Genomic DNA, 72089 nt, shown 5'->3' with positions numbered 1-72089 from the left:
CTAGAGTGACCTAGTGGCTTTAATTTCATAATGTCACAATTTCGCCACAGGCTGGAGATGCCGAAAGATGAGATGTGCAACCACAACTGCATCAAGCACTTACGTGGCGTGGTACAGCATCAGCAGAGCAAGATCTCTGAACTAGAGAAGAATGCTGCAGAGCACAAACACCAGCTGGGGGAACAAGTAAGCACACACTCACGTTGCATACATATACCTCAGTGGAGGCTGCGGAGGGGAGAACGGCTCATAAATGGCTGGAACGGCACGAATGGATTGGCATCAAACACATGGAAACCATGCGTTTGATACCATTCCGCTCCAACCATTATCACGAACCCGTCCTCCCCAATTAAGGCTCCACCAACCTCCTGTGATATACCTGTATGCAAATCCATTAGTGCTCTGTTCCTCAATGGTCAGGGATCTGGTGTGTGTCTGTTTCTTCCACTGTCAGAAACGGGACATCCAGCTGCTAAAAGCAAACATGAGAGCAATACGCAGTGCAAACCCTAACATGCAGAACCTGGAGGAGAGCATTGAATACAACGAGATCCTGGAGTGAGTTTACTCTCCTGTCCCCTTGGCCCTCTCCTCTAGAATATTTTCAGGAGTTTCAGCACTTGATTTCAGCCTCAAGTCTATTATGTTGGATATTGTTTGACTGCTACAATCATTCAAACTCACTTTAAAATCAATCAAATTTAATAAGCCCTTTTTACATCAGCAGTGTTGTCACAGTGCTTTAGAGCTAAAGATCCTATTCCACATCTCACCTGTTCCTGACCTGCCCAACAGATGGGTCAACTCCCTCCAACCTGTGCGGGTGACGCGCTGGGGAGGGATGATCTCCACGCCAGACGCAGTTCTCCAGGCGGTCATCAAGCGTTCACTCATCGACAGCGGCTGTCCTCTGTCCATCATTAACGACCTGATTGAGAATGCCCACGAAAGGAACTGGCCGCAGGGCCTGGCCACGCTGGAGACGCGGCAGATGAACCGGCGCTACTATGAAAACTACGTGGCCAAGCGGATCCCTGGGAAACAGGCGGTGGTGGTGATGGCCTGTGAGAACCAACACATGGGAGAGGACATGATCCTAGAGCCTGGCCTGGTCATGATCTTTGCCCATGGAGTGGAGGAGATCTTATAAGTAGATCTTATAATAAACAAACACTAGGAGCAGGGGGGTCTAGCATGGCAGAGAGGAGGGCAAACCAGACATTTTGATTCGCGAGTTAGTTACTCCTCTCTAAAAAAAATATATTTAAAAAATACTCCCCTTCTCAATTGAATGGTAATTATGGGTCTATTTCTTAATGACAGTTGATATGTCAGTTTTTGTCTCTAAAGATAAGTGGGTGTAGGGGAAATGAAAAGATCTCAATGGCTCTTAAAATGAACAGAAGAGTTTTACTTACATATGAGCTTATTTAATATCTTTGCCTTAAAAGGACATTTCCAAAAATACACCTGGAAAAAGAACTTAACTGATAATACCCAGGATATTCTAAGATGGAATGTTTGAGTCGCATAATAAAAAGCTATGCCTGATCTCCTAGGCTTCTCTGGTTCCCCCCATCCTACACCTTGTACTATGTAAATGAATTCATATAAAAAAAATTATGTAAATACAAATATTATATTGAAAAAAATACACATTCTCTAGCTATTCTTGTTATACAGTAATTAGACTGTGAATTTTGTCAGTTGGCATCCATGTGTTTCAGGATGCTGCTCTGGACATTTTGCTCACTTCAGCATTGTTTTTTGCTAATCATGTCATGACAGTTGTACGCCATGATGTTTTGCTTCTCGTTTATTACTTTTTTGTTGTGCCATGCATTTTATTTATAGATTTTGAAGACGTGCTGGGGCGGGATCTCCACGCCAGACGCAGTATGCTTGAAGATGTTTTTTGTGTTATGAAAATACATTTGTCATTTTAGAAAATTGAAGCTCATTGTTCATTGCTTCTGTTGTACTTAGTGAACATGAAGTTGGGTCCAATTGACGTTAAACCATTGGAATGTAACATTGTGTAGCTTTACCCGTTTTATTTGATAAATGGTTGATGATTGTTTGTGTTGATATTAATTCACAATTTCTTATTTTTACCAAACTATTTTATCTAAAAGCTTTGAATTACTGAATGATAGTGACAAACGACAAGGGACTTGATCTAAAGACATGCAGTCGAAAACAACCATGTGGAAATCTAACTTCAATGCTACTTCGTTAGTGTCACCATAATGAGATCAATTTGGATTTAGTTTTTTTGTCATTTTGTGTCCTTTTATCTTTTGTGCTGTGGGGTAAAGATGAAGGAAAACATTTAATTGTGATCTTGATTGTCATCATGGTACAGTACTGCATGGCTTTTTTCTTATGCCATTGAGTCATTCCTACATGCAGGGCCTCTATACATCATGATTTCTGATGATTAGCACTCTAAGCAGCAGCCTATCTGGCAATGCTCTCTCCGTCCACCCACACAAACACCCACATGGTCAGACATTGTGCTTGTCTACAGCAGCAGTGTCTAGTGAGCTCTTGCCAGCAGCCCATACTCTATTGAGGACTTTCCTTTTAAATCTTTCCCTTTGTTGTGAATGGTTGGAATATCATGTGATTTGCCAAAGGGCATGCTTTTGTTATTGTGCCTGAAAATCCTCTGGTTCATCATCTGGTATTAAATGATCTAATGGATTGAGACACCTTTTTACTTGTATGGCAATAATTGTACTGTTGGACTGGATTTTACAATGCACAACTGTTTGTTCAGTGCTTCAACCTCAGAAATTCACACCATCAAAGGGTCAGAATCAATAATTAGGCTACTGTCAATCCATCATTGCCTCAACACACCCTGTTATGGGACTGCTGTCACATTCGATTATCTATAGATGTTCCATAATATAGGCTACTAATGTAACAAAGCACACTGACAGTGTCATTGCATTTTGTTACACCAGCTACGTTTGATTGCAGCGGCTGTTACAGTGCGTTCTGTGTGATCCATACATTGGATTTCTCAAACTTACGCCTTGATCACACCGACAGTGTTATTGAGCAAAATGGTAAGCAGCAGCACCTGGATAAGTGTGCAACAAAAGTTCAACATCCCCCTTCTACTACCATTTCTGTCAAGCGGTCTATGGAAACAGTTTGATGCATACTTTCGATAAATCAAATGTAAGTACCACACAGAACACACTGCAACTGCCTCTGCAAGCAATGTTGCAAGGAAATGCAGTGTTCCATTGGAAATTAATGTACTTTTGGTGCACCAAAATGCAATGAAGTTGTCTGTGATCGAGGCGTTATTCGTTACACTGTATGCGTAGATGGCTTGACAGAAATGGTAGCAGAAGGTGAATGTTGAACTTTTGTTGCACACTATCCAGATGATGCTGCGTACCATTTTGCGCGTGACACTGTAGGTGTGATATGTCTGCGCATACAGTTTGATAAATCCAACGTTTGCACTACATAGAGCGCACTGCAACTCAATGCTGCAAGGCAAACGCAGCGTTCCATTGAAAATGAATGTACATCTGGTGTACCAAAATGCAATAATCCTATCCGTGTGAACGAGGCGAAACTGGTCCAGACTTCTTGGCGGAAGATGTAGTTCGCTATAGGCTCACAGTGCATTGAAAATCAAATGTAGGAAAAATGTCCTATCGATTGCAACTGGATGTGTTCATCGCTGCTCTATTATAGCCTAGGGCACATAAATGATAAGAGAAGAACGCACATCCATATACTAGAGTAGACTGGGATAAATGGGGCAAGCCCAATGTAGACTACATCCCCGCCTTAGTCAAAGTGCCCGCAGATGACAGTTCGAGGCGGTGCGTTGCTTCTTTTTTTTAATAGCTAGGGAGGGGGAAATCGCTGAGTCGGGCGTGGCAGTCAGCCAATCTTTCTTATTATCTCTGGGTAAATGAAAGCTGACAGCTAGACTACCTTTCTTGTAACGTCCACAGACAATTTCCGTCGATTTGCTGGGTGTAAAAACGTTGAATTGTGCCTCGATCCTCGCCGAGGAATTATCTTACCGGACGAACGGCACGACAATTCGCTTAAGGACGACAGACAGACAACGCTCATCATCGCGAAATATAGGTAGGCTAATTGATGCTCAAAACAGCCTCATTTAGTACTACTGGCTGAAGTTCAATGAATCGTGTATTCCTGTTTACAACTTTGCATACAGATATTGCCTGTGAATTTCGTTGCGCCGCTGCCAAGTTTGGGTAAGATACATATTTAATGGGAGAGACGGTATCCCTCGCCTCGCCCAACTGATCTCAGTTGGTTCCCTGGTTGGGCAAAACAGGCCACTTTTGAGTGGTAGCCTACTGATACATCCAATGATGGGTTTCTATATACATTGGATACATCTGCAGCTTCTGTTCCCATGTTTCTCCCCATTGAACCTATAGCCTAACCTTTAGACATGCTCCTCTTTAGACTTTAGTTAACATAGGGCATGTTTTATAGCCTAGTAGGATAGATAAGCTACTAAGAATATAAGTTGAATATACTGTTTAAGGTTTACACAGTGTTAAACTGTCACCCTTATGGCTCAATATTGTAGACCAGACAGGTTGGAGACACGTTTTATAACTGCCTGCAGACAATGTTGGAACTATGGTGGACTCTTGTTGCAAGGAGCTCTGTCTTGATGGAAATGGCAATTTTGGTTTATATGATTTTCATTAGCAATGTGACATCCTTGCAAATAACTTTTGACTTCTAATAATACAGTTACTTGCCATCTAAATGATTAAAACAACTGACAAAGCAACACATTGCTCGACACACAATAACCATAGTTGCACCATTTAAGACATGATGTTTGTCCCTTCTGATATATTTACTTCACTGTGTGCTTATTTCCCTTGGTATGTGTCTCCTTAATTAAGTTACCTATGGGTAAACTAGGTCTTCTGGCCATGCATTTAGAACATGTTGGCAAGTAGCAGTCATAGTGTTGAACTACATTTTGGGCTTTCATCAGGTTTCCTTTAACATTTTACATTTTTCTGGGTCATGAAACCACAAACAGTCATAGGGATGGTTCTGAAACTTTTAATTTTGTCTTTTGAGTGTATTTCTGGCTGGACATATTGCCAGCATGATGTGGCCTAAAGGGTGCCTTGATGGCCCTGCAAATAACTATTCCATGAATAGGTCTATTTGAACAACAGATTACCCAGAACATTTTAGGGATTTAAATAAAGGTGAAATAAATCAAATAAAATTTTGAAACGACATGGTAATTTTTCCTTGCTAGTGTAGTTTTTGCATTTCCATTCAAGTCAAGTGAGGTCATCAGTTCCTTTTTAAGTCTATACCATTTCCTGGTTTCCCTCCCCACTGGAAAATTGGTTGCCAAAAAACAGAAACGTTATCCTCGTACTGGGAAAGACCGTCTCTTAATGAAAAATTCCTTAACTTGCACAGCTAAGTAATCACAGGGAAACACAGAGAGAGGCATTCCTGGTCAGGTCAACCTGTCGGTAAGGAAACAGACTCTCTCTACAGACGGATCAGGAAGCGGGTCACACTGTTGCTGCAGAGAAATTAAATGCAATTAAATTAATCTAATAGGGATCTATAGAGCTGCCAGAGAGGGATTATGTGTGTGTTTACGATCATGCAATCACACAATCTAAACATTTGATAATTTACTCCCTTTGCCCTATACACAGATTGTACATTTCAATGGTTTTATAAATGGCAGTACAGTAAGAGTACACTTGACACTTTCCAGTTCCTCCAAACATGTGCCAACGCTCAGTGTGAAAGTGGCGTGGTTACTGGAGGGAAGGGTGCACCCTCACAAGTCCAGGCGGGTTTGTGTTTTTTTCTGTATTGTACGCACCACAGTGTTCCACGGGACTGCTGAATAGTACACTGCTCAAAAAAATAAAGGGAACACTTAAACAACACAATGTAACTCCAAGTCAATCACACTTCTGTGAAATCAAACTGTCCACTTAGGAAGCAACACTGATTGACAATAAATTTCACATGCTGTTGTGCAAATGGAATAGACAAAAGGTGGAAATTATAGGCAATTAGCAAGACACCCCCAATAAAGGAGTGGTTCTGCAGGTGGTGACCACAGACCACTTCTCAGTTCCTATGCTTCCTGGCTGATGTTTTGGTCACTTTTGAATGCTGGCGGTGCTTTCACTCTAGTGGTAGCATGAGACGGAGTCTACAACCCACATAAGTGGCTCAGGTAGTGCAGCTCATCCAGGATGGCACATCAATGCGTGCTGTGGCAAGAAGGTTTGCTGTGTCTGTCAGCGTAGTGTCCAGAGCATGGAGGCGCTACCAGGAGACAGGCCAGTACATCAGGAGATGTGGAGGAGGCAGTAGGAGGGCAACAACCCAGCAGCAGGACCGCTACCTCCGCCTTTGTGCAAGGAGGAGCACTGCCAGAGCCCTGCAAAATGACCTCCAGCAGGCCACAAATGTGCATGTGTCTGCTCAAACGGTCAGAAACAGACTCCATGAGGGTGGTATGAGGGCCCGACGTCCACAGGTGGGGGTTGTGCTTACAGCCCAACACCGTGCAGGACGTTTGGCATTTGCCAGAGAACACCAAGATTGGCAAATTCGCCACTGGCGCCCTGTGCTCTTCACAGATGAAAGCAGGTTCACACTGAGCACGTGACAGACGTGACAGAGTCTGGAGACGCCGTGGAAAACATTCTGCTGCCTGCAACATCCTCCAGCATGACCGATTTGGCGGTGGGTCAGTCATGGTGTTGGGTGGCATTTCTTTGGGGGCCGCACAGCCCTCCATGTGCTCGCCAGAGGTAGCCTGACTGCCATTAGGTACCGAGATGAGATCCTCAGACCCCTTGTGAGACCATATGCTGGTGCGGTTGGCCCTGGGTTCCTCCTAATGCTAGACCTCATGTTGCTGGAGTGTCAGCAGTTCCTGGAAGAGGAAGGCATTGATGCTATGGACTGGTCCGCCCGTTCCCCAGACCTGAATCCAATTGAGCCCATCTGGGACATCATGTCTCGCGCCATCCACCAACGCCACGTTGCACCACAGACTGTCCAGGAGTTGGCGGATGCTTTAGTCCAGGTCTGGGAGGAGATCCCTCAGGAGACCATCCGCCACCTCATCAGGAGCATGCCCAGGCGTTGTAGGGAGGTCATACAGGCACGTGGAGGCCACACACACTACTGAGCCTCATTTTGACTTGTTTTAAGGACATTACATCAAAGTTGGATCAGCCTGTAGTGTGGTTTTCCACTTTAATTTTGTGTGACTCCAAATCCAGACCTCCATGGGTTGATAAATTTGATTTCCATTGATAATTTGTGTGTGATTTTGTTGTCAGCACATTCAACTATGTAAAGAAAAAAGTATTTAATAAGAATATTTCATTCATTCAGATCTAGGATGTGTTATTTTAGTGTTCCCTTTATTTTTTTGAGCAGTGTATTTTTCTGTCGTCATACACTCATTGTTTTTAAAGGCAACAAGCTGTGCCTCGCCCACATTTGCCAGAAATGTGTGATTCATGCATAGGAGCCAAAGTCTTTCCACTCAGACAAACCCTGCCTGACATCTGGCATTTGTTGTTTACGTCTCAAATGTCATTAACCAAGTAATGGGTGAACTTCCAGTGATCCAAACTGTTATCAAGGAGTTGCACTCCAGCTCTGTGGTCAACACTCAGTAAAAAAAAAAAAAGATGTCGCAAAACTCATGTCATAGGCTTTGTTTTACTTTGGATGAACCCTGAGAAGTGACCTTCTGAGCAAAGGGTCCATTTTAGAGCAAGGATATCAAATTCATTTAGCCCCAGGGGGCGCATTCGGTCTTCAATGAGGTCTGGAGGGCCGCACTGAAAATTGGTTATATTTCCTCGCCGCCAAAATGTGCAAAAAAATAGTCCTCTAACCATAGATTTTGGAATGTTCAATGCTCCCTGTCTAGCCTTCATTAGAGTGATTATTACCCAGCTGGACACAGTATGTTTGTATCCATTATCATTTCTACAATTTATTTGGTTTTAGTCATTTTGCCCCTTTAGTCATTTTTTTTTTCTTAAACCACCTGTGGGCCTGATTAGACCCCGTATGTTTAACACCCCTGATTTAGAGGGAGTATTCCCCCGTTCACAGGATGAGTCACAGTGGCGTGGGAGGAGAGATGGTGGTAGCGCCGGGGGAACTCATAGCGGCTGGCTGAGGGCTCCCCCTGCCCTCCTTCCCGTTAGTCACTCGTGGCAATGCTCTGATGGAGCATAGCTGATGTAGGGAAACACTTTCTATAGCAACCAAGCATGTCCTTCCTTCTGTCTGCTAACCTACCTGATGTAATTTAGGTGGGGGCTTATATTTGTCCTATTTAACACATGCACAAGTGTGTATCATAACCATGTGTGAATTGGAAATGTTTTTTTTGCATATCCCAACTCCCCGAGACACCCTCGGAGAGTGGGGTCACATGGTCACGGCCAGGGTCTGCCAATATCAACAGCGACGCTGGAGCAATTAGGGTTAAGTGTCTTGATCAAGGGCACGTCGGCAGATTTTTTTCACCACCTCAGCTCTGGGATTCAAACTAGCTTCCTTTCAGTTTCTGGCCCAATGGTCTAACCGCTAGGCTACCTGCCACCCAGTATACAAGGGAGTATTAAGAACACAGAGGCATTCCACAGGCAGATAAGAACCTGCTGAGGTTTCTGATGTGCCTGGATGGATCGTTGCCTGGATCTCCCCCTTTCAGCTCTACCAATATACTCACCGGTTTATCACAATCGGCATAATCCTGACGTACGTGTGTGTGTGTGTGAGGTTGGGATGGGGGATATGGGTGGGGGGGGTCATGACTGGGCCAGTTTGGTGCCCTTTTTCGACTTCACGTGCTTTTTTATATATAGTACACATTGTTCTGTCTGGTAGTGATTTCCAGTCTGCATGTAAAAATCCTGCATGCAAATATCATATCTGATCAGGAAGTCGAGAATCAGATTTTACCCAGGTTGCTCCGTCTTAAATCATGGCAGACAAGGATGGTATACCGTCTGTCCGACATGAGGGAATGGAGACATGCATATGTCAGCGTGTTGCTTTGAAGGGCATGAAGAATAGCCATCTGCCATATTGCTACAGGCAAGGGAACACATCTAGAAGTAGCCTAAAACTAGATTTTACATGTTTAGAAGCACTTCTTTATGATGCTCTTAGAGATGTATTTTTTTATGTTCACGTTAGCAGAAATGAGCAGATTTGATTTGATTACTTATTTGAACTGTATGGTTAAGGCTCTAACAGGAATCCCAAAATGTTGCATTATGTGCAGTATAAAACTAGTCATTGGAGTTGGTAGTTATCAAGATTCTTATTTAAAGGCACTTGCCTGCCATATTCCACTTTTTCCATCAACAAGTGCAGGTTGACATTTGTCATGAGTTTTGTCCTGGAGACAGAACTGAGTGATTTCCCCCTAGATAGGCCAGCTGCAAAGTCAAAATTGTCTATATTGTAAAAATGTAATGAAAACAAATGTGCTTTTTGGTCTTAATTTAAGATTAGGGTTAGCAGTGTGTTTAGGGTTAGGTTTCAAATCTGATTTTATGACTTTGTGGCTGTGCTAGCTAGTGACCTATGCAGAGCTGCCTCCCAGATTCATGACAAAAAACAATAACCTGCTCAACAAGTGGCACTTTCCTGTCAAGTCTCTACTCCCTCAGCTGATTGGCTGCCTGAACAAAATTGCTAGGCAACGCTGCTAACCTTTTGAGGAGAATTGAGTTGGGACAGAGAGAGACAGTGGTTCCGCGTCACATGTAAAGGAGTGGGCGTTTAGGAGTTTAATTATGTTTCAGTACTACTCCATGAGTGACTGTTGCCTTCTGACTGCTGTAGATATATACTGACTCTGGTTGACCTATACTCCTGTGGTGGTATTAGGGACTGGAACAGTAACCCATTTTTAAATGGAGATTATGGTTAATAAAATAATTGTATAATTTGGAAAACTGAGTCAGACATTTAAAGAACACAAAGAACAAAGCTTTGGGGAGAAACTCTTGAGTTGTATAATGTCTCTGGTGTGTCTGTGGCCTGATACTGCTTATTTAGAGCTTGCTTTGAAGTACAGTGGTCAGAGGTGTGAAGTGTTGCTTGAAGCCGTTTATGCATAGAAGTTGTTACGAGGCTACATCGTTTTGCTCATTGTTGTAATTATGGAATGGGAAGAGGGGATTCTGACAAACATTTTCTCACAACCCTATTAACATCATGACTGGAGATGACTAAAGGGCATTGAGGGGTATTTGCAAGCCTGATCTGGCGTTGAACTGTGGTTCATGCCAATTTGCAGATGTAAATCTTGTAGGTATAAACAGGCTGTTTCTAACTGGTTTGCATGGGGTTATGATCTGAAGCGTCTTGTGACTTTATTTCTAACAAAGCCTCGCGAGTTACTACCTAGCACTGTTCAGCTTACAATTCTGGTTGATGTCTGAGCCGCCTCCATTTCACATTCACATAGAAGACTGATAACTTGTGTTCCTCCTCCTCTCGCCCTCCGGCGGTTTGTGCAGAAGCAGGCAGCATGTCCACCCCCACAGTCACAGAGTTGAAGGAGCTGAACCCAGTTGACTTCATCCAGCTACAGCAGTACATTGACTGTGAGTACAGACAGGCAGGCAGTTTCCTTGCACCCCTTTCCATTTACACCCACACGCTGTCATATCTGTATATTTCTAAGTATCTGCAAAACGTTACACCATTGCGCCCACATTATCTTTCTTGGTAGATCTCTGGATTTAGACATTTTGTGAACATCAATGTTAAGGAACATTTAAAGAATGGAATTTCAATGCCGTAGTACACCGGCCATGTATGAATGTTGCTATGTAGAATATATGCAGTTTTCCGTCTATAGTTTCATTTGTGATTATGCATTCTGTTAGAATCATTACTTCGACAGTGTGATGTTTGTAGTGTGTTTCTTCTCCCAGACTGCAGGCTGAGGGTTAAAGATGTGCTGAGGGAATTTGATGCAGATGGCAGGCTGGCCCAGCACAGACATGGAGAGGTGAGAGGAAACAATGGCCAGGTTGATACTAAACCCATCACAACTCATGTCCGCTTCAGTCCATCTTGAGAAATATTTGGGGTACATATTACAGTTTGTGCTCATGTAATACCCTCTCAAAAACAAATAATTGGTTTCCTAATAGTAAATCCACTCTAATTAAAACATTTATCGTGTTAAATTTGACAACACTACGAGAGAACTATATAAATCCAATCAATTAGGAGAGACACGTCTTCAGGGATTGATGAATTTACAAGCAGCTGAAGTTGCTAAAAGAAATTACCTTTTCAGTTGTGCCAATTCTGTATGGTCTGTGAGTGATGTGCTGGCCTCATGCAGAGTAAGCCATTAGGGGATTTTAACTGGACAGTTTTTCCAATATCGGCAGTTGGATTAGGGTAATTGCCGTCTTCTAAGAGGAATACAAACAGTGGTAGACTAGCAGTAATTTAAGGGCAACCATGGGTTTCAGAAAGAAAGACATTTTGCAACAAGGATAATGACAAAGCCGCACCCTCTCAAAGTACTGTAATTATCAAGGAAGTGGAAAATCTGACAAACGGCACAGAACATTTTTGGTGTGGTTATCTATTCCCCTTGTTTTCTCTACACCAGTCTCCTTAACATTGAGGTTGGGCTGAATAGTGGTGTCATACTTTATTACTGTGGCAGTTATGTAGTGTATCACCCAGGGAAAAGCAACTGCAACCAGAAATGGGTTTGTGGTTCAGTATTCCAGAGGGAATTCTGATTTGAAGCCCTGAAGCAAATTACTCCCCCTTCATTTTTCCAGAAAAATAAATAAATAAATCAGGTGGCAGAAATGATTGAAATGGGGTCTTTATGGGTATCTGCTAACTTGTTGTATTCTAACAACTTCAGGAAGTTATGCACCAAACCCCTTATTGTACAATCTAGAACAGGGTTTGCCAACTGGCAGCCTTTGGCTATATTTTATTTGTCACCACATTATAAATACTTATACAGTGCCTTCAGAAAGTATTCACACCCCTCGAATTTTCCACATTGTTACAGCCTTAATTTAAAAAAATGGATCCAACTTTTTTTGTCACCGGCCTACACACAATACCCCATAATGTCAGTGGTTGAAAAACAATTCATTTTTACAAATTCATTTTTAAAAATCTGAAATGTCTTGAGTCAATAACTATTCACCCCCTTTTATGGCAAACCTGAATAAGTTCAGGAGTAAAATGTAGATTAACAAGTCACATGTAGACTGGACTCAGTGTGCAACAAGTGTTCAACATGATTTTACAATGACTACCTTATCTGTACCCCTCACATTATCTGTAAGGTCCCTCAATCGAGCAGTGACTTTCAAACGGGTTCAACAACAAAGACCAGGAAGGTTTTCCAATGCCTCGCAAAGGGCACCTATTGGTAGATGGGTAAAAAAAAAATTGAACGCCATTTACACTGGATGGTGCATTAATACACCCAGTAGCTACAAAGATACAGGCGTCCTTCCTAAATCAATACTGGGGGGAAAGGACACCGCTCAGGGATTTCAGCATGAGGCCAATGGGGACTTTAAAACAGAGTTTAATGGCTGTGATAGAAAACTGAAGATGGATCAACATTGTAGTTACTCCACAATACTAACCTATTGACAGTGAGAACAAGGTTATAGAATAAAAATATTCCAAAACCTGCATCCTGTTTGCAACACAGCATTAAAGTAATATTGCAAAATAAAGGGGCAAAGCAATTAACTTTATGTCCTGAATACAAAGTATTGATTTGCCCCAAACATAACATTACAGTGTACCTCAACATTTTTTCAAGCATAGTGGTGGCTGCATCATGTTATGGGTATGCTTATAATCAAGGACTGGGGAGTTTTTCCTGGATACATTTTTTTTGCTAAACACAAGCAAAATCCTAGAGGAAAACCTGGTTCAGTTTGCTTTCCACCAGACACTGGGAGATTAACCTTCCAGCAGGACAATAGCCTAAAACACAAGGCTACATCTACACGAGTTGCATACCAAGAAGAAAGTGAATGTTCCTGAGTGGCAGTGTTAGTTTTGACTTAAATCTGTTTGAAAATCTATGACACGACTTAAATGATTGTCAAGTTATGATCATCCAATTTGACAGAGTTTGAAGAATTTTGAAAATTGACAAATGTTGTACAATCCAGGTGTGCAAAACTCTTAAACTTACCCAGAAATCATCAGCCGTAGTCACTGCCAAAGGGAATTCTATCACTGTCTTGTGGGAACATGACAAACTCAAAATGTCACTCAAAGGGAACAAAGAAAATCACTGACAACCAAACAAAAAGGGGTTCTGAAACACACGTGGGTGCCCACTGAAAGTTGCCAAAGCCACTCATAAGGGGTTCTGAAAGACACCCACCATGGATTCCCACTAGGTTTGCATCCAAAAAGACAAAGGAAAACCCACAAAAACTTAGGATGGGAAGTAAAAAGAATATGGAGCAAAACAAACAGGGGAAACCAAAAATAGGCTTCTTTCAAACTTATATAGGTTGAGCTTGGCCTCACACATCAGCTGCCGTCAAGTTTAGCTCTCCCAACATCTCTCAAGCTCAACTAGAGCACTGGGCCAGCCACTCCTAAATAGCACCTGGGCCAACACAGGTGAAACACCTTCCCACTAACGATATGGAAACCAGCACAGGTGTCACACACTGACGAGGTGACACCAATCTGTGCGCCCTATGTGCTATAATGCTATACGTGCTAAAAGTCCAACCTCAAAACATAAATGGAAAAACCAAAACCTGTAACAACATGTATTGACTCAGGGGTGTGAATACTTTTCCAAAAATGTTCAAAACATGTTTTCACTTTGTCATTATGGGGTATTGTGTGTAGATGGGTCAGGGGGAACAATTAATTTAATCAATTTAGAATTCAGGTTGTAACACAACAAAAATGTGGAATAAGTCAAGGGGTATGAATACTTTCTGAAGGCACTGTATATACACTGCTCAAAAAAATAAAGGGAACACTTAAACAACACAATGTAACTCCAAGTCAATCACACTTCTGTGAAATCAAACTGTCCACTTAGGAAGCAACACTGATTGACAATAAATTTCACATGCTGTTGTGCAAATGGAATAGACAACAGGTGGAAATTATAGGCAATTAGCAAGACACCCCCAATAAAGGAGTGGTTCTGCAGGTGGTGACCACAGACCACTTCTCAGTTCCTATGCTTCCTGGCTGATGTTTTGGTCACTTTTGAATGCTGGCGGTGCTTTCACTCTAGTGGTAGCATGAGACGGAGTCTACAACCCACACAAGTGGCTCAGGTAGTGCAGCTCATCCAGGATGGCACATCAATGTGAGCTGTGGCAAGAAGGTTTGCTGTGTCTGTCAGCGTAGTGTCCAGAGCATGGAGGCGCTACCAGGAGACAGGCCAGTACATCAGGAGACGTGGAGGAGGCCGTAGGAGGGCAACAACCCAGCAGCAGGACCGCTACCTCCGCCTTTGTGCAAGGAGGAGCACTGCCAGAGCCCTGCAAAATGACCTTCAGCAGGCCACAAATGTGCATGTGTCAGCATATGGTCTCACAAGGGGTCTGAGGATCTCATCTCGGTACCTAATGGCAGTCAGGCTACCTCTGGCGAGCACATGGAGGGCTGTGCGGCCCCACAAAAATGCCACCCCACACCATGACTGACCCACCGCCAAACCGGTCATGCTGGAGGATGTTGCAGGCAGCAGAACGTTCTCCACGGCGTCTCCAGACTCTGTCACGTCTGTCACATGTGCTCAGTGTGAACCTGCTTTCATCTGTGAAGAGCACAGGGCGCCAGTGGCGAATTTGCCAATCTTGGTGTTCTCTGGCAAATGCCAAACGTCCTGCACGGTGTTGGGCTGTAAGCACAACCCCCACCTGTGGACGTCGGGCCCTCATACCACCCTCATGGAGTCTGTTTCTGACCGTTTGAGCAGACACATGCACATTTGTGGCCTGCTGGAGGTCATTTTGCAGGGCTCTGGCAGTGCTCCTCCTTGCACAAAGGCGGAGGTAGCGGTCCTGCTGCTGGGTTGTTGCCCTCCTACGGCCTCCTCCACGTCTCCTGATGTACTGGCCTGTCTCCTGGTAGCGCCTCCATGCTCTGGACACTACGCTGACAGACACAGCAAACCTTCTTGCCACAGCTCGCATTGATGTGCCATCCTGGATGAGCTGCACTACCTGAGCCACTTGTGTGGGTTGTAGACTCCGTCTCATGCTACCACTAGAGTGAAAGCACCGCCAGCATTCAAAAGTGACCAAAACATCAGCCAGGAAGCATAGGAACTGAGAAGTGGTCTGTGGTCACCACCTGCAGAACCACTCCTTTATTGGGGGTATCTTGCTAATTGCCTATAATTTCCACCTTTTGTCTATTCCATTTGCACAACAGCATGTGAAATTTATTGTCAATCAGTGTTGCTTCCTAAGTGCACAGTTTGATTTCACAGAAGTGTGATTGACTTGGAGTTACATTGTGTTGTTTAAGTGTTCCCTTTATTTTTTTGAGCAGTGTATTTCTTATGGTTGGATATGAAAGACTGTAAAACCACCAGCAAATTAACTCCAAGTGATTTTAATTTAGGTAATCTGTTCCAAAGTATTCCCACGTATAATAGAGATACAGTGCCTTCAGAAAGTATTCATACCACTTGACTTAGGCCACATTTAGTTTTTACGGCCTGAATTCAAATTGATTAAAATGATTTTGTTCTTAACCATCTACACACCATACCCCATTATGAAAAAAGTAAAAACATATATTTTTTGCAAATATATTTAAAATGAAATACAGAAATATCTTATTTACATAAGTATTCACACCCCTGAGTCAATATATTTTAGAATCACCTTTGGCAGCGATTACAGCTGTGAGTCTTTCTGGGGAAGTCTCTAAGAGCTTTGCACACCTGGATTGTACAATATTTGCACATTATTATTTTTTAAATTCTTCAAGCTCTGTTAAGTTGGTTGTTGATCATTGCTAGACATCCATTTTCAAGTCTTGCCATAGATTTTCAATCCGATTTAAGTAAAAACTGCCACTCAAGAACATTCAATGTCGTCTTGGTAAGCAACTCCAGTGTACAGTATATTTGGCCTTGTCTTTTAGGTTATTGTCCTGCTGAAAGGAGAATTTCCCAGTGTCTTTTGGAAAGCAGACTGAACCAGGTTTTCCTCTAGGATTGTGTCTGCTTGGCTCTACTCAGTGATGTGATTTTTATTTTTACCCATCTACCAATAAGTGCCATTCTTCTCTCTGGTCTTTGTGGTTGAATCTGTGTTTGAAATTCACTGCTTGACTGAGGGACCTTACAGAAAATTGTACGTTTGAGGTACAGAGAGGAGGTAGTAAATCAAAAATCATGTTAAACACTATTATTGCACACAGAGTGAGTCCATGCAACTTATTATGTGACTTGTTAAGCACATTTTTACCCCTGAACTTATTTAGGCTTGCTATAACAAAGGGGTTGAATACTTATTGACTCAAGACAGGTCAGCTTTTCATTTTTTATTAATTTGTAAACATTTCTAAAAACATAATTACACTTTGACATTATGGGGTATTGTGTGTGTGTGTGTGTGTGTGTGTGTGTGTGTGTGTGTGTGTGTGTGTGTGTGTGTGTGTGTGTGTGTGTGTGTGTGTGTGTGTGTGTGTGTGTGTGTGTGTGTGTGTGTGTGTGTGTGTGTGTGTGTGTGTGTGTGTGTGTGTGTGTGTGTGTGTGTGTGTGTGTAGGCCAGTGACACAATCTCAATTATATTCATTTTAAATTCAGGCTGTAACACAGCAACATTTTGAAAAAGTCAAGGGGTGTGAATACTTTCTGAAGGCACTGTATATGTGATCGAGTACAAATTTTTAAGCAATTGTTTTTTATTTTTTATTTTTTTATTGTTTTCGTCAAATATTATATGTTTGGGCATCTTGCGATGCATTAGCAGTCTACAAATTACAGTGCCTTTGGAAAGTATTCAGACCCCTTTTTCCACATTTTGTTACGTTACAGCCTTTTTCCCCCAAAAAAATGTTTGAACATGTATTATCATTCATCTACACACAATACCCCATAATGACGAAGCAAAAACCGGTTTGTAGACATTTTCGCAAATGTATAAAAAATATTTTAAAAATATCACTTTTACATACGTATTCAGACCCTTTACTCAGTACTTTGAAGCAGCTTTGGCAGCGATTACAGCATTGACTCTTCTTGAGTATGACGCTACAAGCTTGGCACGCCTGTATTTGGGGAGTTTATCCCATTCTTCTCTGCAGACCCTCTCAAGCTCTGTCAGGTTGGATGGGGAGCATCGCTGCACAGCTATTTTCAGGTCTCTCCAGAGATGTTCGATCTGGTCCGCGCTCTGGCTGGGCCACTCATGGACATTCAGAAACTTGTCCCGAAGCCACTCCTGTGTTGTCTTGGCTGTGTGCTTAGGGCCGTTGTCCTGTTGGAAGGTGAACCTTCGCCCCAGTCTGAGGTCCTGATCGCTCTGGAGCAGGTTTTCATCAAGAATCTCTCTGTACTTTGCTCTGTTCATCTTTCCCTCGATCCTGACCAGTCTCCCTGCTGCTGAAAGACATCCCCACAGCATGATGCTGCCACCACCATGCTTCACCGTAGGGATGGTGCCAGGTTTCCTTCAGACGTGACGCTTGGCATTCAGTCCAAAGAGTTCGATCTTGGTTTAATCAGACCAGATAATCTTGTTTCTCATGGTCTGAGTCCTTTAGGTGCCTTTTGGCAAACTCCAAGCGGGCTGTCATGTGCCTTTTACTGAGGAATGGCTTCCGTCTGGCCACTCTACCATGAAGGCCTGATTTGGTGGAATGCTGCAGAGATGGTTAACCTTCTGGAAGGTTCTCCCATCTCCACAGAGGAAGAGGGACTCTGGAGCTATGTAAGCGTGACCATCAGGTTCTTGGTCACCTCCCTGACCAAGGCCCTTCTCCCTCGATTGTTCAGTTTGGCCGGGCGGCCAGCTCTAGGAAGAGTATTGGTGGTTCCAAACTTCTTCCATTTAAGAATGATTGAGGCCACTGTGTTCTTGGGGACCTTTAATGCTGCAGAATTTTTTTGGACCCTTCCCCAGATCTGTGCCTCGACACAATCCTGTCTCGGAGCTCTACGGACAATTCCTTCAACCTCATGGCTTGGTTTTTGCTCTGACATGCGCTGTCAACTGTGGGACCTTATATAGACAGGTGTCTGCCTTATAAAATGAATGTCCAATCAACTGAATTTACCACAGGTGGACTACAATCAAGTTGTAGAAACATCTCAAGGAAGATCAATGGAAACATGATGCACCTGAGCTCCATTTCAAGTCTCATAGCAAAGGGTCTGAATACTTATGTAAATAAGGTATTTCTGTTTTTTATTTGTAATAAATGTGCAAAAATGTCTAAACCTGTTTTTGCCTTGTCATTGTGGGCTATTGTGTGTAGATTGATGGAAAACATTTATTTAATCAGTTTTAGAATAAGGCTGTAACGTAACAAAATGTGGAAAAAGTCAAGGGGTCTGAATACTTTCCGAATGCACTGTATTTGTAATTATGTTCCGGGCCCACTGACCATCCGCTCAAGAAAATATGTAGTTGATGATCCCTGCTCTTGGAATTAGTCTTCTCACCTAAATCACTCTGCTCTGAATCAGACTGTTTTGATGACTATTTTAGAAACCATCCATCTCCCATCCATCTCCCATCAATTTACTGATTGATTGATATCCCATCTTCTGTTCCAGTGTATCAATGAGGAAGGCTTCCGTCTCTTCCTGAAGACCTATTTGGAGGTTGAGGACTTCCCTAAGGATCTCTGCCAGCGCCTGTTCCGATCCTTCCAGAGCGGAACCGTACTGGACGGGCAGGACAACGCCAGTATGTTTATTTGCCCATGTGTAGAATACCTCTGGAATACCATGTGTTGGCTTATTTTGTTGTCTATAGTTTAGTCATCAGTTTCACTATTGCTATGTGTTTAAAAAAAAATCAAAGTCCACAGACTGAACCTGAATATGTAGCTATACTGTGTGTATCCACTTCACCATCCTCCTCCCCCTCCTTGTCCTCCTCCTCTCCTTTAGAAGAGGTCTTTCTGAAGGATGTTTCGTGTTACTTCTCTCTGTTGGAGGATGGCCAGCCCAGAGACAAGCTGGAGTGTGAGTCTTTATCATATATTCTCCACTGCGTAGCAGCTTCTTGTTGCAGTCTATTTTTATAGATATTTGTTTGAGTGCCTTTTCAAGATTTTTATATGCAAATTTTTCCCTCAGTTGCTTTCAAACTGTATGACAGAGATGGCAATGGAGTCCTTGACAGCTCTGTAAGTCAATTTGTTATATTTTTTTGTGATCTACAAAAAATAAACTACACCCCCCTAGGTAATATCCCAGTTTCCCCATTACCCATTTCAATATAATAACAATATAATAACATGTAATGACTGGCTGTTGTTGCAGGAGACATCACCTTATACCCTTTCATTTTTACAGTACCAGTCAAAAGTTGACACACCTACTCATTCAAGGGTTTTTTATGTACTTTTACTATTTTCTACATTGTAGAATAATAGTGACGACATCAAAGCTATGAAATAACACATATGGAATCATGTAGTAACAAAAAATATTTGAGATTCTTCAAAGTAGCCACCTTTTCCCTTAATGACAGCTTTGCACATGCTTGGCATTCTCTCAACCAGCTTCACCTGGAACTCTTTTCCAACAGTCTTGAAGGAGTTCCCATATATGCTGAGCACTTGTTGGCTGCTTTTCCTTCTCTTTGCGGTCCAACTCATCCCAAACCATCTCAATTGGGTTGAGGTTGGGTGATTGTAGAGGCCAGGTCATCTGATGCAGCACTCCATCACTCTCCTTCTTGGTCAAATAGCCCTTACACAGCCTGGAGGTGTGTTGGGTCATTGTCTTGTCGAAAAATAAATTATAGTCCCACTAAGCGTAAACCAGATGGGATGGCATATCGCTGCAGAATGCTGTGGTAGCCATGCTGGTTAAGTGTGCCTTGAATTCTAAATAAATCACAGACAGTGTCACCAGCAAAGCACCCACACACCATCACACCTCCACCTCCATGCTTCACGGTGGGAACCATACATGCGGAAATCATCCATTCACCTACTCTGCGTCTCACAAAGACACAGTGGTTGGAACGAAAAATCTCAAATTTGGCCTCAAGGACAGATTTCCAATGGTCTAATGTCCATTGCTCGTGTTTCTTGGCCCAAGCAAGTCTCTTCTTATTATTGGTGTCCTTTAGTAGTGGTTTCTTTGCAGCAATTCGACTATGAAGGCCTGATTCACGCAGTTTCCTCTGAACAGTTGATGTTGAGATGTGTCTGTTACTTGAACTCTGTGAAGAATTTATTTGGGCTGCAATTTCTGCGGCTGGTAACTCTAATGAACTTATCCTCTGCATCAGACGTAACTCTGGGTCTTCCTTTCCTGTGGCGGTCCTCATGAGAGCCAGTTTCATCATAGCGCTTGATGGTTTTTGCGAGAGCACTTGAAGAAACTTTCAAAGTTCTTGAAATTTTCCAGATTGACTGACCTTCATGTCTTAAAGTAATGATGGACTGTCGTTTCTCTTTGCTTATTTGAGCTGTTCTTGCCATAATATGGACTTGGTATTTTACCAAATAGGGCTATCTTCTGTATACCACCCCTACCTTGTCACAACACAACTGATTGTCTCAAATGCATTAAGAAGGAAAGAAATTCCACAAATTAACTTTTAACAAGGCACACCTGTTAATTGAAATGCATTCCAGGTGACTACCTCATGAAGCTGGTTGAGAGTGCCAAGAGTGTGCAAAGCTGTCATCAAGGCAAAAGGTGGCTACTTTGAAGAATCTCAAATATAAAATATATTTTGATTTGTTTAACACTTTTTTGGTTACTACATGATTCCATGTGTGCTATTTCATAGTTTTGATGTATTCACTATTATTCTACAATGTAGAAAATAGTACAAATAAAGAAAAACCCTTGAATGAGTAGCTGTGTCCAATCTGTCACGTTCCTGACCTGTTTTCTCTTGTTTTGTATGTGTTTAGTTGGTCAGGGCGTGAGTTGGGATGGGCAGTCTGTGTTGTTTGTTCTATGTGGGAGTGTGTTGGTTAATTAGCCTTATATGGTTCTCAATCAGGGACAGGTGTTATTCATTTCCTCTGATTGAGAATCATATATAGGTAGGCTGTTTTACACTGTTAGTTTGTGGGTGATTGTCTTCCGTGTCTGTGTATGTTGCGCCACACGGGACTGTTTTCGGTATGTTTGTTCGTTCGGTTTTTGTGTAGTCTGTTTTCCCGGTTCGTGCGTTCTTCGTGTTACATGTAAGTTCTTACGTTCAGGTCAGTCTACATCGTTTATTGTTTTGTTAGTTAGTCAAGTATAGTTTGTTTTCGTCTTGTTTAAATAAATATCATGTCATATCACAACGCTGCGCCTTGGTCGAATCACTACTCCTCCTCTTCGTATGAAGAGGAGGAGGAACACCGTTACACAATCTTTTGACTGGTAATGTATATCAGGTCTTCTCATAAGAATAACTGATACTCTTCTTCCTATAGGAGGTGGACCGGATCATTGCTCAGATGATGCACGCTGCAGATTACCTGGACTGGGATGTGTCTGAGCTGAGACCAGTAAGTGTGGCCAAATGTCCCTTACAATTATTGATTATCAGAGGAGAAAATACATATTTTAATGAAGCCTTCTGCAAATATCTGCTGAACAAAACCTCCCAAGAATACTAATTTAGATGCTAAGCTAGAATGCACTTTGGTTTGTTCAGGTGCTGAAAGACATGATGACAGCCATCGACGCAGACAGCAGTAACACGGTCTCTCTGGATGAGTGGGTGGAAGGCGGAATGAACAACGTCCCTCTGCTGGTATTACTTGGGCTGAAGGTGGGTGAACCATGTTCCCCTTCTGGGTTGTGTTCATTAGGGACAAAATGGAAGAAACAGGGAGGGACTACTTGGATTTCCAATAAGAAATGCTGGTTGCTGTTGCAAAAATGGTTTGATACATTTCGCCCAAATGAATAAGACCCTAATGTCACTGGGGCTGAAGGTGGAAAAGGGACCATACATCATTCCTTCCCCTTTTTATTGCGTCAACAAAGGTTTCCTGTGCAGGCCGGGAGGAGTACACATGATGCATCCTCTTTGTGTTATACGCTGAGTGTACAAAACATTAAGGACACCTGCTCTTTTTATGGTATAGACTGACCAGGTGAATCCAGGTGAAAGCTCTGATCCTTTATTGATGTCACTTATTAAATCCACTTCAATCAGTGTAGATGAAGGGGAGGAGATGAGTTAAAAAAGGAGTTTTAAGCCTCGAGACAGTTGAGACATGGATTGTGTATGTGTACCATTCAGAGGGTTAATGGGCAAGACAAAACATTTAAGTGTCTTTGAACGGGGTATGGTTGTAGGTACCAGGTGCACCGGTTTGTGTCAAGAACTGCAATGCTGCTGGGTGTTTCACGCTCAACAGTTTCCTGTGTGTATCAAGATTGGTCCACCACCCCAAGGACATCCATGAAGGTCAACATGGGCCAGCATCCCTGTGGAACGCTTTCGACACCTTGTAGACTCCATGCCCCAAAGATATTGAGGGGGGAGTTCTTAATGTTTTGATCATGCAGTACATTTCCTAATGCGTCTTTGTAATGATAATGTACTACTGTACCTTTAGAAATATGCTCAGCAGGTGTCTGCAGTTCCTCCTTTTGTCTTCCTCACACACATACAGTACATGCTCTCTCTCTTTCTGTCACTCTGTATGTTGCTCTACTTCTGCTCTTACCTCTGTGCACCACCCTTCTGTTGACTCAGTGCTGCAGGTGTGCTAATGTCACCTGTTTCACATACACATCTATCTCTGCACCACCAGAGTGAGATAGGCTTTTTCCCACTTCCTCTATCTATTATTCTCATCCACTGCATCAATTAGTAGCAACTGCAATGGAAAGGAAGAACATCAACATTCATTGTTACAGCATAAAGAGAAAGTTATTATTTTTAGAACAATGAAACTAAGTGGGGGTGCCATTTGCTTTTGAGTCATTTAGCAGACGTGCTTATCCAGAGCGACTTACAGTAGTGAGTGGATCTGTTTTCATTTGTACTGGTCCCCCGTGGGAATCGAACCCACAGTCCTGACGTTGCAAGTGCCATACTCTATCAACTGAGCCACATGGGACCACTGTCACTCTAGTCTCCAAAGTGCTGAGATCTGGAAATACTAGCATCTGAGAAAATATCTTGGTACAGGGGGTATGCTTACTTATTAAACATGTAGTTAACTTTTGGGTCTGTTATCTGACTGCCTTACAAAGATCTGAACTGTAAACTGGTCTTTCTCGTGCCCCTACAACAATGCCAGGTACTTCCCCTCAGGCTATTTCTGGCCACCAATGAGAATATCATGGAGGCCTTCATCCAGCACTCTCACATTGCTGTGTGCTGATTTTAGGGGCTATGCTTCATACACATACACTGACTGAAAGTCTGGCTCTGAGCTGAGGCACCATGAGTCATTTAAACCAATATTTGTAAAATACTTTTTTACTGTGTATTTGTGTATATGCTCTTTTCCAGATTATAGACAATCTGTGACCTTGTTACTGTATAATCTTGTGCCACAAACATTGGTGTTGCTGATGTAGTATTGTGTAACGGATATGAAATGGCTAGCTAGTTAGCGGTGGTGCGCGCTAATAGCCTTTCAATCGGTTACGTCACTTGCTCTGAAACCTTGAAGTAGTGGTTACACCTTGCTCTGCAAGGGCCGCGGCCTTTGTGGCGCGATGGGTAACGATGCTTCGTGGGTGACTGTTGTTGATGTGTGCAGAGGGTCCCTGGTTCGCGAGGGGACGCCCTAAAGTTAAACTGTTACAATTGCTTAGAAAGGGCTTATATTTACCCAAGGAGATTCCATGGAAATATGGTAGAAATGTACATTCCATTCCTCATTTAATTATACAGCATAGTTTCCTTTCAGCATAATTCTGATATTTTGATAGATGGGATCATGGCATGCAAAGGCCATTCAAAAGCCAACTGTAAAAGCCAACACTGAACTGTCATTCCAGGAGAGTCATCTCAGAGGCGGTTTATGTTTGTTGCTAACAGCATCACTAAGAGCCCCAATCTCCAACCATGAGACAATATTAGAATGAAATGTGTATCAATGTTACATTGCTTACATAATGTTTTCCAAATATGAGATCTGACATTTACCCTTAGATTCAGTGTTTGTTTTAGGAGTGTGCAAAAATTGTCAAAATAGTTTTTGACATAAAAGATAAAGCACAACGTTTTTATATTTTATTTATTATACCATAATATGTATTTTCTCCCCCACCATCTACCCCCAGATGACTCAGAAGGATGGGCAGCACCTATGGAGGATGAAAAATTACAACAAGCCTGTCTACTGCAACGTGTGTCAGAGCATGCTGCTAGGACTGAGGAAACAGGGGCTTTGCTGCACCTGTGAGTGTCATTGTCTGGTCTCACCACTAGAGGGAAATACAACTTAACTTCCTCAATCCACTCAAAGCAACAACAAAAAATTACCAGGAAGACACCTATCCTGAACTTACAATTATAAGCAAGTTAGTGGAATCTCATTCTCATAATCAGATGATGTCAACATGTACAATTAGATAACCATAATGACCTATGACATCCCCACATATTTCCATAGGAAAAACTGTAGTGGTGTTTATTGTTTACTTAATTGTCAGCCTTGTATATCTTGTCTTGATTAACATGATTCATTAAACGAGAGAATAACAATAATAATTGGAGACACGTAACGCATTGTTTACTTGTCTTTGTTTTCAAGGTTGTAAATACACGGTCCATGGACGCTGTGCCAACAGAAACCCAGCTCCCTGTACCAGGACCTATGTCAAGTCTAAGAAAGACACGGGAGTATGAGTTTTTTTTCAAACAACATTTTACAATGGCATTTGCAGTTATATTAATATTCCCAAGGCCTCTTCATTCTTAGTGTATGTTGTAATGTGAATTTCTAAGCCATTCTCTTGTCCCGGTGTATGTATGTCAGTCTTGCATCTGACTCTGCCTGTGTCTCCTGCCTCAGGTTCCAACCCATGACTGGGTCAGTGGGAACTGTGACTCTGGGAAGTGTGACAAGTGTCAGAAGAAGATCAAGAGTTATCACGGGCTGACGGGCAAACACTGTGTCTGGTGCCACTCCATGGTGATGAGGGAGGGCTCCTGAGTAGCCCTGTGGTGGGGAGAGTTAGGCCCGTTTAAGTTATTAGGCCAGTCTTTTCTTCCACGCAGAATATTTACATATTACAATCTGTTGTTCAATCTGTTCATGGAGTGGTCTTGCAAGAGCTATGTCTGGAACTACGTCTGGATCTACAGTACCAGTCAAAAGTTTGGACACACCTACTCATTCAAGGGTTCTCTTTATTTTTACTGTTTTCTACATTGTAGAATAATAGTGAAGACATCAAAACTATAAAATAACATTGGGTATGTGGAATCATGTAGTAACCAGAAAAGTGTTAAACAAATCTAAATATATTTTATATTAGAGATTCTTCAAAGTAGCCACCCTTTTCCTTGATGACAGCTTTGCACACTCTTGGCATTCTCTCAACCAGCTTCATGAGGTAGTCGCCTGGAATGCATTTCAATTAACAGGTGTGCCTTGTTAAAAGTTAATTTGTGGAATTTCTTTCCTTAATGCATTTGAGCCAATCAGTGTTGTGAAAAGGTAGGGTTGGTATACACAAGATAGCCCTATTTTGTAAAATACCATAAGTCCATATTATGGCAAGAACAGCTCAAAGAAGCAAAGAGAAACGTACATCATTATTTTAAGACATGAAGGTCAGTCTATCTGGAAAATTTCAAGAACTTTGAAAGTTTCTTCAAATGCTGTCGCAAAAAAACAATCAGGCGCTATGATGAAACTGGCTCTCGTGAGGACCACCACAAGAAAGGAACACCCAGAGTTACGTCTGATGCAGAGGATAAGTTCATTAGAGTTACCAGCCGCAGAAATTGCAGCCCAAATAAATTCTTCACAGAGTTCAAGTAACAGACACATCTCAACATCAACTGTTCAGAGGAAACTGCGTGAATCAGGCCTTCATGGTTGAATTGCTGCAAAGAAACCACTACTAAAGGACACCAATAAGAAGAAGAGACTTGCTTGGGCCAAGAAACACGAGCAATGGACATTAGACTGGTGGAAATCTGTCCTTTGGTCTGATGAGTCCAAATTTGAGATTTTTGGTTCCAACCGCTGTGTCTTTGTGAGACGCAGAGAAGGTGAACGGATGATCTCTGCATGTTTCCAAACGCCTGAAGGTACCACGTTCATCTGTACAAACAATAGTATACAAGTATAAACACCATGGGACCGTGCAGCTGTCAGGAAGAAGACCCGTTCTGTCTCCTAGAGATGACCGTACTTTGGTGCAAAAGGTCCAAATCAATCCCAGAACAACAGCAAAGAACCTTGTGAAGATGCTGGAGGAAACAGGTACAAAAGTATCTATATACACAGTAGAACGAGTCCTATATCGACATAACCTGACAGGCCGCTCAGCAAGGCAAAAGCCACTGCTCAAAACCGCCATAAAAAAGCCAGACTATGGTTTGCAACTGCATTTTTTGGATAAATGTCCTCTGGTCTGATGAAACAAAAATAGAACTGTTTTGCCATAATGACCATCGTTATGTTTGTAGGAAAAAGGGGGAGGCTTGCAAGCCGAAGAACACTACACCAACCGTGAAGCACGGGGGTGGCAGCATCATGTTGTGGGGGTGCTTTGCTGCAGGAGGGAAATTATGTGGATATATTGAAGCAACATCTCAAGACATCAGTCAGGAAGTTAAAGCTTGGTCGCAAATGGGGCTTCCAAATGGACAATGACCCCAAGCATACTTCTAAAGTTGTGGCAAAATGGCTTAAGGGCAACAAAGTAAAGGTATTAGTGGCCATCACAAAGCCCTGACCTCAATCCTATAGAAAATGTGTGGGCAGAACTGAAAAAGCGTGTGTGTGCAAGGAGGCCTACAAACCTGACTCAGTTACACCAGCTCTGTCAGGAGGAATGGGCCAAAATTCACAATATTCACCACAGCTTGTGGAAGGCTACCCGAAACGTTTGACCCAAGATAAACAATTTAAGGCAATGCTACCAAAAACGAATTGAGTGTATGTAAACTTCTGACCCACTAGGAATGTGATGAATCAATAAATCATTATCTCTACTATTATTCTGACATTTTACATTCTTAAAATAAAGTGGTGATCCTAACTGACCTAAGACAGGGAATTTTTACTAGGATTAAATGTCAGGAATTACGAAAAACTGAGTTTAAATGTATTTGGCTAAGGTGTATGTAAACTTCCGACTTCAACTGTACATACTACCTCAACTAACCGGTGCCTCCGCACATTGACTCTTTACCGGCACCCCCGTGTATATATTGTTATTTTTTACTGCTCCTCTTTAATTACTTGTTTCTTTTATCTCTTATTCTTATCCGTATTTTTTTTAACTGCACTGTCGGTTAGGGGCTCGTAAGTAAGCATTTCACTGTTGTATTCGACGCATGTGACTAATAAAATTTGATTTGATTCATTATTATTCTACAATGTAGAAAATAGTCGATATAAAGAAAAACCCTTGAATGAGTAGGTGTGTCCAAACGTTTTTTACTGGTACTGTATGTCTGTGAACAATACAGTACTTTGACTACTTTGATATAAAAATTGTTTATAAATTAAATGTGATTAGCTTTATAAATGAATCATTTGATAATAGATATCACTGGCTGTTACTGTGTTCCAGCGCCATGATGACTGTGCCTCCCAGGAGCCCTCCGACTGTAACTGTGGAACTCTCAGAGACCATATCCTCCCCCCTTGGGCCATCTACCCTGTTATGAAGGTACAGGATAACCTACTGCCCTATGACAGGTGTCTAATACTGTAAAGCTCACATAAGGATATATTTTAAGGAACCTTTTTTTTATTCTCTTAAAGGAACTTTTTAAGGAACTTTTTTTATTCTCTAAAAAACAACATTCACTCACATGCAATGGTAATAGTAGGATAGCTAAAATGTCTAGTTTGAGAAACAATACATCTGTATTTGACTTATACGGTTATTGCTTGTTGTTTTATATTATCTCTGGATTTGCTAAGTTGACTGTTCATCTCTCTCCTGACCCCATCAGGAGAAGCCAAACAGCATGAAGAACGGCTCCTCGAGCTCAGCCGGCGACAGTGACCACAACACCACTCCTGACGGAAAGGTGCTTCAGGTACATACTAGTACCCTGTCTAGGCCTTTCCCTATTACAGAACTGCTGGATAGTAATTGGTGTGAGTAAATAAGCAACAGTGTCTATTTTACCTTGTTTAGAGTCTAGAGAACTGTCACTAGGAAGTGCCTCACAGCCATATTCCATTCAGACTATATGTCATCTGAATATACTGACAATATAGACATCATTGTATCCATTTGTGAAACTGCTGTAATCCTTTGAACTATTTATCTCTGAACAGATTGATCCGGTCCCAGACACTCATCCTCTTTTAGTGTTTGTGAACCCTAAAAGTGGAGGCAAGCAGGGAGAAAGGTGATGCTACAAGTGAACACTCCTACACAAATGGGCATTTATGGTTGAATAATAAACAATGTCAATGTTTCTATTTTACAATTTTAAGTCCTATTTTATTCATTTCAGAGTTCTGCGTAAATTTCAGTATTTGCTGAATCCACGGCAGGTGTATAACCTATCCAATGGTGGACCTGGACCAGGGTAAGGTTTCCCATATGGATAACTGCATATGATGTATCGAAGTATAGACCACTATTAGTATAAAATTATAAACTACACTCTGTTTTACCTGCATCACTAATTGGACAACTGGGGTGTATTTAGCAGCTTTAAATCTCGAAAATTACATTTAAGACATTTTACATTTTGAGGAGTCTGAGATTTGTTATTGTGTGTGTATCTGGGATTTAATATAAATTCATTACCAGTTCTCTTATTTACTGCTTGAATATGCAATGGTATTGGGATAGTTGGAACATCAGCCAATAAAATGGTTGCAAAGTGTTACGGCTCTCGTTTGTGGTAGGAAGAGTGGACCAAGACGCAGCGTGGAAAGTGTTCATGATTTTTTTATTCAAAAACACTCAAACAAAATAACGAAAGTCAAAAAATGAAAGCGAACAGTTCTGTCAGGCAAAAAAAACACTAAACAGAAAACAAGATCCCACAAAACCAAAAAGGAAAATGACAACTTATATATGATCCCCAATCAGAGACAATGATAGACCGCTGCCTCTGATTGGGAACCATACTCAGCCAAAAACACAAATAAATAGAAAACATAGATTTTCCCACCCGAGTCACACCCTGACCTAACCAAACATAGAGAATAATAAGGATCTCTAATGTCAGGGCGTGACAGTACCCCCCCCCCCCAAAAAGGTGCGGACTCCGGCCGCAAACCTGACTAGGGGAGGGTCCGGGTGGGCATCTACTCTCGGTGGAGGCTCCGGTGCGGGACGCCGACCCCGCTCTGCTTGAGGCTCCCCCCACTTCGGTGACGCCTCTGGTGCAGGGATCGTCGCCGGGACCTCCGGACCGTAGATCGTCGCCAGAGGCTCTGGACTGGGAACCCTCGCTAAAGGCTCTGGACTGGGAACCCTCGCTGAAGGCTCTAGACTTGGAACCCTCGCTGAAGGCTCTAGACTTGGAACCCTCGCTGAAGGCTCTAGACTTGGAACCCTCGCTGAAGGCTCTAGACTTGGAACCCTCGCTGAAGGCTCTAGACTTGGAACCCTCGCTGAAGGCTCTAGACTTGGAACCCTCGCTGAAGGCTCTAGACTTGGAACCCTCGCTGAAGGCTCTAGACTTGGAACCCTCGCTGAAGGCTCTAGACTTGGAACCCTCGCTGAAGGCTCCGGACTTGGAACCCTCGCTGAAGGCTCCGGACTGGGGACCGTCGCTGGAGGCTCCGGACTGGGGACCGTCGCTGGAGGCTCCGGACTGGGGACCGTCGCTGGAGGCTCCGGACTGGGGACCGTCGCTGGAGGCTCCGGACTGGGGACCGTCGCTGGAGGCTCCGGACTGGGGACCGTCGCTGGAGGCTCCGGACTGGGGACCGTCGCTGGAGGCTCCGGACTGGGGACCGTCGCTGGAGGCTCCTTTCCCTGGATCGTCACTGCAGGCTCCTTTCCCTGGATCGTTACTGGAGGCTCCTTTCCCTGGATCGTTACTGGAGGCTTCGTGCCATGGATTATCACTGGAGGCTTCGGGCCATGGATCATCACAGGAGGCTTCATACGTGGAGCCGGAACAGGTCTCACCGGACTGAGGAGACGTACTGGCAGCCTAGTGAGTGGAGCTACCACAACGCATCCATCTTTAGCTCGGTGAGTGTGGAGAGCTGGCACAGGACGCACTGGGCTATGAAGGCGCACTGGAGGCATAGTGCGTTGAGCCGGCGCAAGACACACTGGACCGTGGAGGCGCACCGGAGGTCTGGAGCACAGAGCTGGCACAACGCGTCCTGGCTGAATACCCCCTGTAGCACGGCAAGTGCGGGGAGTTGGCACAGGCCGCACTGGGTGGCGCTGGCAAACTGGGGATACCGTGCGTAGAGCTGGCGCAGGATATCCTGGACCGAGGAGAAGCACTGGAGACCAGGACCACTGAGCCGGCACAATCCGTCCTGGCTGGATGCCCACTCTAGCACGGCAACTGCGAGGAGCTGGCAAAGAGCGCACCAGGCTATGAATGCGCACTGGGGAGACAGTGCGCATCACCGCATAACACAGTGCCTGACCAGTCACACTCTCCCCACGGTAAGCACGGGGAGTTGGCTCAGGTCTAAAACCTGACTCCGCCAATCTCCCCGTGTGCCCCCAAAAACTTTTGGGGGGGGCTGCCACTCATGCTTGCTCCGTTGCTCTAATTCCTCGTATCGTCGCCGTTCTGCTTTCGCTGCCTCCATCTGCTCCCTTGAACGGCGATACTCTCCTACCCGCGTCCAGGGTCCTTCTCCATTCATGATCTCCTCCCATGTCCACTCATCCTGGCCACGCTGCTTGGTCCGTTTTTGGTGGGATCTTCTGTTACGGCTCTCGTTTGTGGACATGGGAGGAGTTTGTGGACTCGTTTGTAGATTTTCCCACCCGAGTCACACCCTGACCTAACCAAACATAGAGAATAATAAGGATCTCTAAGGTCAGGGCGTGACACAAAGGGAGGGTATATTACTGGAAACGTTCAAAGTTTACCAGTAAACTACCAGAAAACGTTCACTTTTTTAATGGGGATTTTATCAGATGACATCTAGTGTTTTTGTTTTGGTACATTAGATTATCACAGGTATCTGTAATTACCTCTGGCCGTCTGTGGCCTTATCACATGTAATATATATAAAATAATCAAATAAGATGATTTTAAATTTTAAAATAGAGTGACGAAGCTGTAAACATTTTACTATGTTAATGTTTATGTTTTTCCACCAAACTGGTGGCAGTTAGTGAAAAAAGTTAATAGTTGTAAGAGTTTTACTACAGTATCTCGCGTTAAAGTTTCACAAATAAATTCCCCAATAAATTTGATGGATTCTGGTCAAATTACGCTCAGTCGCAGGCTGTCAAAAATGCGAGGCAATGCAGCTCTGTGTGTTCAAAAGAAAGCAGACAAACACAGACAGAAAAATAATTTCAGCGAAAGGGAAAGTGATGAACAGGGAGGTCATGCGCCACAAAAATATGTTGCACATGGTAAATACAGGGAGTGGTGAAAGTAAGGCAGCAAATTTTTGACATTACACAGAGAATCACAGATTGAGGCTGAGCAGCAACAGCCAATCATTGTGAAGACAGAAGAGGAATGCTTGCCTGGCTACCCATCCACACCGCTCCAGCCAACTGACGTTTCTTCTCCGTGATGAGTCTGGATTTGCCTCCCTACCCGACGATTTCTAGAATGCAAACACATTCTGACCGTTCTGATTGGTCCAAAAAAACGATGGGTTAGGCCAGAGCCGGCCTACATGATGGCATTATCAACTTTGATACTCTGGTTAAATTTTACGATCCAATCGCTGATGAATATGTTTTGTACAATGCCCCTCATTTTGAAGTCAAAGGACTTCTAGGATGGCAGTTTTAGACTGAATGTATGTAACGATAGAGCAGCAGAATTCATTTCAGGGTGAGTTGTCAGGCAAGAGGAATGCCCCTTTGTGACAGAAACATCAGTCCCTGTTGTGAAATCTGAGGGTGAGTTGTGTTAAAAACATGACTTTAAGTTTTATTACATTAGATATGGGATTTTGCATTGCATTAATTGTATCACTTCATCTCCTCCATCTCTTGGAGGGTCTTCGGTTACTCCTGATGTGGTGACTCCAGTCCCACTGACACTACCTGACGCTGCATCAGTTTCACCACCGTTGGGCCCCGGCATTAGTGCAACGTTTGCCCTCATTTTTGGAAAATGACCCCTATCAGAAACCCACCTCACACAAAGAACACACAAAGTATCATCATCCACTCCCACCTTATGGGAAGCTGACAACACTACAGTCAATGTGCCAAGGGCTGCCCAACAGCTCCAGCCTGCTCAGTGCAGTCAGTGACATGGCCTTGACTGTTAATGACATGATGCAGCGGCAGGTTGAACACAGTCAGAATATGATGATGTGTCCAGGAGAGAATAGCCACAACTGTGGAGATGAGAAATGCTGGTCTCCCTCCTTCTACTTCCCAAGAGAAGTGAAACTATGTCAGTCTCCTGAAAATCAAGGCATGGCCTTGACTGTTACTCATATTAAGCATCTCCAACCAATATTAAATCTAGAATCGGCTTCCTATTTCGCAACAAAGCCTCCTTCATTCATGATGCCAAACATACCCTCGTAAAACTGACTGTCCTACCGATCCTTGACTTCGGCGATGTCATTTACAAAATAGCCTCCAACACTCTACTCAGCAAACTAGATGTAGTCTATCACAATGCCATCAGTTTTGTCACCAAAGCCCCATATACTACCCACCACTGTGACCTGTATGCTCTCGTTAGCTGGCCATCACTACATATTCATCGCCAAACCCACTGGCTCCAGGTCATCTATAAGTCTTTGCTAGGTAAAGCCCCGCCTTATCTCAGCTCACTGGTCACCATAGCAACACCCACCTGTAGCATGTGCTCCAGCAGGTATATTTCACTGGTCATCCCCAAAGCCAACACTTACTTTGGCCGCCTTTCCTTCCAGTTCTCTGCTCCCAATGACTGGAACAAATTGCAAAAATCACTGAAGCTGGAGTCTTATATCTCCCTCTCTAAGCATCAGCTGTCAGAGCAGCTTACCGATCACTGTACCTATACACAGCCAATCTGTAAATAGCACACCCAACTACCTCATCCCCATATTGTTATTTATCCTCTTGCTCTTTTGCACCCCAGTATCTCTACTTGCACATCATCATCTGCACATCTATCACTCCAGTGTTAATGCTAAATTGTAATTATTTCGCCTCTATGGCCTATTTATTGCCTTACCTCCCTACTCTTCTACATTTGCACACACTGTACATATATTTTTCTATTGTGTTATTGACTGTATGTTTATGTGTAACTCTGTGTTGTTGTTTTTGTCGCACTGCTTTGCTTTATCTTGGCCAGGTCGCAGTTGTAAAATTTATAAAATTTATACCGATATTGGCCTAAAAATAAATACTTTTCCCAAGAGTTAGTGATATTTCCCATTGACTGATCATGGTTTTTCAGATTCCCTCTTCACTAATCTGTTGAACTTTTTTGTTATAAACTTATCACAACCTTGATGTTAATCATAGTTGATCTCCATGTTTTGGAAGACTTTGTTCAGCATTTTTATATCTGATAGGAAAATCTATATTTTGGTTTAAAAATGATGTTTAGAAATAAAAAATATATATAACGCCTTCTTTTTTTTTTACACTGTTGACTGACCACTTTGTACACTCATACTTCAAGTAAACTTGAACGGCTTATTTCTCTCTGAGATGTCATAACCATCAGTGAACGTCACTGTTAGATCTTGTACTGCACCCCCAACATAATACAAAATCTGTGTTTCAGGCTGTGCTTCTTCAGGAATCTGAAGGATTACAGGATCTTGGTTTGCGGAGGGGACGGAACTGTGGGCTGGATACTTGATGCCATAGGTGGGGTCCAGTACACAATATTGGTAGACCATGTACTATACACTCAGTGGACAGTTTATTAGGTACAACACCCCGTTCAGGAAAATGGTTCGCTCCTACAGTAAGTCATGTGGCCGTGGCTTGCAAAATAAAGCAGGCAGACAGGCCTCGAGGCATACAGTTACTGTTCGATTGAACATTAGAATGGGCAAAACGAGTGACCTAAGTGACTTTGAACGTGGTATGATTGTTGATGCCAGGCGTGCCGGTTCTAGTATCTCACCAACACTGGACAATTGAGTAGTGGAAAAACATTGCCTGGTCCGACGAATCCAGTTCCTGTTTCGTCATGCTGATGGCAGTCAGGATTTTGTGTAAGCAGCACGAGTCCATGGCTCCATCCTGCCTGGTGTCAACAATACAGACTGTTGGCAGTAGTGTAACGGTGTGGGGAAAGTGGTCATGCCCCGAAGAAATCAGGCTGTTCTGGAAGCAAAGTTGGATCCGACCCAGGACTAGATGGGTGTACCATAAACTAGCCACTGAGTGTACATGCCAATAGACAAGTCAACTTTAGTGTATGAGTAAAAACTATGAATTGTCTTACCAAACATGTTCCAGAAATGGATTCCATGTAGTAACCTAGACATGAGTAATGCTGACGATCTCTCTTTCTCCCCTTCTGGTGCAATCAGAAAAAGCCCATCTTCAAGTGCGGCCACCTGTGGCTGTGTTACCCCTGGGCACAGGAAATGACCTTGCACGTTGTCTTAGATGGGGAGGAGGTGAGAAGGGTTGTCTTTGGTCTTTTTTCATTCTGTTGTGTGTTCACGTATCATATTTCCTGTATCACGGGGTAAGTTTAGCCAAAGGGGTAAGTTGAGCCACCCTTGTTTATAGGAATCCATACACAAAATGTATAATTTCACTAAACATTTAGGAAGCGGTCATCATTGTGAAGGAAGAAACCACATGGAAAAAGTGGTACGCAAGTTAGGTGAAAAAAAAAGTTTTACATTTATTGTAAGAGGTTTCATGATGCTCGTATCTAAACCAAAGAAGATTATTTTAAGATTGTTCTATACATCAGTTTGGGTCTATATAAGCTTCAATATGAGGTCCTAAACCTAGCATGAAAGTGCATCCATATAAGGTTGAAGTCAGAAGTTTCATACATTTAGGTTGGAGTCATTAAAACTAGTTTTTCAACCACTCCACAAATTTCTTGTTAACAAACTATAGTTTTGGCAAGTAGGTTAGGACATCTACTTTGTGCATGACACAAGTAATATTTTCCAACAATTGTTTACAGACGGATTATTTCACTTATAATTCACTATCACAATTCCAGTGGGTCAGAAGTTTACATACACTAAGTTGACTGTGCCTTTAAACAGCTTGGAAAATTCCAGAAAATTATGTCATGGCTTTAGAAGCATCTGATAGGCTAATTGACATCATTTGAGTCAATTGTAGGTGTACCTGTGGATGTATTTCAAGGCCTACCTTCAAACTCAGTGCCTCTTTGCTTGACATTATGGGAAAATCAAAAGAAATCAGCCAAGACCTCAGGAAAAAAATGTGTAGACCTCCACAAGTCTGGTTCATCCTTGGGAGCAATTTCCAAACGCCTGAAGGTACCACGTTCATCTGTACAAACAATAGTACGCAAGTATTAACACCATGGGACCACGCACAGTCATATACCGCTCAGGAAGAAGATGCGTTCTGTCTCCTAGAGATGAACGTACTTTGGTGCAAAAAGTGCAAATCAATCCCATAACAACAGCAAAGGACCTTGTGAAGATGCTGGAGGAAATGGTACAAAAGTATCTATATCCCTAGTAAAACTAGTCCTATATCAACATAAGCCAGACTATGATTTGCAACTGCACATGGGGAAAAATATCGTACTTTTTGGAGAAATGTCCTCTGGTCTGATGAAACAAAAATAGAACTGTTTGGCCATAATGACCATCTTGATGTTTGGAGGGAAAAGGAGGAGGCTTGCAAGCCGAAGAAGACCACCCCAACCGTGAAGCACGGGAGTGGCAGCATCATGTTGTGGGGGTGCTTTGCTGCAGGAGGGCCTGGTTCACTTCACAAAATAGATGGCATCATGAGGATGGGAAATTATGTGGATATATTGAAGCAACATCTCAAGACATCAGTCAGGAAGTTAAAGCTTGGTCGCAAATGGGTCTTCCAAATGGACAATGACCCCAAGCATACTTCCAAAGTTGTGGCAAAATGGCTTAAGGACAACGAAGTCAAGGGATTGGAGTGGCCATCACAAAACCCTGACCTCAATCCTATAGAAAATCAGTGGGCGGAACTGAAAAAGCGGGTGCGTGCAAGGAGGCCTACAAACCTGACTCAGTTACACCAGCTCTGTCAGGAGGAATGGGCCAAAATTCAGAATGTAGTCAAAATGTTTGTTAAGTTGAGCAAATTGAAGTGTTTTCTTCCCAGGTGTAATGCAACGCATTATCGCTGGAAATGAGGTAACAATAGAGCTTGGCCTGTGTTAAAAGTGTTTTAAAAAGTACAAAGTTTTTGTAAGGCATGTTTTTTAGGTCTCTGTTAAAAGATGCTTAAAATTATTAAAAGACAAAAAAGCGATTGTGTTTGGGAAATAAAGATAGACATGGTTTTAAAATGGTAGTGGTAATATTTCATTCAGTACAGAAATTTGTAGACGGCTTAACTTATCCCAAACCTGGGGTAAGTTGTGCAAAGAGACCACTTTTTTTTTTTTACAAGTATATTTTCAAAACTATCATGTTAATATGAATTCTGATTATTTCCAGGGATACAGAACATCCTGAAATATATGTAGATATCTTTGTGAGAAAGATACTATATTTCCCTTGACGGAGTGATGCTGAATATAGTTGAGCCACTCTCCCCTATAGGTTATGATGGGACGGATCTGTGTCGGATCCTGAAGGAGATTGAGGGCAGCACCCCGGTGCTGATGGACCGCTGGAATGTAGAGGTGATCCTAGAGGACCCCCAGGAGGTGGGTGACCCTGTCCCTTATGAGATCATCAACAACTACTTCTCCATCGGAGTGGTGAGTGAATGGAAAGTAGTTAGGATCTAACTTCTATCATGGTCCCAGATCTGTTTGTGCTGTCTTGCCAACTCCTATGGTCATTGTCACGCCAACATGGCAATGACCATAGGAGTTGGCAGGACAGCAAAAACCGATGTGTCCAGGCTACTTTCTTATGGCACACACCAGAATGCTTTGTCAACTTTTTTATAACTTGTTCTGTGTTGACAGGATGCCTCTATTGCCCACCGGTTTCATACACTGAGAGAGAAACACCCCCAGAAATTTAATAGCAGGTAAGAAAACTTGAATAACCAGGCTGGAGTCTGGTTATTCAGAGGGGACTAGCCTTTTAGGTGTAATCACTTTGTGCATGGTGTAAATGACCCTACGTTAATGCAAGAATGTTGTTCAATATTCTAGAATGAAGAACAAGTTGTGGTATTTTGAGTTTGCCACCTCTGAGACCATCTCTGCTTCATGCAAGAAACTGAATGAATGTCTTACAATTGAGGTGAGGATAGCAAACACACAGCTTTGCATCAACACATAGAACCATATAGTAACTTTATAAAAAAACATATACCCAACCAGTGTTGCGAGTAAAAGTAACACATTACAGTACTGTTACTTTTATGAGTAACGGAGTAACATAACAAGTTACTGTCTTCAAAATTGTTTTATATTATTATTTTTTCCATTACTTTCAGAATCTCTCGGCGTGTTGTATATTTTGTAAGTCTTGTTTCCTGGAATTCATCAGTAGCTAGGCTAATTTGTTTCCTAGGCTATCGTGAAACTGAAAATCAAAGAAAGATGGCAGCTGTGTTGTCCCCTGCTTAACCTTTTCCTTGTGGAAATACTCCCTTTTTTGTGTTAATCAAAGAGAAAGAGAAAAACATTTTCGTCAAATGCAAACTATGCACAGGCAGCAAGCATTAATATCTTTGTCTAGAAACAACACATCAAACCTGAAATAGCATCTGGAGATTGTGCACAAAGGCACAGAGCTGGTAGCCAAAGTTCCAGAAATGCGTGAAAGAGGAGAAATTTATAGGCCTACATATTATGACAATAAACGAAGATCCATAGGCCTAAATAATATTTCCAAGTGTTCTTATGAAATGTCCATATAAACAATGAAAAATGTCTGATAAATACAATTCAAAACGGCAATAAATGTGTATCGAAACAAAGACAAAAATGAAATCAGCCATACACATATCACAATCCATTTGGAGTAACTGTCAACCATCATTAACATATATTTTTTCTTCTATATGCGGACTGAACAAAGTAAATGTGTATATTTACCCAAGGACCAGGGCCCAGGGAACTAGTAATTTTCCCTTCGAACACATGATTCACATTGTGATTCAAAAACATGTTAAATAAAAAATAAACTATTTAGAATAACCAATCAACTTATAGTTATAACTCTTGATAACTCTATAAGGAAATAATGGTATCCCATAAAGTAATGGTAAAATAGAATAGAGACGGGTGTTTCTCATTCATTTTATAATTAAATCCCACCTGTTTCAATAATTTCTAGTGAGATTGATCAGGCCTCACCAGAAAGTCAGGATACAGGGCATTCAACACCATTAAATATTTCCTCTCCATTTTCTTTCCCTGTCCTTCCGAAACCATTTAAAAATATTTTAAACCTTTCCACCATTCTGCATACCCAATTTAAAACCTAATTGAAAGGACCCCACTAAATAACAGGCCTTACTTATCTGGGAACTCCGTTTATGGCCTACTCCAGATACTTTTATACTTAAAACTGCCGAATATAAAACTGCTCTCCCCAAGACCACAGTCTCCGGGAACATTCCAACGAGAGATAATGAAACCCCCTCTTCTGGAAAAGAAAGTGTACATTTCCTTAGCATTCACTATGCTACATCTTCATCAGCAATCCAAAAGTATTAATTCTAAATCAAACATGATAATGGTAAATCCTCTATCCTTACTCCAATCATTAAACATTTGTTTTAATCCACCTCAACGTTTATGTATCTTTTATTTAGCATGTACTACCCTTAGACACAGCGACTTTATCTCGCCACCGAGTCCAACAATTCACAGGTCTCTTTTCCCCATGATTCTCCATAACCACCGCACCACAATGTTCATGAACAAAAAAAATATTAAGTTAATTTTAGGTTTGGTAACTCCTATGCTAATTCCTCGTGACCCCTCCACCCTTTCGTCCATTCTAGAAATCTATTTCAGAACAAGACGACATAAAATGTCTCATAAGATAAAAAGCTCCCAAGGTTTTCTGAGTGTTTGGCCAGATCATTTTAATTTGTTACCTCTTTAGAATCCATCCCCCTGGCATTTCACCTAGATTCTTCAACCCAAAATACTTTTTCTGTGGCAAATTTAGCCAATTTCTCATCATAAGGAATCAGCGATATTTGTTCCCTGGCATCTATTATGTCTCATATGTCTTCCTTCACATAGAACTGTAATCTCTATGAACCACTATCGATCGTACCGATGCCATACACCGCTATGTGAAAGTTCCCACCCTGCTACTTTCCGGAGGATTTGTTGTTGCTCTTTTAAAAAAGATGCAAATGGCAGCATTTCCTCCGATTGCAGCAGGCTCCATTCCCACTTCACACTCCTTTTTCCAATGACCAACAGCCCCACATCTAAAACAGAACTCTTTCTCCCTACGCTTTGATGTTTTTCCGCTACGTTTCTTTGTCTTACCTTGGCCATTGAAACTATAGTTAGTGACTTTCCCTGTGGCTGTATTAACTCCTCGCACGTCTGCGAAGTGAGCGGAGTTAAATTCCACTCTCAAAGCATCTTGCTCTATTTCATCCACAACCCCCGCAATTGCTGTTTTGAACACAGGTTTCAAACCTGATATCAAAGCCAAAGTACAAATTCTATCAATGTACTCCCTTACCCAGTCTTTCTGTAGCTGAGTACATCTACTAATTACGGGTTTATCGGTTGGTATTTTTTGTTGAGATAATGCTGACATCAAAACGCTGGTATATTGAGCTTTGATTATGGTTTTGTCATTGTGCCAAGTCATAGTTGCCTCCCTGAATTTTCTATCAGATTGGAATTTTCCGTCAGCCGGGAAATGCTGACCAATCATATCCAGTTTGCTAAATTTTTCACATATTCGAGCAGAATTGGTAGAATGCTTGTGCGCTTCTTTTAGTGCCTCCATGGCTTTATTAAAATCCTCTAGCTCCGCTTTACCGGGAAAATCAGGGCCGTCTGTTGCCATATCAATAGTTATTATTCCGAAACCTCTCCCGACAGTGTGCAGGCTGTTTAGATTTCTTCACTCCCGTCTATAATACACACCTTCTATTAACTATTTTCCAAGGTAGAGCTACCCACTTCCCAAGATAATAGTTATGGTATTTGTGCCTATTAATTGGTCGCAGCACTTAATACCTTGTATTAGAACCTATACTATAGCGTCTGCAAATGTATGACTGGAGAATACGGATTACCTAATGTCTTATTCCAGTGTTGCGCCTCATATCACTGTTGTTGATAACACACATTACCAAAACTATTCAGACTTGTTTTCCTATTTCCACGTAATCTTTCATGGTTCCCCCTCCCCATAGGGCATAAACCAACCTCTCTCCTTATTGCTACTGCTAATACACGTAACTCAAACAGTGTTTGAATATCTTATGGCTTTTCTTTTAACCATGCATGTGGCTTACCTTCAGAATTTATAGGCAACCTTATCATTATCCACATTTCACTGTCACTGCAGCTGGGACTTTCATCCCTTTGACAGATCTCACAGGGGAATATCCCCACTAGGGACCTATCCTATATGGAACCTACCCTACACTGTATTGTCCCTCATGGATCTCGCAGAGGAAAACTTCCACTCGGGACCTATCCTAATGGAACCTTCCCTACACCTTATTTTTACCTGGATCTCGCAGAGGAAAACCTCCACTCGGGACCTATCCTAATGGAACCTAGCCTACACCAGATATTTACGACCGGTCATTACACAATGGACCTACTGAATAAACTCAGGTTTTCTAGGTCCGTATCCTATAATTGTTCAGCCTACGATTCTCATCTCCCCAAGGTGTCATAATTAGTGATAACAGGTGTAGGAACTGTGCCTACCTTATTTCTGGTGCCGGCTCCTGTTTCTCTGATTTGGAAATCTCTAGTTCAACTGCAAATCGTTGTGAATCCCTTTCGTGACGCCAACTGTTAGGTTCTAATTTTCAGAGTAAAAACTCAACAGACAATATGAAAGCTCAAACCAATTTTATTCTACATAGAGGGTCAATACAGCTGCATTAGACAAGGACATATTCACACAAGCACTGATATTTAAACCTTTCTCCTATGCTGAGTCTCCTCCTACACGCCTGAACAAACATTGTATCTTTATTGCTAGGCAGGAAACTAAATGATAGGGGCCATAAACTTTTCTTTCTCCCTTAACGTGACCTGACCTCGACCCCCTTCATCACTAATCCATGGCTGTCTCCACTTATCAATGCCTGCCACATGTGATTGCATTCCCTACACTCAGTACATTTCAAGCTTAATTGCACCCACTATATACTTTCCTCCTACAGATAGCCATTAACCTCTGGTGTAGCCCCTCACCTATGGCACCCCTCAGGTATCTATTACAACTAATGATGAATAACATTTAAAGTTCAGAAATCCAAACCTATCAATGGAAAATAATGCTACTCCATGAAAGGTGAGTTCCACTCCACTAGCGCGTCGATAGTCAGCAAGCAAGCATATATTATTTTATTACACAAGGATTGTGGTTAACACAGCTGACCTGATAGTTATGTGGTATGTTTAGCTCATTATGGCATCGCATTAAGTTGCACTGTCTGCCTGATGTTGTACGTCCCTCAGTGCTGCGGCACCCCATTGGACCTGAGTGGCCTTTCTATGGAGGGGATCGCAGTCCTCAACATTCCCAGCATGCACGGTGGATCCAACCTGTGGGGAGAAGCCAAGAAGAGTGAATCCAAGTGCTTGATGAATCCTCAGGAAATGCCTGAGGTTATTGTCGACCCTGAAATCCTGAAAGTCAGTGGACAAGGTACAGTGAAATCCCTTGGCTTGATCCAAGGGCTCAAGGTTTCAAAATGTTAAAAGTTGTGCCCATGTCTGGTATAGAATATCATGTGAGATGTTTTAGAGTATCCATTTCAAGAGGTCTGTTCTCATGTCACAGCTGTTAAAAGAGAAAGTTTGTTATTTTTATTGGAAGATGCACTTGACCCTGGATGGGTTGTGAAGTAGGTTTGAACAGCTAGTCTCAGACTAAAAACTGTACTGTCTCTGTGTGAATTGCATGTTCAGTGTTTCCATCTTCCATGACAGACCTCAGTGACCGGCGTTTGGAAGTGGTTGGTCTAGAAGGGGCCATGGAGATGGGGCAGATATATACTGGACTTAAGAGTGCTATAAGACTAGCAAAAACCTCACAGATTACAATCAGGTGAGTGTTTGTGACATGTTGAGACATGTACAGACTAGCTGAGATATCACAGTATGATATGGGATGATTATTTTTACACCTTGCACCTTTAAAAAAATTATTCCATCCTCACTACTAATGCTGTCTTCAAAACCAAGTGGGAAGGTGGTAATTACCCATTGTAAAGTCTTAAATACAAGATGGGGGTATTCACGTTTTAAACTGAGAAATTCCATCATGTGTAGGTCAAGAGAAGGTTTTGATTATTTTGCTCTTTTTTGCCCATAAGAAGTAGATATATATATATATATATACTACTGTTCAACAGTTTGGGGTCACTTAGAAATGTCCTTGTTTTTGAAAGAAAAGCACATTTTTTTGTCCATTTAGAATAACATCAAATTGATCAGAAATACTGTGTAGACATTGTTAATGTTGTAAATTACTATTGTAGCTGGAAATGTCCGTTTTTTTTAATGGAATATCTACATAAGGGTACAGAGGCCCATTATCAGCAACCATCACTCCTGTGTTCCAATGGCACATTGTTAGCTAATCCAAGTTTATCATTTTAAAAGGCTAATTGATCATTAGAAAACCCGTTTGCAATTATGTTAGCACAGCTGAAAACTGTGGTTCTCATTAAAGAAGCAATAAAAGTGGCCTTTAGACTAGTTGAGTATCTGGAGCATCAGCATTTGTGGGTTCGATTACAGGCTCAAAATGGCCAGAAACAAATTACTTTCTTCTGAAACTCATCAGAGAAACAGACGCCTCACAAGTCCTCAACTGGCAGCTTCATTAAATAGTACCCGCAAAACACCAGTCTCAACGTCAACAGTGAAGAAGCGACTCTGGGATGCTGGCCTTCTAGGCAGAGTTCCTCTGTCCAGTGTCTGTGTTCTTTTGCCCATCTTAATCTTTTATTTTTATTGGCCAGTCTGAGAGATGGCTTTTTCTTTGCAACTCTGCCTAGAACGCCAGGATCCTGGAGTCGCATCTTCACTGTTGATGTTGAGACTGGTGTTTTGCGGGTACTATTTAATGAAGCTGCCAGTTGAGGACTTGTGAGGCGTCTGTTTCTCAAACTAGACGCTCTAATGTACTTGTCCTCTTGCTCAGTTGTGCACCGGGGCCTCCCTCTTTCTATTCTGGTTAGAGCCTGTTTGCGCTGTTCTGTGAAGGGAGTAGTACACAGCGTTGTACGAGATCTTCAGTTTCTTGGCAATTTCTTGCATGGAATAGCCTTCATTTCTCAGAGCAAAAATAGACTGACGAGTTTCAGAAGAAAGTATTTTGTTTCTGGCCATTTTGAGCCTGTAATCGAACCCACAAACGCTGATGCTCCAGATACTCAACTAGTCTAAAGAAGGCCACTTTTATTGCTTCTTTAATCAGAACCACAGTTGTCAGCGGTGCTAACATAATTGCAAAAGGGTTATCTAATGATCAATTAGCCTTTTAAAATTATAAACTTGGATTAGCTAACACAACGTGCCATTGGAACACAGGAATGATGGTTGCTGATAATGGGCCTCTGTACGCTTATGTAGATATTCCATTAAAAGAAATCAGCCGTTTCCAGCTAGTCATTTACAACATTCACAATGTCTACACTGTATTTCTGATCAATTTGATGTTATTTTAAATGGACAAAAAAGTTGTTTTTCTTTCAAAAACAAGGAAATTTCTAAGTGACCCCAAACTTTTGAACAGTATATATATATATATATATATTTTTTTTTAATTTTATGTTTTACCCTTTATTTAACTAGGCAAGTCAGTTAAGAACAAATTCTTATTTACAATGACAGCCTACAGTGGGCTAACTGCCTTGTTCAGAGGCAGAATTACAGATTTTTACCTTATCAGCTCTGGGATTCGATCCAGCAACCTTTCAGTTACTGGCCCAACACTCTAACCACTAGGCTACCTGCCACCACTAGTCTGCCTGCCCTATATCCAGAGCTGCTTTCACTTTTTAAATCAGAAGGAAGATAAACAGAATCAATTTAGTATCAATCATTTGTACAACTGCTGAAGGTGCCACCATGCTTGCTGTCTTTTTTTGTTGACAAATGACGTCAGAGAGGTGCAAGTGGGAAACTCGGAGCATGGGGATGATAGATGAGTTTCCCACTAGTAATTACCAGTTGGAGGGGCGTTCAAGTGTGTTTTTCCCAGTTGTATGCTGGCATTTACAAAATTCTGAGATGTTGTGAACACAGAATTATCTCCCTTATGTCTCTGTCCATCTCTCAGGACTAAGAAACCTTTACCGATGCAGATAGACGGAGAGCCCTGGATGCAGCCACCCTGTACGGTGAGTGCTAGGAACCCAGATTGAGTTCAGTGTAACAGAGCGTTGTAAGAGTTTTTAAAGCAAGTTCTATTGCTAGACACCATGGAGCTTGATGCTAATAACATGTTGTTAATATAACATGGTAACATGTTGGTAACAAGTACGTAGACATGGTAATAACATGGTCATTTGAGTAACACAACCGTTCACTCATATTCCCCCTTCAGATTCACATCACACACAAGAACCAGGCCAATATGCTGATGGGTCCCCAGAGCCGGTCCAGCTTCTTCAGCTCAAAGTAGTAGCCTGCTCCCTGGCTACACACGCAGTAACATGGCCTATATGCACTTGCTTATTATTTTACATTTGTGAAATGACTGAAGCAGCTTGGTTTGTGAAACCAGTTGGTATATGCATATTTTAGAGAAATAGGTTGACCAACATTTTAAGAAAGTTCAACACATTATTTTGTTTGTTCTGCCTCAATACAAGACGGTATTATGAAAACATTGCCAACTACAGCTGTATGATAGCCTGATATATGACTCTGGACAACAAGTTAAGAGCTTTTAGTGGGTTTTATGTCCCTTTGCCATCATTTTTGCCAAATTCACCTTATGCGTTATCAAGGGGACAAAGACTGCTGGGTTGCACAGTCTAAGATATTGGTATCCGCTTGAAAAGTTTGAGTTAAATGTTTATTCAACAAGATTATTTTAACTGCATTTTCCTTATTGTTATTACATTTTTGTAGGATAATTTAAATGTATACAGTACCAGTCAAAGTTTTGGACACCTACTCATTCAAGGGTTTTTCTTTATTTTTACTCCTGTTAATTATAATGCATTCCAGGTGACTACCTCATGAAGCTGGTTGAGAGAATGCCAAGAGTGTGAAAAGCTGTCATCAAGGCAAAGGGTAGCTACTTTGAAGAATATCAAATATAAAATATATTTTGATTTGTTTAACAATTTTTTGGTTACTACATGATTCCATGTGTTATTTCATAGTGTTGATGTCTTCACTATTATTCTATAATGTAGAATATAAAGAAAACCCTGAAATGAGTAGGTTTGTCCAAACTTTTGACTGGTACTGTATCAAATTTGGTCATTGAAAGTCTAGGATTTATTAAGTTATGAAATGTTTAAAAGCTCAGTGCATAATGCTTGTGGTAATATACCCACATCAGTGCAGATTTATATGAAATTATTATGCACTCTTGTCAGCAGGAAACTCTTTGCTCCTATGTCCTGTGGCCAAACGTAATTTAAAAAATAGCAGTAGTTTAATTCAGTAGTTTTAATATATTGAGTGACTGTTTGGAATCGAAAACAAATTGTTTACTTCCTCCTCTCAATGTAAGGTCTCAGTTTTCTCTTATTCGGTATCTCTAATTGAAGGTTAGCCATATCATTTCACTTAAATACTGAGAATGTTGAAAATATTGGAAATTATGCTATAGATATTTCAATAAACCGATTTGACATTGTGCAATGTGGTGTGGTTATTATATAATGAATAGGTAACTATTTGATTTGTTTCTTTATTAGTTAGGCCAAGGGGAGAGTGGGGTAAGTTGAGCCAAAGGGTTAAGTTGAGTCACTCTTAATTCAAGCAAACCATACACAAAATTCATAATTTGACCAAATATTTAGGAAAAGGTCATAATTTCATGGAGTCTAAGGAAGAAACTACACAGAAAAAGTGGTAAGCAAGTTAAGTCCAAAAAAGTAAATAAATGTATTGTGTTAGAGGTTTCATGATGGGTGTATCTAAACCAAAGTAGATACTTCTAAGATTGTTCTATACAATAAGTTGGGGTCTCTATAAGCTTCAACATAAGGTCCTTAACCTAGCATGAAAGTGCATCATTGTAGCTGTGTGGGTGGGCTAATAGTCAAAATATTTGCCTTGGGGTAAGTTGAGTTAATAGCAAGTTGAGCAAATTGAAGTGTTTTCTTCCCAGGCATAATGCAAGGCATTATTGCTGGGATATGAGGTAACAAGTATTTTTTTTAAAGTACAAAATCTTTATTAGGTGTTAAGCATTTTCACATTATAGTCATTTAGCAGACACTCTTATCCAGAGCGACTTACAGGAGCAAGTAGGATGAAGTGACTTGCTCAAGTGCACATCAGCATATTTTTCACCTAGTTGGCTCGGGGATTTGAACCAGCAACCTTTCGGTTACTGTTTCAACGCTCTTGACCACAAGGCTACCTGCTTTTTTGTTGTTGTCTGGACCTCTGGCAGTCTCTATGGGGGTGCCACGGGGTTAAATTCTCGGGCCGACTCTTTTCTCTGTATATATCAATGGATGTCGCTCTTGCTGCTGGGGATTCTCTGATCCACCTTTACGCAGACGACACCATTCTGTATACTTCTGGCCCTTCTTTGGACACTGTTAACAAACCTCCAGACGAGCTTCAATGCCATAAACACTCCTTCCGTGGCCTCCAACTGCTCTTAAATGCAAGAAAAACTAAATGCATGCTCTTCAACCGATCGCTGCCCGCACCCACCCGCCTAGCATCACTACTCTGGACGGTTCTGACTTAGAATATGTGGACAACTACAAATACCTAGGTGTCTGGTTAGACTCTCCTTCCAGACTCACATTAAGCATCTCCAATCCAAAATTAAAACTAGAATCAGCTTCCTATTTCGCAACAAAGCCTCCTTCACTTATGCTGTTAAACATACCCTCGTAAAACTGACTATCCTACCGATCCTTGACTTCGGCATTTACAAAATAGCCTCCAACACTCTACTCAGCAAATTGGATGTAGTCTATCACAGTGCCATCAGTTTTGCCACCAAAGCCCCATATACTACCCACCACTGCGACCTGTATGCTCTCGTTGGCTGGCCCTCGCTTCATATTCGTCGCCAAACCCACTGGCTCCAGGTCATCTATAAGTCTTTGCTAGGTAAAGCCCCGCCTTATCTCAGCTCAGTGGTCGCCATAACAACACCCACTCCAGCAGGTATATTTCACTGGTCATCCCCAAAGCCAACTCCTCTTTTGGCTGCCTTTCCTTCCAGTTCTCTGCTGCCAATGACTGGAACGAATTGCAAAAATCACTGAAGCTGGAGACATATCTCCCTCAGTAACTTTAAGCATCAGCTGTCAGAGAAGCTTACCGATCATTGGACCTGTGCACAGCCCATCTGTAAATAGCCGACCCAACTACCTCATCCCCATATTGTTATTTATTTTTTTGCTCCTTTGCACCCCAGTATCTCTACTTGCACATCATCTTCTGCACATCTATCACTCCAGTGTTAATGCTAAATTGTAATTATTTTGCCACTATGGCCTTTTTATTGCCTTACCTACCTAATCCTACTACACTGCTCAAAAAAATAAAGGGAACACTTAAACAACACAATGTAACTCCAAGTCAATCACACTTCTGTGAAATCAAACTGTCCACTTAGGAAGCAACACTGATTGACAATACATTTCACATGCTGTTGTGCAAATGGAATAGACAAAAGGTGGAAATTATAGGCAATGAGCAAGACACCCCCAAAAAAGGAGTGATTCTGCAGGTGGTGACCACAGACCACTTCTCAGTTCCTATGCTTCCTGGCTGATGTTTTGGTCACTTTTGAATGCTGGCGGTGCTCTCACTCTAGTGGTAGCATGAGACGGAGTCTACAACCCACACAAGTGGCTCAGGTAGTGCAGTTCATCCAGGATGGCACATCAATGCGAGCTGTGGCAAAAAGGTTTGCTGTGTCTGTCAGCGTAGTGTCCAGAGCATGGAGGCGCTACCAGGAGACAGGCCAGTACATCAGGAGACGTGGAGGAGGCCGTAGGAGGGCAACAACCCAGCAGCAGGACCGCTACCTCCGCCTTTGTGCAAGAAGGTGCACTGCCAGAGCCCTGCAAAATGACCTCCAGCAGGCCACAAATGTGCATGTGTCAGCATATGGTCTCACAAGGGGTCTGAGGATCTCATCTCGGTACCAAATGGCAGTCAGGCTACCTCTGGCGAGCACATGGAGGGCTGTGCAGCCCCACAAAGAAATGCCACCCCACACCATGACTGACCCATCGCCAAACCGGTCATGCTGGAGGATGTTGCAGGCAGCAGAACGTTCTCCACGGCGTCTCCAGACTCTGTCACGTCTGTCACATGTGCTCATGTGCTCAGTGTGAACCTGCTTTCATCTGTGAAGAGCACAGGGCGCCAGTGGCGAATTTGCCAATCTTGGTGTTCTCTGGCAAATGCCAAACGTCCTGCACGGTGTTGGGCTGTAAGCACAACCCCCACCTGTGGACGTCGGTCCCTCATACCACCCTCATGGAGTCTGTTTCTGACCGTTTGAGCAGACACATGCACATTTGTGGCCTGCTGGAGGTCATTTTGCAGGGCGCTGGCAGTGCACCTCCTTGCACAAAGGCGGAGGTAGCGGTCCTGCTGCTGGGTTGTTGCCCTCCTACGGCCTCCTCCACGTCTCCTGATGTACTGGCCTGTCTCCTGGTAGCGCCTCCATGCTCTGGACACTACGCTGACAGACACAGCAAACCTTTTTGCCACAGCTCGCATTGATGTGCCATCCTGGATGAACTGCACTACCTGAGCCACTTGTGTGGGTTGTAGACTTGATCTCATGCTACCACTAGAGTGAGAGCACCGCCAGCATTCAAAAGTGACCAAAACATCAGCCAGGAAGAATAGGAACTGAGAAGTGGTCTGTGGTCACCACCTGCAGAATCACTCCTTTTTTGGGGGTGTCTTGCTAATTGCCTATAATTTCCACCTTTTGTCTATTCCATTTGCACAACAGCATGTGAAATGTATTGTCAATCAGTGTTGCTTCCTAAGTGGACAGTTTGATTTCACAGAAGTGTGATTGACTTGGAGTTACATTGTATTGTTTAAGTGTTCCCTTTATTTTTTTGAGCAGTGTACATTTACACACACTGTATATAGATTTTTCACAGGGGGTGCCACTTGTTCAGTTTTAGCAGTCTGCTCTGTGCCAGCCTCATTGGCTGGTCCCCATGACCTTATACTTTGGTACATTCACAGATGGATTATTAGAAGCAATTGCTATTATGTGTCTTCAGTGTTGGGGAAGCTACTCTGAAAATATAGTTTACCAAGCTACCAATATCTTTACATTGAAAGAAGTTAAGCTACACTAAAGCTACCCTAAAATATAGTTTACGCAACTAAAGTAACTTTGAAAAAATAGTTCACTACATCCAAACTACTTCATGAAAAATGTTCATATGTAAATCTGAAATGTCAATGACTCCAAATTGCAAGAACAGATCACTTTGGGGTAATATGGTAACAACAATGTGTAATTTATCCTATTAAACACAACTATGTTTCAGGTGATAATTTTGCAGGTATGATCCCGGAAAATAAAGGACATTTTCTACTTCACCCATATTTTATTTTAGCAAAAAAAGTAGTTTGTAGTTCCATTAGTTAGTTACACCGCTACATGGCAAAAATAATAATAATGAACTACTGAAAACACTACCTAGATTTTAATTTAGTTCAACTACCACCAAGCTAAATGTAGTTTACTTACTAGTTGAACTACATGTAGTTCACTACTCCCCAATACTGCTCTTCTTGCAATTACTAAATATCTAGGCCTAGTTCATGACAGCCCTGCCACCGACCAATGTTGTTCATCTTATCTGATAACTTTTTATAATTTAAACAGCTGTAGTCTATGTTAGGCTGTATTTATCTTAAACCGAGACAATTTTCTTTCATAAATGTAGGCTTATTGTTTAGACTTGAACGAAGGCTATATAGGCAACGGCTTTTCTCAGGCATGTGAAACTTTTTGCACACTTCACAAGCAGTTGAACCATTTAGCAGAATAACATTTACCATAATAACACAGCTCTGGCTAGCAAAACGAAAGAACCCACATTTTATCCCAGAATTATCTAAAAATGCTAATTTATTGGCACATTCGTTTTTGCCTACGTGCACGAAGTGCCGATCGACAAACAAAAGAAAACACTATACGACTGTCATCCAATTGTGTTGTGTGCATCACAGGGCACGCCTCCCGGGTCCTCGCTCTCACTGCCAAATTGTGCATGCTGTCCGGACAGAAGCATCAGTGTTGTTTGCTGCGATAGACGTTTCACTCAGATTTTTGGGGTTTCTTTTTGTACTTTCTTGATCGGAGCGCTCATAATATGAAGAATATGACGCTACGAAAGCTTAAAAAAGTAAACTCCAGTGATCCAACTAGTAGACTTTCGAGCCAGGACGATATTTACTTTCCGTCCTCAAAGTCAGACAGTTGTAAAACTATGGATTTACCAACTCATTCAGAAGTGTATAATTACAAGACTTTGGCTTACTCTGGTGGAACGTTGCCAAGGAACTTCAGAAAGGTGTGTATCCTGTTTAACTTTATCACTTTGTAACTTTCACTTGCTCCTTCAATCAAGTAATCTAGCATAATAGACACATCAATGAAAGCACATAATTTCAGTTAGCCAAATACAGTGTCACTTGCCCGTAAGGTACAGAGGCCAGCGGATACGCTCAATATTTGAATATGGATTTCCTTGTGGCTTCTTACACGAGCACATACATTGATGTCTGTTGTTCATTATGAGTGGAGACATTAGCCTATCTGTGACGACATTTAATTTAATTAGAAACAGCAGTGTGAATATTTGTGACCTTTTGTCGGAGCCCGACATGGATTCCCTGTTGTGCACACCAAGCGTCTGTTCCCCATTTTGATATAAACTTCGTATAAATGTTGACACACACTGAAGCAAAAACACATGGTGTCCACTTGTCACGTACTAAAGCGTGCCCCTTCCTGACCACAGGACCACCCACACATTACTCTTTGAGTGCCACACTCCAGACTCCCTCTTGATTCAGTGCAATCCAACCATTTCATAATATCTCTGCATTGAGAAATTAGTTTGGCATCAAATGAGTATTTATAGGCGGGCAAACATATTGTACTGTGGCAGAACATGGCCTCACAAGGAACAGTGCTGGCTTTACTAGTGAATTAACATGGCCAAGCATCATCATAATCTGAGAATGTACTGTGATGTAGACTGGTAAAACTGTTATTATGGGAAAGGTGTGTGTGTGTGTGTGTGTGTGTGTGTGTAACACAACAGCATTGGTTGTCCCAGTTCTGTAGTGTTACTGTACTGTCTTAAGAGGCCAGCCAGAGTTATGTGGAGGCCTCCTTCATACATCATCATCTGGAGCCTAGGACCACAACAGGGCATTGTGCAGGACCCTGCTCTGCTCCTACCACCCCCATGGGTCTCTCTCTGGGTACTTGGGAATAAATGAAGTCATTGAGGGGCCCAGGACAATTCTGGCAGTGTAAATATTTTTTTTAAATGTTACATTTTACTACCCAATGAGGCAGTGACACAAAGTGTGCTTTCATAGGGGCCACGTTTAAAATAATTTAGGTAGAACAGAGGTGAATTGATTGTAGTGTAAGAGATACTTGTAGTTTACACTAGGTAAAGTGTAGGTTGGGTGGGTCTCCCAAAGTCCCAATTTGGTTTGGGGTTTCCCTCAATGCAGGGATTGTGGCAAGAGGCCCAAGGCTCCAATCTATACACATGTCTTGTTTGTCTACATTCTGAATGTAACCTGTAGAAATAGGGAGATATTTTTTATCATTATCAGAAAAAACAGAGAGACACACAGTTTGGTTTGATCAGCAGTCTGGGCATCACAAGTCAGTGGACTCCGATGTAGATAATTAAATATAGATGTCCAAAACGTCTCCTGTGACTTATGACAGTAAATAGGGTCAACCGAGAGCAGACAGACACAGACATACTGGTTTTATCTGTAATGGTTTCTTACCTGTGTTTTGGCTCAGTAGCTTAAACATAGACACCAAACACACACAACATGCCCCAGGAGGACTTGGTGGACAAGACACATAAGCGAGAGTTTGAGGTGTGTCCTGCAAACCTGGCCTACATAGGTAGGAAGAAAATCCCCTTTGCGTGCAGTGGGATTTCTGTTTGAACCTTTAAACACCTGTCTTTGGTTGTTATTTCATGTCCGTCATGTTTTCTTGTCACAGAATGGTGGGCTGCAGAAGAGGAATCCCCTGACTCAGACCACAGAGCCATGGAGGTAAGCAAAACAGTCATCTCTCCCCCTGGCATCAGTTACAGGACACATCTGCCTTTCTGTCACTTCTCACTCTTGACTGGTGGAGGGAAGCATATGTCGTACACAGAATGCCAGAACAGCATTAGTAAACCCTTTCATTCACAACAGACTCAAATGATGCGTGTTAGCAAAATTACAGTGGGCTGCTTTCAGAGTAATTTGAGTAGGCCTTTGGGTTCAGCTTTTGGGAGAATTGAATGGAGTGAGTTACAGAAATTCATCAGTACAGTAACCTTTTGTATTTGCGGTTATTACTATTTATGGAGCGACTTCTCTGGACCCCTCTTCCCGACAGCGAAAGGTCTGAAACGTCTGTACTTTAGGCACAGTCTCTGCTCTACTTGTTTGGCTGCTCAGAGAACAGGCTACTCTGGTAAATGTTGCTTGTTTAATAAAGTTAGATCAAAGCTGAATGTCTGCAAGATCACATAATGATAATATTCCACATAACAGAACCAAATATAATGGCATAGTATAATGTTATTGTAAGACAAAACACCACCTAATTTATGAAGAGATTTTAGGTTGATTGTGCGAATGGTTGCATTTTCTTTTCTTGTGGCCAAACTCAACAGCATGCGCCACTAGGAAAAATATGCTTTTTTAATTTAAACTAAACACAGGTATGCTACAGTTTGTTAACATCTGCTCTAAAATTCTTTGACTGTACATAACTCATAAGGATACTTGAAACAACACTGTATAACTCAAGATCTAAACGTGTATCCCCATGAAACTGATTGAGATCAATGGTTGGCATGCAGATGCTGCATGGTCATTTCACCGGTAAAACTTGTATAATGATCATTTACGATTGACAATAATTTGTCTGTGAGAATCGCATGCACAGAACGTGATTCAGCTCTGGGGGGATTCTGAGGGACTGGACGGTTATCTACGGATCCTACTATTTGACATTCTAATATATTATGCATTTTTATGTAATTTATAGATGCTGTTTTGATGTAGAGGGGACACTGCAGACCACTGCCCAGTTAGACCTTTGGACATGTGACCTTTCATGACGCAAAGAGGTTTTTAGAAACAAAAGAGTGCTTGTCACGTTTTGGGCAACAGAAGTATCTTGTCATGTAATTTAGATCTATGTCCTGTTACTGTACCAGGACTAGTTATTTTAATAGTAGTGTACTTTGGATGGTTTGTAATGCAATTTAGATTTGTTAACTTTAAGATTTTATCATCCCTGCCTAAATGAAAACAACCTTTTCACTATTTCAATACTGGTTTGTTTTTGCTTAAAACATTTCCCATTTTAGAGTTCAGTTTAACTGAGTGTATTACACAGCTAGGTATCATGATGTCCATCATCCATGCAGTTTTTGCAGAGAAAACTATTCTAGAGTAGATAACCCGGAAAGGTATTATCTGGCGATAGCCAGAATGCAATGGAGTGCTCTCCATAGATACTATTTCATCGTATAACATTTTCGATGTTCAACATTCATTAAAAATGACAAGCTGAAATGTCTTGAGTCAATAAGTATTCAACCGCTTTGTTATGGCAAGCCTAAAATAAGTTCAAGAGTAAAAATGTGCTTAACAAGTCACATAATAAGTTGCATGGACTCACTCTGTGTGCAAAAATAGCGTTTAACATGATTTTTGAATGACTACCTCATCTCTGTATCCCACATGTACAATTATCTGTAAGGTCCCTCAGTCAAGCAGTGAATTACAAGCACAGTTTCAACCACAAAATCCAGGGATGTTTTTCAATGCCTTGCAAAGAAGGGCACCTATTGGTAGATGAAGAAGCAGACATTGAATATCCCTTTGAGCATGGTGAAGTTATTAATTACACTTTGGATGGGGTATCAATACACCCAGTCACTACAAAGATACAGGCGTCCTTCCTAACTCAGTTTCCGGAAAGGAAGGAAACCACTCAGGGATTTCACCATGAGGCCAATGGTGACTTTAAAACAGAGTTTAATCGCTGTAATTGGAGCTGAGGATGGATCAACAACATTGTAGTTACTCCACAATACTAACTAGACGTTGACCGATTAATCGGCAAGGCCGATTTTATTTGGGGCCGATTTCAAGTTTTCATAACAATCGGTAATCAGCATTTTTGGATGACGATTATGGCCGATTACATTGCACTCCACGAGGAGACTGCGGGGCAGGCTGACTACCTGTTACGTGAGTGCAGCAAGGAGCCAAGGTAAGTTGCTAGCTAGCATTAAACTTATCTTATAAAAAAACAATGAATCTTAACATAATCACTAGTTAACTACACATGGTTGATGATATTACTAGTTTAACTAGCTTGTCCTGCGTTGCATATAATCAATGCCTGTTAATTTATCATCGAATCACAGCCTACTTCGCCAAACGTGTGATGATGATGATGAAGGTTGTGCAATGTAACAGCAATATTTAGACTTAGGGATGCCACCCGTTAGATAAAATACGGAACGGTTCCGTATTTCACTGAGAGTAAACGCTTTGTTTTCGAAATGATAGTTTCCGGATTTGACCATAGTAATGACCTACGGCTCGTATTTCTGTGTGTTTATTATATTATAATTAAGTCTATGATTTGATAGAGCAGTCTGACTGAGCGGTGGTAGGCAGCAGCAGGCTAGTAAGCATTCATTCAAACAGCACTTTCCTGCGTTTGCCAGCAGCTCTTCGCAATGCTTGAAACACAGCGTTGTTTATGACTTCAAGCCTATCAACTCCCGAGATTAGGCTGGTAATACTATAGTGCCTATAAGAACATCCAATAGTCAAAGGTAAATGAAATACAAATGGTATAGAGAGAAATAGTCCTAGAATACCTATAACTACAAGCTATAACTTCTTAACTGGGAATATTGAAGACTCATGTTAAAAGGAACCACCAGCTTTCATATGTTCTGAGCAAGGAACTTAAACGTACGCTTTTTTACATGGCACATATTGCACTTTTACTTTTTTCTCCAACACTGCTTTTGCATTATTTAAACCAAATTGAACATGTTTCATTATTTATTTGAGACTAAATAGATTTTATTTATGTATTATATTAAGGTAAAATATTATATATATATTATATATATATATATATGCAAAGAAAGAAAAAGCTTTTAGAGAATAAAAATATTCCAAAACGTGCATCCTGTTTGCAACACGGCACTAAAGTAATACTGCAATTAATAAAAAAGTGTTGTATTGGATTTGCCCCAAACATAACACATTACTGAGTAACTCTGTCCATATTTTCAAGCCTAGTGGTAGCTGCATCGTGTTATGGGTATGTTTGTAATCGATATGGACTGGGAAGTTTTTCAGGATAAGAAATAAACATTATGGAGCTAAGGAAAGGCAAAATCCTACAGGAAAACCTGGTTCAGTCTGCTTTCTAACACTGGGAGATGAATTCACCTTTCAGCAGGACAATAACCTAAAACACAAGGCCAAATATACACTGGAGTTGCTGACCAAGAAGACAGTAAAGTTTCTTGAGTGGCCAAGTTAGTTTTGACTTAAATCTCTGGCAAGACCTGAAAATGGTAGTTTAGCAATGATCAATAACTCATTTAATGGAGTTCGAAGAATTTTGGAAAGAATAATGTGTAAATGTTGCACATTCCAGGTGTGGAATGCGCTTAGAGACTTGCCCAGAAAGACTCAGCTGTAATTGCTGCAAAAGGTGCTTCTACAAAGTATTCACTCAGATGTGTGAATGCTTATGTAAATTAGGTATTTCTGTATTACATTATCAAAAATGTATACAAAAATGTTTTAACTTTATCATTGTGTGTAGATGATGATAAAATATGTAATTCATTTTGAATTCAGGTTGTAACACAAAATGTGGAATAAGTCAAAGGGTATGAATACTTTCTGAAGGCACTGATGTGCACCAGGTGGTGATGTCGCCAGTCACAATTGACTCGTGGCTCAATACTGTAAGTAAATGAAAACGAATATCAAACTAATTTAATCATAGCCACATTTTTATTTTGTGTTTTAGAGAAGTTATCCTGGAGAAGAAGGATGAGGAGACGTTTGGCTTTGAGATTCAGGTAAGAGGATAATAGACGTGGGAGGTAGTATGGTACGGGGGATTTCTGAGCGTCATTTAACAGGATTTTCCTTCTCTCTCATGTTCACATTAACGCTGATGAGATTTGTTCTCTCCAACCATGTGGATGATTTCACCCCATAAATCAAAGAAGATTTAGTGGAGTGTGCATGTGTTGAAAGCATCAAAGGTCACCATCATATCTGTCAAATACAGGGAGAAATGTATCCGTGAGCCTCATACTCGCAGTATAAGGCTCTGATATATTCCATGACTTTTTATTTATTTTTATTTAACCTTTATTTAACTAGGCAAGTCAGTTAAGAACACATTCTTATTTACAATGACGGCCTACACCGGCCAAACCCAGACGACGCTGGGCCAATTGTGCGCCGCCCTATGAGACTCCCAGTCACGTCTGGTTGTGATACAGCCTTGATTCGAACCAGTGTGTCTGTAGGGATGCCTCTACCACTGAGATGCAGTGCCTTAGACCACTGCACCACTCGGGACTTGCTATGAGAGGGCGTTTTTCCCCCGCTTTTTTCTTTTGGGTCCTTTTTTGAATCGGCGTGATTTTGTAAAATCTTCTCACTGCTGCATGTCGTGTCAGACAGTCTACTATATTCCGATCCCTTGATGACACTGTAAACAGTCAGATTTCTGCCTTCTTTATCTGTCAGAGCTCCCTCCTCTCTGTCCCCGCAGAGCTTCTTCACAATGCACCACTTGTTGTCAGACAGCCTTATCTCTAAAGAGAGTATGCCGGCCAATGTAAGGGCCATGAAAATGATTATTTCCATAGTACTGCTTATATTTAGTGTTGGGATGGAGGTCCCTCCTTTCCTGCTTGGCCCTGTTCCTTAGGAAGTGTGGTCAGAGCCCAGAGACAGGAGAGCTGGATGGCTTTAGGATCCTGTGCTTTTTCCATCATGTCGCTGGACTTCACCAGGCAGTCACCAGTTCTGCCATTCCTTTAGCTTTGAGTGCTGTGGGGATAATGTCAGTATCAACTATGTAAATGTCTAGTTGGATTGGGATTTGCATCTCTTGGGTCATTTGCATGTTTGGTTTCTGTAGAAGGCCCCTGGGTCTGGGAAGGACGGGAGAATGCTCACATTATTTCACATATGTTTCTAGATGGCTGGTTGTACACCCGAGTAGATGGCATTTGACATGATTTACTGGCTGTGGAATTGTCACAATTTTGTCACTGTCAGCTAATGTCTCAACTGACAAGCAAGTCCGTGAAAGCTCTGAGTTTAAACGTCACCTCAGGATAACACTCCGTCAGACAGCAGTGGAATGTGATTCACTTGACAAGACAACTTAAGGGGAAGTCTGGCTGTGGTTGTTTGTCATATTTGCCTCCAAGACAGAAACTGTCATGTGAATCAATCTAAGGAAGATTGTCAACAAAATTGTGATAGTGTGGAAAATGTTTGCGTGTCAGTTTTGGTCCCAATAGTGCTGGTTTACCTTTTTATCTCTCTGCAGTATGAGGACAGGGAATGGTTTTTTATGTCACTGGTAAACCATAAGAGAATTTGTCTGATTTGTTCTAACCAAATTTGTTGATAAAGGTCCTTGCTCATGAAGAGACTGCTTTTAACATCCTTTTTCCGATGGACTATGATAGAGGGCTGTATTCATTTTGATTAACCATGCAAATGGGGCTTCTTTTTTGCATATAAACTGTTGTTATCCCTCTTCCGTTTGAGTCTCTGTTCAAGGTTGTCTGTCTTGCTGCTTCGTTGTCAGCCAATGTTATCTAATCTATTGTGTAGAACTGGGTTTGTCTGACAGTCCTCACCAGTCAGGCCTTCAAATTCGGACTACAAATATTCCAAAAGAATTTGGAAGAGGTGCCCTAGGCTTCCCTGTACCATGAACTGTCTTCAAAGTTTCAAATGCCTTTGTCTGTTAAGTAGCAAGGCCTAGCGCTTTAGGTATCAACCTCAGGCATACTGTATGTAAAAAGAATTACTAAGCGTTTATGATGGGAAATTACCAATGATTTTGAACACGATGCAATGTTTCTGATAATTGTTAACATAATTTCTCCCATGTCTTGCACCTAATTGTTCCTAAGAATATATTTATTTGACGTGGGAGGTGTAATAATAATTGTAACTCATTCTCCTCATTTCCTTTTTCCAGACATATGGGCTGCACCACCAGGACCAGAACTCTGTGGAGATGTGCACATTTGTGTGCAAGGTTCACGACGACAGCCCCGCCCAACAAGCCGGACTCAAAGTCGGTAAGTGGAACTGAAAACCCTGGTTCATTAGGGACTTTTTAACAGTTTTTAAGTGCATTTGACACATGCATGACCTGCCTTTACTGAAAATAGACCTCACGGGAAGAATAAAGGACAGGTGGTTTTGATACAGTCCTGTCCCTTTCTTGTTTGCCAGCCAGGATGGTAGTCGTGCCTAAGTAAACACGTGAACAAATGAGTTTCAGTCGGCTGTTTAGGGATGTTCAAATACAAACAAAAAAATGTGCCTATTAATTTTCCGGTCAAACACTATAGGGAGAGATTATTTCAGCAAACATCAGGTCAACTCCCTTGTCTCCGTTGCCGCCTTGCCGGATACAATAACTCAAATGCATACAATGACTTGGCCATGTCTATTTTTATCTCTTTTTGTATTTCATCAATTTCTCTATTTCCTCTTTAGTCTGAAACATTATTTCTCAAAGATACCTGACAGAAGCCTTTGCCAATCTTTAAAAAACAAATATGTTGCCCATTATAACAGAAACAATAGTGAAAGAAGAAATTGTATATTCTCACATTTTAATTTCTCTAAACCTGATACTAGAGTATTATTCATCTCGGAGAGAGAAGGAGCACTAGAGGCAGGGCCAAATTAAACCAGACCTAGACAGACTTCTCTACCCATCTGAAACTAATAACAAACAATCTAATAAACTTGCAATACTTTAACAATAACAGATAGAGTAACACACATGCTTGAATAATATTTTTCAGGCCGTCTTGAAATTAGGAAAAGTGGTTAACAACAGCAGTGGCCTGCCGTGACCACACAGCCAGGGTTTAGGCTAGAAACTGTCTGTATCACACATGAGCTGCTCCATAAACCACAGACACTAGCGGGATCAAACCAGTCTCAGTAGACCACAGCTATGATAAAACCACACTGGAATTAACTGGGTCTGTTTTTGTTAACATGCATGTTGTTTGTGTGCACAGGGGACACCATCGCTAGTGTGAACGAGACCACCGTGGATGGATATCTACACAAGGAGATTGTTCAGCTAATCAGGGCCTCTGGGAACTCCATTAGGTAAGCAGATCAGAGTTCAATGGGAAAGAGAACTGGACTGGTTGTCGACGGTAACAACTTAATTGCTCCACTTTTTGTATTGACCTTATTCAGATCGGTCTATAAAGAGTTCCTTGTGTTCTATGACCAGTTTGGAATACTTTTTAGTGTCGTTTTGATACTGATACATCTTTGATCTTCTTGGTTGGGCAATGTTGCGGTCCAAAGTACAAAATCACACAGAATTGATAATGGAGTCATTATCTATCGACTGAGAAGCAGGTTTGTGTTTTTCGTCATGAATCTTGTTCTGGAGCCAGCTCTGCAGTGGTCACTAGCTGGAATAGCCACAGTCATAAAATATGATTTTTAAACCTAAGCTTAACCACACTGCTAACCTTAATGCCTAACCCTAAATCAAGACCATTCATTTTTATAATATAGCCAATTTTGACTTTGCAGCTGGCCTATCTAAAGGGAAAGGTGGATACCTAGTCAGTTGTACAACTGAATGCATTCAACTGAAATGTTTCTTCCGCATTTAACCCAACACCTCTGAACTCCTTTAAATAGCTACCATACAATCAATGTGCCATGGATGTACTCTAAACAATTTTTTTGCACACCATAGTTGCCTAGAAGCAAGTCATTACCCTTTTTTAATATGCAGAATTAACTTTCTCAGTGTTAAATTGGAACCATACTCTTGCTCTCTTTGTCTGCTTGTAAAAGATGAAAGTCCTATTCGAATCGGGCCTCATTTATAAACTCAGAAGTCAACTCTATAAGAGTGAAGTTAACCACACAAAAAGCCCAGCCTCTTGTCTTATTATAGACTTCATCTAATTATTCTTGCCTCTAGTAAACATATAGGCCTACTGAACTATTAACAGAGAGAGCTTGTTTCAGCCCAGTAAAAACAAGAAACCCCCTAGAGGTACACCAGTTGCCAACTTCGAGTGGGTGTCTTGAAACGTGATACCTTCTGAAGCTTTCTCCCCTACTTGCAAACTGTTGAGCCTAGACTAGCATGTTAGGGTCTCCTATATAAGAGCCTTTTTCACAGCTACTTCTGAAGTTCCTTTCTGTTCTTAATTGGGTCCAGAGTATGCTGTGAATCCTTACTCTCCTTTTTTGTGGCTCTCTGGCCTTCCTGTGTCTGAATTAACAACATTGCTGTGTCTTTCCTTAGGCTGGAAACAGTGTACAGCGACTCCATTCGAAAAGCAGAACTGGAGGCCAGGCTTCAGTATCTAAAGGTGAACATCTCTTCCTATTCCCCTCTGTAGCAAACCTGCGGTGTTGCTTGCTTCAACAGAAATGGTTATCCAGTGGGGTGTGTGACAACAACCATAGGAGTTGAGTATACAGCACAAACAGATCTGGGACCAGGCAAGTGTGTCACTGGGATCAGACTGACAGTGTAGTGAAAAGCCTATAGCCAGCAGACAGAAAGTGCAGTACTCTCACCAGACTAATCCCTTTACCACCTGTTTTTCCCTCTTCTCCCACCTGTTTCATGACTAGCGGCTGCAATGCGCTTACATAATGCTGTGTGAACACCGTGAATGAGAGTAGACACATAGTTATATTCTTACTTTACACTTGGCTGGTAAAAAGGACACTTTTAATGTGTGAAGATAAGTGGCTTTCCTCAAGATGCTGTCCCCAAGCGCCTCCATCAGGGCTACAAATTGAAATCACACAAATTATCACCTTTTCTAATTTTTATGCATTTTCTTTCATCAGCAAACCCTACATGAGAAATGGGATGAATACAGATCTTTGATGACGCAAGAGCAGAGGCTGGTTCATGGTAAGTCATTAATTTATGTTGATGTATATCAAATCTAATCACATTTTATTAGTCACATGCGCCAAATACAACAGGTGTAGACCTTACAGTGAAATGCTTACTTACAAGCCCCTAACCAACAATGCGGTTTAAAAAAATATGAATAAGAAATAAAAGGAACAAGTAATTAAAGAGCAGCAGTAAAATAACAATAGCGAGACTATATACAGGGGGTACACTTACAGAGTCTGTGCGGGGGCACGGGTTAGTCGAGGTAATATGATCTCAGTTAAATTAATTTAAAGTAAATTTAAGATGTATGCTAAACCAGTGATGTCCATTGTAACACTCTTTCCCTGTGTCCTCTAGGCATAGTGATGAGTGATGCTGCTATCTATGAGTCCCTGGAGTCTGCAGGGGTGTACGGTAGTCTGGGTACCCCGAGCCCGGCCGCCCTGCGTGCCCTCCGCTGCACCGGCAGCACCAGCAGCAGCGCCAGCCACCTGAGTGCCACCATGGAGGAGGACCCATTCTACCAGACCTGTCTGTACCAGAGGCAGGGCGACCACCTCAACGATGCCAATGGTGACCTCACTAGCAGCACAGAGAAAGACAAACAGAAACCAGAACAGGAGAAGCCTCCACAGGGTAAGCAGAGACTGATCCGCCCCGCCAGTGAGCTCTTCACCTCAGCCAAGACCCACCTGACCCGCAGCTCCAGCACACGCAGCTACCTGAGGGCTTCCAACAATAACTCTTCATCAGCACCAGGGGAGAAAGCACAATCGGGAGGGTTCAGCTCGCTACAGAGGAAACCCAAACAGAAGAGCTTCCGCCGACACCTCCTCAAGTTCATCCCTGGACTGAACAGAGGCATGGAGGAGGAGGAGAGCAAGCTCTGAGAACTAAATGGACTAAACACCCGAAGAACTAGACTCTTTTTGACCCAAAGACTTAATATTGCCTCTGACTCAACAACCAAAGATTTCAACTAGTGCCACAGAGACCAAATGTATCTATCTGTCCAGAAATACCTTTGTACATGTTCAGATGACTACACATTTGACCCAGCGGAACCAATGGTCCTTTGAGTTCTGAAGCACACTCCAATTTGAGGAGATACCTGTACATACTGTACCTTGGTTACTATTTCCATAGTTCATAAGTTATTTATTTATTTTTGATTAGTTTGACCTATGTACAGAATGAAGGATTTCGTTTTTGTGTTTTAATTTAGTTTTGTCATGACAGTTGAAAATAAATGCCCCATATCTTCACATAATTTTTTTTTTGTAAGATCCATTTGTTACTGTTTTTGTACCAGTTTGATCTGGTGTTTTTTTGCCAAAAATATCTGCAAATAAATGTGTGGCATTTTGATTAGCCTTGCTAGATTTTTTATTTTTTTTATTTTGGTCATATAATAATGAATACTTTGTTCCTTAGAGTACATTGTGACTGTCTTCTCCACAGCTGGTCTAAGAAGTTGCAGTTGATCTATCACTCTCAACCGTGAAGGCATTATTTTTATATATCACACACACACACACTACCGTTCAAAAGTTTGGGGTCACTTAGAAATGTCCTTGTTTTTGAAAGAACAGCATTTTTTTGGTCCATTAAAATAGCATCAAATTGATCAGAAATACAGTGTAGTCACTAATGTTCTAAATGACTATTGTAGTTGGAAAGGGCTGATTTTTAATGGAATAGCTACATAGGCATACAGAGGCCCATTATCAGCAACCATCACTCCTGTGTTCCAATGTCACGTTGTGTTAGCGAATCCAAGTTTATCATTTTAAAAGGCTAATTGATCATTATAAAACCCTTTTGCAATTATGTTAGCACAGCTGGAAAATGTTGTTCTAATTAAAGAAGCAATAAAAATGGCCTTCTTTAGACTAGTTGAGTATCTGGAGCATCAGCATTTGTGGATTCGATTACAGGCTCAAAATGGCCAGAAACAAAGACCTTTCTTCTGAAACACGTCAGTCTATTCTTGTTCTGAGAAATGAAGGCTCTTCCACTGAAGATCTCGTACAACGCTGTGTACTACTCCCTTCACAGAACAGCGCAGCGTTGCAAAGAAAAAGCCATATCAGACTGGCCAATTAAAAGAAAAGATTAAGATGGGCAAAAGAACACAGACACTGGACAGAGGAAGATTGGAAAAAAGTGTTATGGACAGACAAATCTAAGTTTGAGGTGTTCGAATCACAAAGAAGGACATTCGTGAGATGCAGAAAAAATGGAAAGATGCTGGAGGAGTGCTTGACGCCTTCTGTCAAGCATGGTGGAGGCAATGTGATGGTCTGCGGGTGCTTTGGTGGTGAAGTGGGATATTTGTACAGGGTAAAACGGATCTTGACGGAAGGCTATCACTCCATTTTGCATCGCCATGCCATACCCTGTGGACAGCGCTTAATTAGAGCCAATTTCCTACAACAGGACAATGACCCAAAGCACAGCTCCAAACTATCCAAGAACTATTTAGGGAAGAAGCAGTCAGCTTGTATTATGTCTATAATGGAATGACCAGCACAGTCACCGGATCTCAACCCTATTGAGCTGTTGTGGGAGCAGCTTGACCGTATGGTACGTAAGAAGTGCCAATCAAGCCAATCCAATTTATGGGAGGTGCTTCAGGAAGCATGGGGTGAAATCTCTTCAGATTACCTCAACAAATGCCAAAGAATGCCAAAGGTCTGCAAGGCTGTGATTGCTGCAAATGGAGGATTCTTTGATGAAAACAAAGATTGAAGGACACAATTATTATTTCAATTAAAAATCATTATAACCTTGTCAACGTCTTGACTATATTTCCTATTAATTTTGCAACTCATTTCATGCATGTTTTTATGGAAAACAAGGACATTTCTAAGTGACCCCAAACTTTTGAACAGTAGTGTATATATACACCAGAGTATGAATCACAGTCATGCAGTAATAGTATTTTTATTCTGTGATACTTGTAATATCTATCCCCTTCATGTGCTTTCATAAAAAAATTTGAAGGACCAACGAGTTATGTCCTCAAGGATGGGGATGAGGGATAGGTGGAGGCGGGGGTTGTGGTGGTTGAACATTCCAACAATTCTAAAGTTGTGATTGTCAGGGAGGCAGAATCCAGGAAGGAGGCAGTTGTATTTGGTCTGACACAGTTAGTTGTCGGGAGAACGCATCGGAATGTGCGGAGAAAGGAATGACCCGACATTCCAAAACCCGGCCGCCCTCCTTTTCAATTCTTGCAGGCAAATGCTGAGCGCTCTTGGTTCCACGCTCACTACATTCCCATGGTGTGCTGAGTGCTCAGATAGCCAGGCCGAGGGTGGGTGAGGGTCTTTCATCCCAGTGTCACAGCTGACCCATGAGGTCATGGTGGTTCTTCTGTCCTCTCTCCTTTTGCATCCTAATCCCTTTGTCCTCTGCTCAGCCATTTACAATTGCGTCAAGAGGGGCTCTGGATGCTGAGCAATGATGGCATTTAAACACATTTCAGACATTCAGAGCCAGGACCACTTCAGCCCCTGACCCTATGTTGTTGTAAGCGAAGGAAGGGGGAATGAAAGGAAGGGGGAATGAATGGAAAGCTGATGTGAGGGATTATTATGCAAGTTTGTGGCCCTAAAAACGTTAGAGAGCGAATGGCCCTTTCTTTCACTACAGTCAATGCATAACGAGCAGGGAATTAGACCGGACGGTGACGATCCAAACGGAATTAATGTATGAATAGGGCATTTAAGCAAAAGCAGCCAAAACAAAGAGCATGCAGTTGGCGCTGGGCAATTAACACAGTGGGAGATTCGAATTGGGGGCTGGGAAGACGACCTGTTAATGTTTGCACATCGCCCCACTATTAACCCGCTGCTTATTTAAAGCCAGAATGCTGTAGTTGTATGTACTAAGGGGAATAGATGGATGGTTGTCCAGGGTGTACTATCAGGACATGAACCATGAGCAATGGCAATACCATTGTCCCTGTATCACAATAATAAGTCTTCAATCAAATTCTACCCACAAAACGATCTGTTCCATGGATGAGTTGCTGTAAGAATAGGTCTTACTATGTAGTTACATTGAAAAAAAGTGCATAGGCCTATGTGAGAGAGTGTAATCAAGCATCTTTTATTTTACCTAACCCTATTTTCTAATTTGAAGGCTTTAAACCTGTTTACCAGCAGCAGAGATCTCTTATTACCCATATCTACCTGACTCACTGTTGTTCTGTTGTCCTGGCGACTCAAGTTTCAGTGGAATAACAGCGGCCATTTTGTCAACTGGTGTATGAGTTCTTATCTAGTCCAATTTGGATGATCATTGTAAAGCTGTTTAGTGTCTGTACTGGATCCACGGACCAAGCTTTGAATAGAGAGAGCAATGGTTACGAGCAGCAAAACCCACATGATGTGCTAGAGTTGTGCTGTGCCAACTGTTACTGTTTAAACATGTCTGAATATTTTTGCTTTGAGGAACCAACAGGGCAGACTGTGGAGGGGTTGTGGTGGCTGGGGTCGTTACTTGATTCCGTCATGCCCTTTACATGATAAAAATGTAATGCTCAGAAGAGGAAGTAAGAGCTAGTCTGTGACACAGTAACGACAACGTGGTGGTTGTGGTGCTACTTTTAGACCAATGTGTTCTTTCTCAGGCCCTTCCTGTGTGTGGTGTGACAGAATATGACATCCTGAGATGAGCTGTTAACAGTTAACCAGCCAAATGGAGAAATGAGCTGGCTACATTACATTTTTTTAACTAGACAGTAGTTAAGAACAATTCTGTAGTTAACTAACAACTGTAGTTAAGAACAATTCTTATTTTCAATGACAGCCTAGGAACAGTGGGTTAACTGCCTTGTTCAGGGGCAGAACAACAGATTTTTACCTTGTCAGCTCGGGGATTCGATCTTGCAACCTTTCGGTTACTATTCCAACGCACTAGGCTACCTGCCACCCATTGGCACCCATTCAAATGGACAGATGTTTCGCATTAGCTAGTTTACTATGAGGAAAAGCCCAGGATGGTCTACTTTACTATTGTGATGTCATGACTTGAAGAATGACAAAAATACCCTGACACGAGCCAAAAATACAGCGTTTAGCCAACATGACAGTTTGTCCCAGAAAGTCCCTGGAACTCTCAAAGGAAAATTTGATACAGGGAACGTAAAAGCTTCAGAGGGTTAAGTGTAGGTGTATCTGGCATGTTGGAGCTCTATGGTTTTGGTTGTCTCTGGATAAAAGAGATAAGAGATCTGTTGTGCAGGCTGTCTACGCAGACAGGATGTGGGTGACGATTGTGAAAAATAAAATAAAAAGTGTTTTGCTCACTATTCCTCTGTACTACTGGTGTCTTTTTTAAAACAATTAATCTGAGATAATTGAGGGAAATGCAAGTACTGTAGATTATCACTGCTTGATACAATAGCGAAAATTGATCTATAGTGTATAAACACTATTTTTGTCTAAAACTTGACTGGATTTAATGGGTGTTTTGGTTGGTGTGTGTGTTTGTGTCAGGGATGGCTGGAATGGGGGGGGGGGGGGGGGGGGGTAGGACAGGAATGCCAAACAGATGCAACAGGACAAGTGCATGGCTAGATGGGACACTTGTGCTTCTTCCTAGACCCACACAGTATTCTTCTCTTGTGTAAAAGACCTACCCTAGTTTACTCAAAAGACCAGTTGTTCAGTTGTCATATTACAGTACTTACCTGTACTTAGTCCATTGTCTATACTGCCACTATAGTTTGTACTGTGAATGTTTGGGACAAGCCACACAACATCAAAATAGGCCCAGTGACTATAGAGTAGACCCACCCCGTATTCTTCTCTTGTGTAGCAATGTTGAGGTATATTCTTCTCCACCATTATGAATATCTTCTCAGTCAATCTTTAGGATCTGATGTAGTGCCATGTCATGCTGAGGTCTAATATAGAAATTATGTTTTGACAGCGTGTTTTCTTGTTTTCCAGAGGTACTGATGCTCAAGAGCCTATTCTATTGTCACCCTACAGAGGCTCACTGTGGCTGCTGCTACAGACCCCTATCCTTACTCTGCTGGTCATAGTTTCCACACTCACAGGCTTGCATTGGTGTTCACAGTTTTTGAGACTGCTCACTGAAACAAAGAGCGGAGAGATGGTATTCGTTGTACTAAGCAAATGGCAAAATATTTTTTTCATATTCAATGGAAAGATAACACCAATGGTGGATATTAACACTTTTTGAGTGCAGTGATAAAGAGTAGATCATCTATATCAGGACTTACAGTTGTTACAACATGCAGGGAAGCTTGAAATTCTCAGCAAATCCCACAGAAAGATATGTATGTAAGTAACTGGTTGGTAGCTGTTACTCAAGTAGTGAGCTCAAACATGATGCAAGTTCACAGAGTTCATACACACACATACAGATGCGCACACATAATTTCCCCACCCAAGTGAGTGACAGGTGTGAATGTGTCTCTATTTGAATATGCCTTTATTTCCCTATACTACTGCTGAACGGTTCACCAGGCTGTAGTGTTCTGCTGATCTTTGAGATTACCATCTAGAAAAACTACAACAGCTGCAAGCAGAACTCTCTGAATCCATTCTTTATAGAGGGATTTTGCAAGCATTTCGCTACACCCCCAATAACATCTGCTAAATATGTGTATTCAACCAATAACATTTGATTTGAGGGAGATAATTTTTTTAACCTTTATTTAACAAGGGGGGAAAAACATTGAGACACAGCGTCTCTTTTGCAAGTTTGACCTGGCCTAAAAAGCAGCAGCAGTCAATACAACATTTAAAACAGGAAGCACTTACACTCCTCCTGAACAGAGTTTTGGGCCAGTTTTAAACTCACTAATGGGCACTAGTTGAAGCACACTTGGCAGACTATTCCATGCCTCTAGTGTACAATGGGAAAAGGCAGTCTTGCCTAACTCTGTAACGGCCCTGGGGACTTTAAGTAACAACCACCAACTAGACCGTGTCTGGTAGCTGCTAGTGGTGAATTAATCTGTGCTATGTGACACGTTTTAACACCATACTGTATGATGGGGTCAGAGTAAATGTTTCACTTTGATTTACCAGTACATCTAAGATCATCGAAATAGAATCCATAAAATGGGCCTCCCCATTCAAGTCAATGAAGGTGAAATAAAAGTGAAATTAAAAATATATATTTTTATTTTTTATTATGGCATAAGGGATGGACTGGCAGCCATACCCATAGGAACAGAGCAGGAAGTATAAGCAGGAAGTAAAAGCTAAGTCGAAAATATACAGGTTACTACAAGAGGATTCTAATATGTCTTTTCATGAATGCGGAACAATTCTAAACAATGGGACTAGCAATGCGAGCGAAAATGACTGGAAGTGAATGTTAGCAGTAAAATTTGCCATCAAACTTGGAAATAAACACAATCATTGTGAATTTCAGATAACTATTTAGCAAACACATAGCATAACTGTTACTGTCATTCTATTACTTTAAACGTATTTCAAATTATCTACAGCCACTTTAATACTTTATTTCCTGACCTGGTCACGTTTTCAATGCTAATCCTGACGGGTTGCCTCACTGCCTGGTATGGCAACTGCTCAGCCTCCGACCACAAGGCACTACAGAGGTTAGTGCGTACGGCCCAGTACATCACTGGTGCCAAGCTTCCTGCCATTCAGGACCTCTATACCAGGCGGTTTGAGAGAAAGGCCCTAAAAATTGCCAAAGACTCCAGCCACCCTAGTCATAGACTGTTCTTTCTGCTACCGCACGGCAAGCGGTACCAGAGCGCCAAGTCCAGGTCGAAAAGTCTTCTTCACAGCTTATACCCCCAAGCCATTAGACTCATGAACAGTTAACCAAGTGGCTACCTGGACTATTTGCATTGACCCCCCCCACCCTATTTTCACGCTGCTGCTACTCTCGGGGTTATTGTCTATGCATAGTTACTTTACCTCTACCTACATGTACATATTACCTCAATTACCTCAACTAACCTATGCCCCTGAACATTGACTCCGTACCGTTACCCCCTGTATATAGAATCGTTACTGTTATTTTATTGTTGGTCTTTAATTATTTGTTATTTTTCTATTTTCTTTTTTAAAAATGTTTTATTTATTGTTTACTTCAGTTTATTTAGTAAATACTTTCTTAACACTTATTTTTCTGAAAACTGCATTGTTGTTTAAGGGCTTGTAAGTAAGCATTTCACTGTAAGGTCTACAGTACACCTGTTGTATTCGGCGCATGTGACAAATAATTAATTCATTAATACATTTTATTTTAATCCTATAGAATCAGCAACACCTTTTGGTCCAATGAATTTGTTTATTTTTTTCGAATGCTGCCGCATGGAATTTTTGTGTTTTCCTAACCTGTATATTTCTGCCCTAGAGTAAAAGCAGGAAGTGCACCCTTCAATCTGTGCTGTGATTTGTTGAGTCAACTCAACTGACATTTCAAAAAATACAGTTGAAGTCAGAAGTTTACACACACCTTAGCCAAAAACATTTAAACTCAGTTTTTCACAATTCCTGACATTTAATCCAAGTAAAAATTCCACCATTATTATTTTAAGAACGTTACATTTCAGAATAATAGTAGAGAGAATTATTTATTTCAGCTTTTATTTCTTTCATCACATTCCCAGTGGGTCAGAAGTTCACATACACTCAATTAGTATTTGGTAGCATTTTTTTTTTTTACCAGATAAGTTAAGATAAGAACACGTTCTCATTTACAGCAACAACCTGGGGAATAGTTACAGGGGAGAGGAGCGGGATGAATGAGCCAATTGTAAACTGGGGATTATTAGGTGACCGTGATTGTCACGTTCGTTGTATGGATGAGACCAAGGCGCAGCGTGACATGAATACCTCTTCTCATTTAATAAAACGAAGAACACTTAAACAAACTTACAAAACAACAAAACGAACGTGAAGCTATATATGAAAAGTGCAGACACAGGCAACTAACACATAGACAATCACCCACAACGACAAAACAGGCTACCTAAATATGGCTCCCAATCAGAGACAACGACAAACACCTGCCTCTGATTGAGAACCATATCAGGCCAAACACATAGAAATAGACAAACTAGACATACAACATAGAATGCCCACTCAGATCACACCCTGACCAAACAAAACATAGAAACATACAAAGCAAACTATGGTCAGGGCGTGACAGTGATGGTTTGAGGGCCAGATTGGGAATTTAGCCAGGACACCAGGGTTAACACCCTACTCTTACAAAAAGTGCCATGGGATCTTTAATGACCTCAGAGAGTCAGGACACACATTTTAACATCCCATCCAAAAGACAGCACCCTACACAGGGCAGTGGATGGGGTATTGGGTTATTTTTTAGACCAGAGGAAAGAGTGCCTCCTACTGGCCCTCCAACACCACTTCCAGCAGCATCTGGTCTCCCATCCAGGGACTGACCAGGACCAACCCTGCTTAGCTTCAGAAGCAAGCCAGCAGGGGTATGCAGGGTGGTATTGCCTTTAAATTGTTTAATTTGGGTCAAACGTTTCAGTTAGCCTTCCACAA

At 41.8% G+C, this 72089-nt stretch overlaps 3 protein-coding genes across 4 annotated transcripts in view; all 3 read left to right on the top strand.

Annotated features, from left to right (window-relative positions):
- The window catches only part of LOC120059255 (E3 ubiquitin-protein ligase NRDP1-like), a 7420-nt gene extending 4705 nt beyond the window's left edge, over window positions 1-2715 (top strand). For both annotated transcript variants that reach the window (XM_039008160.1, XM_039008159.1), the window contains exons 5-7: window positions 51-186; window positions 458-561; window positions 799-2715. In XM_039008160.1, coding sequence (XP_038864088.1) covers window positions 51-186; window positions 458-561; window positions 799-1153 — 595 coding nt within the window. In that variant the 3' untranslated portion in view covers window positions 1154-2715. The remainder of the gene's footprint in view (window positions 1-50; window positions 187-457; window positions 562-798) is intronic.
- A 16501-nt stretch (window positions 2716-19216) lies between these two features.
- Window positions 19217-46053, top strand: LOC120059252 (diacylglycerol kinase beta-like). The gene is made up of 20 exons (XM_039008155.1): window positions 19217-19288; window positions 19403-19452; window positions 21718-21792; window positions 21942-22058; window positions 24539-24656; window positions 25012-25100; window positions 25273-25392; window positions 28013-28111; window positions 28401-28487; window positions 28732-28805; window positions 28914-28988; window positions 34323-34408; window positions 35083-35172; window positions 37303-37463; window positions 37677-37741; window positions 37869-37959; window positions 42351-42540; window positions 42825-42942; window positions 45184-45244; window positions 45451-46053. The coding sequence occupies exons 3-20, from the start codon at window positions 21742-21744 to the stop codon at window positions 45526-45528; spliced, it is 1770 nt and encodes a 589-aa protein (XP_038864083.1). The 5' UTR covers window positions 19217-19288; window positions 19403-19452; window positions 21718-21741; the 3' UTR covers window positions 45529-46053.
- Window positions 46054-51343: 5290 nt separating this feature from the next.
- LOC120059253 (general receptor for phosphoinositides 1-associated scaffold protein-like) lies at window positions 51344-63912 on the top strand. Its single transcript, XM_039008156.1, has 8 exons — window positions 51344-51619; window positions 53314-53366; window positions 57391-57442; window positions 59602-59704; window positions 60665-60758; window positions 61930-61996; window positions 62487-62553; window positions 62902-63912. The coding sequence occupies exons 1-8, from the start codon at window positions 51419-51421 to the stop codon at window positions 63432-63434; spliced, it is 1170 nt and encodes a 389-aa protein (XP_038864084.1). The 5' UTR covers window positions 51344-51418; the 3' UTR covers window positions 63435-63912.
- Window positions 63913-72089: the final 8177 nt, after the last annotated feature.

This window comes from Salvelinus namaycush, chromosome 14 (genome assembly GCF_016432855.1).
Source record: "Salvelinus namaycush isolate Seneca chromosome 14, SaNama_1.0, whole genome shotgun sequence".
In the NCBI taxonomy this organism is placed as follows: Eukaryota; Metazoa; Chordata; class Actinopteri; order Salmoniformes; family Salmonidae; genus Salvelinus; species Salvelinus namaycush.
This window is presented reverse-complemented; position numbering and strand designations above follow the sequence as displayed.

Coding starts and splice junctions, on each gene's coding strand:
- LOC120059252 (XM_039008155.1), top strand. CDS start 21,742: ATGATGCACGCTGCAGATTACCTGGACTGGGATGTGTCTGAGCTGAGA. Junction 21,793..21,941: donor ATGTGTCTGAGCTGAGACCA/GTAAGTGTGGCC, acceptor TGGTTTGTTCAG/GTGCTGAAAGACATGATGAC. Junction 25,101..25,272: donor AGTCTAAGAAAGACACGGGA/GTATGAGTTTTT, acceptor CTCCTGCCTCAG/GTTCCAACCCATGACTGGGT.
- LOC120059253 (XM_039008156.1), top strand. CDS start 51,419: ATGAAGAATATGACGCTACGAAAGCTTAAAAAAGTAAACTCCAGTGAT. Junction 59,705..60,664: donor ACAAGCCGGACTCAAAGTCG/GTAAGTGGAACT, acceptor TTGTGTGCACAG/GGGACACCATCGCTAGTGTG. Junction 62,554..62,901: donor AGAGCAGAGGCTGGTTCATG/GTAAGTCATTAA, acceptor TGTGTCCTCTAG/GCATAGTGATGAGTGATGCT.